The sequence below is a fragment of the Triticum urartu genome, chromosome 2 (assembly GCF_003073215.2).
Source record: "Triticum urartu cultivar G1812 chromosome 2, Tu2.1, whole genome shotgun sequence".
In the NCBI taxonomy this organism is placed as follows: Eukaryota; Viridiplantae; Streptophyta; class Magnoliopsida; order Poales; family Poaceae; genus Triticum; species Triticum urartu.
Window position 1 is genome coordinate 130,774,582 of NC_053023.1, and position 72,089 is coordinate 130,846,670.

Below are 72,089 nucleotides of genomic sequence, written 5' to 3' on the forward strand. Positions count from 1 at the left end.
GATCTGAACATATGATCTTCCACCAAATAAACCAACTAGCATCAACTACAAGGAGTAATCAACACTGCTAGCAACCCACAGGTACCAATCGCAGACTTAGAGACAAGAATTGGATACAAGAGATGAACTAGGGTTTGAGAGGAGATGGTGCTGGTGAAGATGTTGATGGAGATTGACCCCCTCCCTATGAGAGGATCGTTGGTGATGACGATGGCGATGATTTACCCCTCCCGGAGGGAAGTTTTCCCGGCAGAACAGCTCCACCGGAGCCCTAGATTGGTTCCGCCAAGGTTCCGCCTTGTGGCGGCGAAGTCTCGTCCCGAAAGCTTGCTTATGATTTTTTTCTCATCGAAAGACTCCATATAGCAGAAGATGGGCATCGGAGGGCCACCAGGGGGCCCACGAGGTAGGGGGGCGCACCCCAGGGGGGTAGGGCGCACCCCCACCCTCGTGGCCAGGGTGTGGCCCCCCTCTGGAACTTCTTGCGCTCAGTATTTTTTATATATTCTGAAAATGACTTCCATGAAGTTTCAGGACTTTTGGAGTTGTGTAGAATATGTCTCTAATATTTGCTCCTTTTCCAGCCCAGAATCCCAGCTGCCGGCATTCTCCCTCTTTATGTAAACCTTGCAAAATAAGAGAGAATAGGCATAAGTATTGTGACATAATGTGTAATAACAGCTCATAATGCAATAAATATCAATATAAAAGCATGATGCAAAATGGACGTATCAACTCCCCCAAGCTTAGACCTCGCTTGTCCTCAAGCGAAAGCCGGAATCGAAAAATATGTCTACATGTTTAGAGATAGAGGTGTCGATAAAAATAAAATACGGACATGAGGGCATCATGATCATTCTTATAACAACAACTTATATAATTCTTGTCATATGATCTCTTATGCTAGAGTAACAATTCAATCACAATTTCAAGTATGAATCATAAACTTCATTGAAAACTAACAAACTATAATCTCAGTCATTGAAGCAATTGCAATTTATCATAACATAGGAAAGAGTCAATATAAGAGCTTTTATGGTTGGATGCACAAAATCTTAATGCGAAAGAACGTCACTTTATATTGCCACTCGTGATATGGACCTTTATTATGCAGTCCGTCGCTTTTATTTCTTCTGTATCACACGATCGTATAAAGCTTATTTTCTCCCACACTAATAAGTCATACATATTTAGAGGGCAATTTTTATTGCTTGCACCGATGACAACTTACTTGAGGGATCTTACTCAATCCATAGGTAGGTATGGTGGACTCTCATGGCAAAACTAGTTTAAGGGTGTTTGGAAGCACAAGTAGTATCTCTACTTGGTGCAAATAATTTGGCTAGCATGAGGGGGAAAGGGAAGCTCAATCATGTTGGATGATCCATGACAATATAATTTATCTCAGATGTAAGAAAACATAACCCATTATGTTGTCTTCCTTGTCCAACGTCAACTCTTTAGCATGTCATATTTTAATGAGTGCTCACAATAATAAAAGATGTCCAAGATAGTGTATTTATATGTGAAGACCTCTCTTTCTTTATTACTTCCTATTAATTGCACCGATGACCAAAACTATGTTTGTCAACTCTCAACAACTTTTATTCATCATACTCTTTCTATGTGAGCTCATTACTCTCCATAAGATCCATATGATCTCTTTTATTTTGTTTTTATTCTTTCTATTTTCTTTTATTCACTCAAGATCGTGGCAAAATAATCAAGCCCTCGACTCAACACTAATCTTTATTATATATAGCTCACGGACTCGATTACATAGAAGGATCATAAAGCAAAACTCACAACTAGATCATACTAAAACTTTTATGTTACTAGATCAAGATATTACCAAAAGGATCGAACTAAGAAAAATGGTAAAGATAGAAGTGATGGTGATACGATACCGGGGCACCTCCCCCAAGCTTGGCAGTTGCCAAGCGGAGTGCCCATACCCATGTGATTATATCTCTTTTGCCGGTGAAGGAGTTGGAGTTGTTGATGATGTAGGCTTGTCGTCCCTCGCCAAGGCATAGGCTCACCATCATAGAAGGATGATCGAGTCTCCTGAATCCTAAAATCTGCAGCCAAACTCATCCTTTTGAATCTATATTCATACTCACAGTTTTGATTTTACAGGTCCTAGATCTGGGCTTGGAGGCGCTTGATTTTCTCATGAAGCTTGAAGATGGTCTCCCCAATGTCCTTGACATCCAGCTTGTGGTTGTTGGTGAACTCTGTGATCATAATGTGATTGGAGTCGAGTCCACGCTCCACCATCTCCTGACACTTCAAAACTTCTTGCTCCAATGCCTCGAGCCTTGCCTCCGTGCTTCCGGTCTTCCTTGGTCCCTCAACATCGCGGATGTGCAACAACCCCTATCGCATCTCAATGGTTTGAGGGTGTTGCAGCACCTCTGCGAGGTAGGGGTTGATGACCTTCTCGAAGAACTGGTCCTTGGGGGCACTTGAAGACGACATGACGACCTAGATCTGTAAGAAAAACAGCTCGAAACAAAGACGAGAGATATTTGCGTGATACGGGAGTCAAAACCTCCGGGAGATTATATAATGAATTTTTACCGACCAAAATACATATCGTGCAAGAAAACGGAGTCCGGAGAGCACACGAGGTGCCCACGAGGCAGGGGGCATGCCCAGGGGGGTAGGGCGCACCCTCCACCCTCGTGGAGCACTCGTGTCCTTCCCGGACTGCTTCTTATTTTTCTATTTTTCTAAATATTCCAAAACGGAGAAAATTTGCCATTAGAACTGTTTTGGAGTCGGTTTACTTACCGTACCACATACCTATTCCTTTTTGGAGTCTGAAACATTTCGGAAAGTGTCCCTTATGTATTCCTCCGGGGTTACGGTTTCAATAACATTGGTTTCAACATTTATAGGATTACCTGAGATATAATGTTTGATTCTTTGACCGTTCACCACCTTCGGATTTATGCCTTCGAAGTTGTTGATTTTTATGGCACCGGAATGATAGACCTCCTCGATAACGTAAGGACCTTCCCATTTAGAGAGGAGCTTCTGATGCCCCGAGACCAATGTGCCAGGTGTCGTCCAGTTATTCACTATTGTTGCCTTGTCATTGCTTGCGTGTCATGCATTGCATATCATGTCATCATGTGCATTTCATTTGCATACATGTTCGTCTCATGCATCCGAGCATTTTCCCCGTTGTCCGTTTTGCAATCTGGCGCTCCTATGTCACCCGGTGTCCCTTTCTACCTTTTTCGTGCGCGGGTGTTAAACATTCTCGGATTTGACCGAGACTTGCCATGCGGCCTTGGTTTACTATCGGTAGACCGCCTGTCAAGTTTTGTGCCATTTGGACTTCATTTGATACTCCAACGGTTAACCGAGGGACCGAAAAGGCCTCGTGTGTGTTGCAGCCCAACACCCTTCCAATTTGGCTCAAAGCCCAGCTAAACCCCCTCCATCATCTTGGTCGTTTGATTACGATCGCGTGACCGAAAACCGTTCTCAATTTGGATGCTCCTAGCTCCCTCTACCTATAAATATGTGGCCTCCCCCGAAATTTTCGCGGATGAAACCCTAACTTCATCTTCCCCGCGCCGCCGGACAAGTCCGCTCGGTGGCCGGACACGTCCACCGCCTCCCGTGCCCACTCGGAGGCCACCACGTGTCGCCTCGCCACCGACCTCCACGCGGCCCACCGAGGCCCGTCGCCGGCCCCAGCGGGCCCGAGCCGCTCGAGTCGCCCCACCTGCCTCTCCACGCGCCGCTTGGATCGTCCGCTGCCCGATCCGGTTCCACGTGCCGCCGCCGCTGGGAAGCCCCGCCGCCCGCTGGCTTGTCGCGCCGTGTCGCCGCCATGGAGTGTCGTCGCCGACCGCCCTTTGCGCCGCGCCTCCGCCGCCCCAAGCTGCTCTCGCCGGCGCCGCCACCCTCGGCCGCCAACCCCGCCTGACTCCGGCGCCCCGACCCGCTGCCTCGGCCTCCTCCTTCTTTGTCTCCGGCACAAACTCCAGTGAACCACGAACTCCGGCGAGACCCAGATCTAGATCTGGAAATCACCTTGGGTTGACTTTTCCCTCTGAACCCTAATCTTTTTGCATTTTTCATCACATCGTAACTCTGCACTCGTAGCTCCGATTCGTGCGTGTAGCATATCAAAATGTTCGTCTCGACGATTACATCATTTCATCTCATTGCATCATTTTCATTTGAGCTCATCTTGATGCTCGAAATGTCGTTGGAAGAGGGCTACATGGGTAATTTGTCCGATTTGTTTCAGCAAATGGCATTTTGTCATTTTTGCCATGATTAATGTGTGCATGCTATGATCTTGAGCTCTACATGTGTTTTGTTAAATGCCATGCCATCTTTACAGAGGTGCTTGCCATGTCTTTTGGTGATCTATGTGGTGACTAGCACAAGCTTGCAAAGTAGCGTAACCGGTAATGTTGATTTCAGGGACTTAGAATTTCACCAAGTCCTTGACCGGTTTTTGTTGTTATGCCATATGTTCATGTTGTTTCCTAGTGATCCGTGCCTCTTTTGAGGATGATCAGTAAGGATGTTTTGTTAATATTGTGGTGCCCTATCCATCAATGTCTTTGTTTGCATTTATGGAGCACCCTATCTTGAGTCAATCGAGCTCTACTTTTGCTATAAAGTGAATCCTGGCAGATTGTTGACATGTTTAGCGATTTTGCCGAGGATGTTGCTATTGATCCATGCATGCTATGTTGTGGTTCTTGCCATGTCTAGCTTCTATGCTATGTATTCTTAATGGGTGTATGATTAGTTTGTCATGCCATGCTCTGTAGTGAGTGCATCGAGCTCGTAAACATGCCTACCCGTTAACTGATTTGCATGCTCCAGTTTTTCACAAAGTCTGAGATCTGTTTATGTTTTTGCTATGTTCACATGCTTGCAATTGTATTTTCTGATCCCTTTTGGCTCAAGGTCACTAAGGGACTTCTGTTAAGTGCTTTGAGTAGCTTCATGCCATGCCTTGCTGTGCCATGATATGTTCCTGTAGCATGTAGTTTCATGCTCTAAAGTGTGCTTCCTGATGATAAATTCCAGACCTGTGTTAATTTCACTAAGTCTGAAACCTGTTATCATTTGCTCTTTTGTCATGCTTGTTTGAACCTGTTAATGGATGAATTAGCCGTAGCTCAGTGTTCATCTTTTGTCAAGATTCATGAGTGGATCCATGCCATGTATTTTGTTGCCATGTTTGAGTGCTGTAGCATATTTATCTTGTTGCATTTAGTTGGTCAATTGCTGATTATCGCAAACCAGTGCCATATTTGTTTTGCTTGCCATTTCCAAACCGTGCATCCGATTCCGGGGATCTTTATATTGATTTCAACCGAAATCACCTCACCTTTCCAGTGGCACTCTTGGTTTTCCAAGTTGAGGCCAGGTTCAATCATTCCTTGTCAAATCATGCATATGCATCACATACCGCATCCCGCATATCATACCATGTTCGTGTGTTGGTTGTTTACTATGTTGTGTGCTTCTTTCTGGTGTTGCTTCTTCGGGTTGGTTCCGATAATGTCGCGTTTGTGCGGATCCGTTCGTCTATGTCCGTTTGTCTTCTTCATGCACTCGTTCTTCTTCCTTGCGGGATCTCAGGCAAGATGACCATACCCTCGAAATCACTTCTATCTTTGCTTGCTAGTTGCTCGCTCTTTTGCTATGCCTATGCTGCGATACCTACCACTTGCTTATCATGCCTCCCATATTGTTATACCAAGCCTCGAACCCACCTTGTCCTAGAAAATCGTTGTTTGGCTATGTTACCGCTTTGCTCAGCCCCTCTTATAGCGTTGTTAGTTGCAGGTGAAGATTGGAGTTTGTTCCATGTTGGAACATGGATATTTTGTTGGGATATCACAATATCTATTATTTAATTAATGCATCTATATACTTGGTAAATGGTGGAAGGCTCGGCCTTTTGCCTAGTGTTTTGTTCCACTCTTGCCGCCCTAGTTTCCGTCATATCGGTGTTATGTTCCCGGATTTTGCGTTCCTTACGCGGTTGGGTTATAATGGGAACCCCTTGACAGTTCGCCTTGAATAAAACTCCTCCAGCAATGCCCAACCTTGGTCTTACCATTTGCCACTTAGCCTTTTCTTTCCCTTGGGTTCTGCAGACTCAAGGGTCATCTTTATTTTAACCCCCCGGGCCAGTGCTCCTCTGAGTGTTGGTCCAAACTAGAGCCCCTTGCAGCGCCACCTCGGGGAAACTCGAGGGCTGGTTTTAGTTGTACGGACTTCTCATCTGAGTGTGCCCTGAGAACGAGATATGTGCAGCTCCTATCGGGATTTGTCGGCACATTCGGGCGGTGTTGCTGGACTTGTTTTACCATTGTCGAGGATGTCTTGTAACCTGGATGCCGAGCCTGATCGGATTGTCTTGGGAGAAGGAATATCCTTCATTGACCGTGAGAGCTTGTGATGGGCTAAGTTGGGACACCCCTGCAGGGATTTGAACTTTCGAAAGCCGTGCCCGCGGTTATGGGAAGATGGGAATTTGTTAATGTCCGGTGGTAGAAAACCTAAAGTTGATCTTAATTAAAATACATCAACCGCGCGTGTAACCGTGATGGTCTCTTCCCGGCGAAGTCCGGGAAGTGAACACAGTGTTGGAGTTATGCTTGACGTAGGTTGTTTTAGGACCACTTCTTGATCATACTTCATTGACCGTGCTTTTGCCCTCTCTTCTCGCTCTCTTTTGCGAATATGTTAGCCACCATATATGCTAGTCGCTTGCTGCATCTCCACCATTTCGGGAGTTTATAAGTGGGAATTCAAGTAGTTCTTAGGATATTTTTCCGACAGATGTATGATATGAAATTGGGGTTCGACGTCTAGTGGTCCGCCTATTCACGGTTGGTTTTACAGTGGTCTCGTTGTGTCTTAAAGAGTCCTTGGCTATGCCGACTCAGGGACGATTCGTATGCCATGTGCACTGCCTTGTACATGATGGTGCTGTACGATCGAGCCCTTGTAGGCCCCACCACGAAAACTTCGGACGAAATCTCTACCATATGTTTGTTCCGACTTATTTTGCAAGCCAATCCTTTGTTTTGTTTTGAGTCGTGGTATTCGAGTTGCTTCAATGTCAAGTGTTTGATTCCATACCTTCCCCAAATGGTGTTCTCATACTCCGATGCGAATACTAATCCTTCTTGATAATCGAGATTGTCATGTCAAACCTTTTCAACCGGCGTGTTTTCTCTTCAAGTGGATCCAATCATTTCAACATCCGCAAGATCAATTATCAGTTCTTCTCAATGGTGTTTGTTTCATCCGTCTCCAAGTTGCCTTTGTTTTTTCCCCCCCCCCCCCCCCCTTTTTTTTTTCAAGGACTCAGATGTCTTAATGAAATATCCATTTTATTTTTGTGAAGTCTCTCCATATTTTTTCCGTCAATGTTCTTACCCGGTGATTTTCATGAAGGTCCTAAAGGAACCTCAAGTTCATCATCCTTCATTTTTTTTCTTCTCCGGTGGAGCCAATTTAAGCTTTCGGTGGTGATCATATTCTTTTCCGTATTTCAATGCTTTCTCATGCCGGTGCAAATTCTTAATCGTTCACCTCTCGCTATTAAGTGTTCCAGAGTGCTCATAATATCTAGAAGATTCGTGTTTCCACTCTGCTTTCATTCAAGCTCTTTAGAGGATGTTATCTCTTTTGAGCCATCTAATTCAACTGGTGCAATCTATCTTTTAAATCCTTCAACGATGTTTCTTTTGAGTGGGCCCTAACCCACATGTCTTTTTCCAAGATCTTACCCGACTCTTCTTATTTTCTCGGAGCTATCCTAAATTCTTTTCAAAGCTTGACGTAAGAATGATTTAACATCAGTCAAATGCCTTTCTCCAAGATCGATTAAATTCTTTCGTCGTTGGTTCAACCTTTCCATTATTCATTCCGGAGTGCCTCAACAATTCTTGGTGAGGTTTCTCGTCGTCATTCTTAGATTTTGAAGACCGAAGAAGAGTTTTTCCTCCATATCTTATCCGCTCTCTCAGAGATTCATGGTTCTAGCTTGATGTCATCCTCTCATAATTGTTTCGGTTGTGGGAATTATTTTCTTCTATCCGGAGCAATTCAAGATTCTTTTCAGTTTGTTTATCCGGAGACCATCATCTCAGAGTTATTCATTCTCAGCTTTCAGCTCTCGTTCCCCAAATCTTACCGGTGCATCATTCAAATATTCTCTAATCAGTTCATGATCTCTTTGTTCTCTTATATCTAAACTCTCTCATGTATCTTTGTTCATTTGCTAATTCTTACCGGTGATTCACCCCTACTTCGTTCATTTTCAATTCTTACGGTGGTTCGTTCAAGATTCTCTTCCATGGTTATCATACCAATTTATTCGTTGTTTCAACCCGACCGGTGATTCGTGGAAGACATTCTCAAGTTTATGGCATATCTCTCTTAATACTTTCAACGAGAATAAGTAGGGTGCCAAATCCATTGTTTGTCATCAATTTAATTGGTGAAGGATAAGCATAATGTAATTCTTATTCTTGTTTCATCTAGTAAACTTAATTCTTTATTCTGGAGGTTCATCATGTCACATTCTCGGTTCGAGAGGCTTATATTTTCTTTTCCAGGAGTTCCAAGCTCTCGCAATTATATCACCACAGAGATCCATCTAAATCATCGCAAGGCTTCACCTTGTGTTTTCAACTTCTTTTTCCTTTCGTTTGATCATCATTTTGTTACCGGAGTTCTTCATGGAGGCGCTACATGATGGTTCGTAAAGGATTTAATTCCTTCTCGAAGTGTTCATCAAGATTCTTTTCAAAAGAGCTCAAGCATTCTTCATCTTGCAATCCGGAGTGCAATTCTCTCTTCCATATCATTGGAGGTGGTATTATGTCATTTTGGATAATTTGAGTTCATGTTTCATGGTTCACAGGTTGTTAAGAATGGGGTATTGTAAATCCATCAATCTCTTCATTGGAGTTATCTTGGGTTATATTTCACCTAAAGCTTTCCCTAAGGATTTGTTGTTATTTATGGTGATTATAAATGATCCAAGTTCTTCATTTATCCTCTCGGTGAAATAAGTTTCTCGTCTCCTTATTCATATCAATCCAATTCTTTTTCCCGTGAGTGGCAGGTTGTCACCTCATGATTTGAGATGCATTCCATAAGACCATATCAAGCGTATTCTTTTCGTTGTTGGTGTTCCAACAACTCCGCTCGACCCGTCTCCTAAGGATGCCTTCTCAAGCTCTTTTGTGGCATAAGATGGCATTTTCTTCTCCATTCTCCTATTTCAATGATCTAACTTCTATTCTTTTCTTCCGGAGGCATTGTGATGTTGCTCTCTTCAACCCATCTTTTCGTTTTGTCAGGATCGTGTTCTTTTCTTGCCTATCTATTTAACCGGAGTGTTGTGCCATTTTGCTCAAGTTCTTCATTTTATCAAGCCTTGCATATCTTTTCAACCGGAGTGCTGTTTGAATTTGTTCTTCCTTGTTCCTCTTTTCTAACGGAGTGCTTTGATTTCTGTTCATCTCCGTTGTATTCTTTTCTCGAAATGGTTTAACCTTTGCAAGGTTCTTTGGTCTCACTCAATTGTCAAGAAGCAACTTAGTTTTACCTCTTCTCTTTCTCTACCATTTTCCCTCCGGTGCCATCCTAGATCTCAGGACGAGATCCTCTCGTAGTGGTGGAGTGTTGTGACGCCCTGAGACCGATGTGCCAGGTGTCGTCCAGTTATTCGCTGTTGTTTCCTTGTCATTGCTTGCGTGTCATGCATCGCATATCATGTCATCATGTTCATTTCATTTGCATACATGTTTGTCTCATGCATCCGAGCATTTTCCCCGTTGTCCGTTTTGCAATCCGGCGCTCCTATGTCACCCTGTGTCCCTTTCTACTTTTTTTCGTGTGCGGGTGTTAAACTTTCTCGGATTGGACCGAGACTTTCCATGCGGCCTTGGTTTACTATCGGTAGACCGCCTGTCAAGTTTCGTGCCATTTGGAGTTCGTTTGATACTCCAACGGTTAACTGAGGGACCGAAAAGGCCTCGTGTGTGTTGCAGCCCAACACCCTTCCAATTTGGTCCAAAGCCCAGCTAAACCCCCTCCATCATCTCGGTCGTTCGATCACGACCGCGTGGCCGAAAACCGTGCTCAATTTGGACTCTCCTAGCTCTCTCTACCTATAAATATGTGGCCTCCCCCAAAATTTTCGCGGATGAAACCCTAACTTCGTCTTCCCCGCGCCGCTGGACATGTCCGCCCTGTGGCCAGACACGTCCGCCGCCTCCCATGCCCACTCAGAGGCCGCCATGTGTCGCCTCGCCGCCGACCTCCGCGCGGCCCGCTGAGGCCCGTTGCCGGCCCCTATGGGCCCGAGCCGCCCCGCCTGCCTCTCCGCGCTCCGCCTGGATCGTCCGCCGCCGCCCGATCCGGTTCCGCGCGCCGCCGCCGCTAGGAAGCCCCACCGCCCACCGGCTCGCCGCGCTGCCGCGCCGTGTCGCCGTCGTGGAGCGTCGTCGCCGACCGCCCTTTGCGCCGCGCCTCCGCCGCCCCAAGCTGCTCTCGCCGGCGCCGCCACCCTCGGCCGCCAACCCTGCCGGACTCCGGCGCCTCGACCCGCTGCCTCGGCCTCCTCCTTCTTTGTCTCCAGCACGAACTCCAGCGAACCACGAACTCCGGCGAGACCCAGATCTGGAAATCACCTTGGGTTGACTTTTCCCTCCGAACCCTAATCTTTTTGCATTTTTCATCACATCGTAACTATGCACTCGTAGCTCCGATTCGTGCGTGTAGCATATCAAAATGTTCGTCTCGATGATTACATCATTTCATCTCATTGCATCATTTTCATTTGAGCTCATCTTGATGCTCGAAATGTCGTTGGAAGAGGGCTACGTGAGTAATTTGTCCGATCTGTTTCAGCAAATGACATTTTGTCATTTTTGCCATGATTAATGTGTGCATGCTATGATCTTGAGCTCTACCTGTGCTTTGTTAAATGCCATGTCATCTTTACAGAGGTGCTTGCCATGTATTTTTGTGATCTATGTGGTGACTAGCACAAGCTTGCAAAGTAGCGTAATCGGTAATGCTGATTTCAGGGACTTCGAATTTCACCAAGTCCTTGACTGGTTTTCGTTGTTATGCCATATGTTCATGTTGTTTCCTAGTGATCCGTGCCTCTTTTGAGGATGATCATTAAGGATGTTTTGTTAATATGGTAGTGCTCTATCCATCCATGTCTTTGTTTGCATTTATGGAGCACCCTAGCTTGAGTTAATCGAGCTCTACTTTTGCTATAAAGTGAATCCTGGCAGATTGTTGACATGTTTAGCGATTTTGCCGAGGATGTTGCTATTGATTCGTGCATGCTATGTTGTGGTTCTTGCCATGTCTAGCTTCTATGCTATGTATTCTTGATGGGTGTGTGCTTAATTTGTCATGCCATGCTCTGTAGTGAGTGCATCGAGCTCGTAAGCATGCCTACCCGTTAACTGATTTGCATGCTCCAGTTTTTCACTAAGTCTGAGATCTGTTTATGTTTTTGCTATGTTCACATGCTTGCAATTGTATTTTCTGATCCCTTTTGGCTCAAGGTCACTAAGGGACTTTTGTTAAGTGATTTGAGTAGCTTCATGCCATGCCTTGCTGTGCCATGATATGTTCCTGTAGCATGTAGTTTCATGCTCTAAAGTGTGCTTCCTGATGATAAATTCCAGACCTGTGTTAATTTCACTAAGTCTGAAACCTGTTATCATTTGCTCTTTTGTCATGCTTGTTTGAACCTGTTAATGGATGAATTAGCCGTAGCTTAGTGTTCATCTTTTGCCAAGCTTTATGAGTGGATCCATGCCATGTATTTTGTTGCCATGTTTGAGTGCTGTAGCATATTTATCTTGTTGCATTTAGTTGGTCACTTGCTGATTATCGCAAACCGGTGCCATATTTGTTTTGCTTGCCAGTTCCAAACTGTGCATCCGATTCCGGTGATCTTTATATCGATTTCAACCGAAATCACCTCACCTTTCCAGTGGCACTCTTGGTTTTCCAAGTTGAGGCCAGGTTCAATCATTCCTTGTCAAATCATGCATATGCATCACATACCGCATCCCGCATATCATACCATGTTCGTGTGTTGGTTGTTTACTATGTTGTGTGCTTCTTTCTGGTGTTGCTTCTTCGGGTTGGTTCCGATAATGTCGCGTTTGTGCGGATCCGTTCGTCTATGTCCGTTTGTCTTCTTCATGGACTCGTTCTTCTTCCTTGCGGGATCTCAGGAAAGATGACCATACCCTCGAAATCACTTCTATCTTTGCTTGCTAGTTGCTTGCTCTTTTGCTATGCCTATGCTGCGATACCTACCACTTGCTTATCATGCCTCCCATATTGTTAAACCAAGCCTCTAACCCACCTTGTCCTAGCAAAGCGTTGTTTGGCTATGTTACCGCTTTGCTCAGCCCCTCTTATAGCATTGTTAGTTGCAGGTGAAGATCGGAGTTTGTTCCATGTTGGAACATGGATATTTTGTTAGGATATCACAATATCTCTTATTTAATTAATGCATCTATATACTTGGTAAAGGGCGGAAGGCTCGGCCTTTTGCCTAGTGTTTTGTTCCACTCTTGCCGCCCTAGTTTCCGTCATATCGGTGTTATGTTCCCGGATTTTGCGTTCCTTACGCGGTTGGGTTATAATGGGAACCCCTTGACAGTTCGCCTTGAATAAAACTCCTCCAGCAATGCCCAACCTTGGTTTTACCATTTGCCACTTAGCCTTTTCTTTCCCTTGGGTTCTGCAGACTCAAGGGTCATCTTTATTTTAACCCCCCGGGCCAGTGCTCCTATGAGTGTTGGTCCAAACTAGAGCCCCTTGCAGCGCCACCTCGGGGAAACTCGAGGGCTGGTTTTAGTTGTACGGACTTCTCATCTGAGTCTGCCCTGAGAACGAGATATGTGCAGCTCCTATCGGGATCTGTCGGCACATTCGGGCGGTGTTGCTGGACTTGTTTTACCATTGTCGAGGATGTCTTGTAACCTGGATGCCGAGCCTGATCGGATTGTCTTGGTAGAAGGAATATCCTTCGTTGACCGTGAGAGCTTGTGATGGGCTAAGTTGGGACACCCCCGCAGGGATTTGAACTTTCAAAAGCCGTGCCCGCGGTTATGGGCAGATGGGAATTTGTTAATGTTCGTTGGTAGAAAACCTAAAGTTGATCTTAATTAAAATACATCAACCGCGTGTGTAACTGTGATGGTCTCTTCTCGGCGGAGTCCGGAAAGTGAACACAGGGTTGGAGTTATGCTTGACGTAGGTTGTTTTAGGATCACTTCTTGATCATAGTTCATCGACCGTGCTTTTGCCTTCTCTTCTCGCTCTCTTTTGCGAATTTGTTAGCCACCATATATGCTAGTCGCTTGCTGCAGCTCCACCTCATACCTTTTACCTTACCTATAAGCTTAAATAGTCTTGATCGCGAGGGTGTGAGATTGCTGAGTCCCCGTGACTCACAGATACTCCCAAAACCAGTTTGCAGGTGCCGATGATACCGTGCAGATGACGCAACCAAGCTCAAGGAGGAGCTCGATGAAGATCTTGTCATTTATGTCATTTCGTTCTAGTTGATCAGTAGTGGAGCCCAGTTGGGGTCGATCGGGGATCTGTGTAGCATTTGGGGTAGTCTTCTTTTATTTTGGGTTCCGTAGTTCGGACCTTGATTGTATCTGGCTGATGTAATGCTTTATTCATGTATTTGTGTGAGTGGCGATTGTAAGCCAACTATGTATCTCTTTCCCTTATGTATTACATGGGTTGTGTGAAGATTACCTCACTTGCGACATTGCTTTCGATGCGGTTATGCCTCTAAATCGTGCTTCGACACGTGGGAGATATAGCCGCATCGAGGGCATTACAGAGCTTTCCTGCAAAAAATCTTAAACGAGAGTCGTATAGCAATACATAATCACCTACATTAAACTCACGCTTTTGTATTCTTTTGTCATGCCATCTTTTAACCTTTTCTTTAAACAATTTGGCATTCTCATAGGCTTGGGTTCTCCATTCATCAAGTGAGCTAATCTGAAATAACCTTTTCTCACCAGCAAGTTTGAAATCATAATTGAGCTCTTTAATAGCCCAATAAGCCTTATGTTCTAGTTCGAGAGGTAAGTGACATGCTTTTCCATAAACCATTTTATACGGAGACATACCCGTAGGATTTTTATATGCAGTTCTATAGGCCCATAATGCATCATCAAGTTTCTTGGACCAATTCTTTCTAGATATATTAATAGTCTTTTACAAAATTAATTTGAGTTCTCTATTACTCAATTCTACTTGACCACTAGACTGTGGGTGATAAGGAGATGCAATTCTATGATTAACATCATACTTAGGAAGCATTTTACGGAAAGCACCATGAATAAAATGTGAACCACCATCAGTCATTAAATATCTAGGGACTCCAAACCTCGGAAAAATAACTTCTTTAAGCATCTTAATAGAGGTGTTATGATCAGCACTACTAGTTGGAATAGCTTCTACCCACTTAGTAACATAATCAACAGCAACTAAAATATGTGTATATCCATTAGAGGAAGGAAACGGCCCCATATAATCAAAGCCCCAAACATCAAATGGTTCAATAACAAGTGAATAATTCATAGGCATTTCTTGACGTCTACTAATATTACCAATTCTTTGACATTCATCACAAGATAATACAAACTTACGGGCATCCTTGAAGAGAGTAGGCCAATAAAAACTGGATTGCAATACCTTGTGTGCAGTTCTATCTCCAGCATGGTGTCTTTCATAAGCCTCAGAGTGACACCTGCGTAGGATCTGTTCCTGTTCATGCTCAGGTACACAACACCTAATAACACCATCTACTCCTTCTTTATAAGGATGTGGATCATCCCAGAAGTAATGTCTTAAATCATAGAATAACTTTTTCTTTTGCTGGTATGTGAAACTAGGTGGTATAAATTTAGCAACAATGTAATTAGCATAATCAGCATACCATGGAGCAGTGTGGGAAGCATTTATGACATTTAATTGTTCATCAGGAAAGCTATCATCAATAGGTAGTGGGTCATCAAGAACATTTTCTAACCTATACAAGTTGTCTGCAACGGGGTTCTCAGCTCCCTTTCTATCAATAATATGCAAATCAAATTATTGTAGCAAGAGAACCCATCTAATAAGTCTAGGTTTAGCATCTTTCTTTTCCATAAGATATTTAATAGCAGCATGATCAGTGTGAATAGTTACTTTAGAATCAACAATATAAGGTCTGAACTTATCACAAGCAAATACAACTGCTAAAAATTCTTTTTCAGTAGTGGCATAATTTCTCTGAGCATTGTCTAGAGTTTTACTCGCATATTGAATAACATTTAATGTCTTATCAACTCTTTTCCCTAGAACATCACCTACAGCATAATCACTAGCATCACACATAATTTCAAAAGGTAAATTCCAATCAGGTGGATGAACAATAGGTGCAGAGATTAATGCTTTCTTAAGTATTTCAAAGGCTTCTACACAATCATCATCAAAGACGAATGGTATATCTTTTTGTAATAAATTAGTCAGAGGCCGAGAAATTTTTGAGAAGTCCTTAATGAACCTCCTATAAAAACCGGCATGACCAAGGAAACTTCTTATACCTTTGATGTCCTTGGGACACGACATCTTTTCAATAGCATCAACTTTAGCTTTATCAACTTCAATGCCTCTTTCAGAAATTTTGTGCCCCAAGACAATACCTTCATTAACCATAAAGTGGCATTTCTCCCAATTGAAGACAAGGTTAGTTTCTTCACATCTCTGCAAAACTCGATCAAGGTTGCTTAAGCAATCATCAAAAGAGGATCCATAAACGGAGAAATCATCCATGAATACCTCACATATCTTTTCACAAAAATCAGAAAATATAGCCATCATGCATCTTTGAAAGGTACCAGGTGCATTACATAAACCAAAAGGCATACGTCTATAAGCAAAAGTACCGAAAGGGCAAATAAAAGTGGTCTTAGATTGATCATTAGCTGATACAGGTATTTGAGAGAAACCAGAATAACCATCTAGAAAGCAAAAATGTGTATGTTTGGATAATCTTTCTAGCATTTGATCAATAAAAGGTAAGGGGTAATGATCTTTTTAGTAGCCTTATTTAATTTACAGAAATCAATTACCATCCTATAACCTGTAATAATTCTTTGCGGAATCAATTCATCTTTATCATTAGGAACGATAGTAATACCTCCCTTCTTAGGAACACAATGGACAGGACTTACCCATTGACTATCAGCAACGGGATAAATTATACCTGCCTCAAGGAGCTTTAGTATTTATTTACTTACCACTTCTTTCATCTTAGGATTCAGTCATCGTTGGTGATCAATAACTGGTTTGGCATCTTTTTTCAAATTTTTTTTGTGTTGACATAGAGTGGGACTAATGCCCTTAAGATCATCAAGAGTATATCCAATAGCAGCACGGTGCTTCTTCAGAGTTTTCATTAATCTTTCTTCCTCCTTCTCTGAAAGGTTAGCACTAATAACAACAGGATATATCTTCGTTTCATCAAGATAAGCATGTTTAAGAGTATCAGGCAATGGTTTAAGCTCAAACACGGGATCACCCTTGGGTGGAGGAGGATCCCCTAAGATTTCAACAGGCAAGTTGTGTTTCAGAATAGGTTCCTGTTTAAAGAACACTTCATATATTTCCCTTCTTTCATTCATATACATATCATTTTCATGGTCTAGCAAATATTGTTCTAAAGGATCACTAGGAGGTACGACAATAGAAGCAAGACCAATAATTTCATCTTTACTAGGCAATTCTTCTTCACGGTGTTGTCTACGAAATTTAGAAAAGTTGAACTCATGAGACATATCACCTAAACCAATAGTAATAACATCCTTTTTGTAGTCTATCCTAGCATTAACAGTGTTTAAGAAGGGTCTACCAAATATAATGGGACAAAAGCTATCTTGTGGGGAACCAAGAATAAGAAAATCAGAAGGATATTTAGTTTTCCCACACAAGACTTCAACGTCTCTAACAATCCCAATTGGTGAAATAGTATCTCTATTGGCAAGTTTAATTGTGACATCAATATCTTCTAACTCAGCAGGTGCAATATCATGCATAATCTCGTTATACAAGTCAATAGGTATTGCACTAGCACTAGCACCCATATCACACAAGCATGATAACAATGATCTCCTATTTTAACAGAAATAACAGGCATGCCTACCACAGGTCTATGTTTATCTTTAGCACAAGGTTTATCAATTCTAGCAGTTTCATCACAGAAATAAATAACATGGCCATCAATATTATCAGCCAAGAGATATTTAACAATAGCAATATTAGGTTCAACTTTAACTTGCCCAGGAGGTGTATAGGTTCTAATATTGCTTTTATGAACCACAGTTGAAGCTTTAGCATGATCTTTTATCCTAACAGGAAAAGGTGGTTTCTCAACATAAGCAGTAGGAACAATAGGATCATTATAAGTGATAGTCTTTTCTTCAACTTTAATAGGTGCAGATACTTTTACTTCAATGGGGGGATGATATTTAAACCACTTCTCCTTAGGGAGATCAACATGAGTAGCAAAAGATTCACAGAAAGAAGCTACTATCTCAGAGTCAAGTCCATATTTAGTGCTAAATTTACGAAAAACATCGGTATCCATACAATATTTAACACAATCAAACTTAGGTGTCATACCTGACTCCTTACCTTCCTCGAGATTCCAATCTTCAGAGTTGCGTTTAATTCTTTCCAATATATCCCATTTGAATTCAATAGTCTTCATCATAAAAGAGCCAGCACAAGAAGTATCGAGCATGGTGCGGTTGTTATCAGAAAGCCGAGCATAAATTTTTTGAATAATCATTTATCTTGAGAGCTCATGATTGGGGCATGAATATAACATTGACTTAAGCCTCCCCCAATCTTGAGCGATGCTTTCTCCTTCGCGAGGCCAAAAATTATATATATATAATTACGATCACGATGAACAAGATGCATAGGATAAAACTTCTGATGAAATTCCAATTTCAATCGTTTGTAGTTCCATGATCCCATATCATCACATTGCCTATACCATGTCAATGCGTCTCCCTCCAAAGATAAAGGGAAGACCTTCTTCTTGATAACATCATTGGGCATACCTGCAAGCTTAAATAATCCACAAACTTCATCCACATATATTAAGTGATCATCAGGATGTAATGTTCCATCTCCTGCAAAAGGATTAGCTAGCAGTTTTTCTATCATACCCGATGGAATTTCAAAGCACACATTTTCATTTTCAGTAGGTTCAATAGGTTCAGTAGGTTGGGGAGCAACTCTTTGCTCTACTGGTCGGGGTGAAGATACCCCGAACAAGCCCCTCAGAGGATTACTTTCCATAGTAATAAGTGACAGTAAATTTCAGCACACTATATAAATTTTTCCTTACCAAATTCCACCTACCAAAGGCGCTTCACTCCCAAGCAACGGCGCCAGAAAAGAGTCTTGATGACCCACAAGTATAGGGGATCTATCGTAGTCCTTTCGATAAGTAAGAGTGTCGAACCCAACGAGGAGCAGAAGGAAATGATAAGCGGGTTTCAGCAAGGCATTCTCTGCAAGCACTGATATTATAGGTAACAGATAGTTTTGTGATAAGATAATTTGTAACGAGCAACAAGTAACAAAAGTAAATAAAGTGCAGCAAGGTGGCCCAATCCTTTTTGTAGCAAAGGACAAGCCTGGACAAATTCTTATATAGAGAAAAGCGCTCCCGAGGACAGATGGGAATTATCGTCAAGCTAGGTTTCATCATGATCATATGATTCGCGTTCGGTACTTTGATAATTTGGTATGTGGGTGGACTGGTGCTTGGGTATTGTCCTTACTTGGACAGGCATCCCACTTATGATTAACCTCTATTGCAAGCATCAGCAACTACAACAAAAGTATTAAGGTAAACCTAACCATAGCATGAAACATATGGATCCAAATCAGCCCCTTACGAAGCAACGCATAAACTAGGGTTTAAGCTTCTGTCATTCTAGCAACCCATCATCTACTTATTACTTCCCAATGCCTTCCTCTAGGCCCAAATAATGGTGAAGTGTCATGTAGTCGACGTTCACATAACACCACCAGAGGAGAGACAACATACATCTCATCAAAATATCGAACGAATACCAAATTCACATGACTACTAATAGCAAGACTTCTCCCATGTCCCCAGGAACAAACGTAACTACTCACAAAGCATATTCATGTTCATAATCAGAGGGGTATTAATATGCATATAGGATCTGAACATATGATCTTCCACCAAATAAACCAACTAGCATCAACTACAAGGAGTAATCAACACTACTAGCAACCCACAGGTACCAATCCCAGACTTAGAGACAAGAATTGGATACAAGAGATGAACTAGGGTTTGAGAGGAGATGGTGTTGGTGAAGATGTTGATGGAGATTGACCCCCTCCCGATGAGAGGATCGTTGGCGATGACGATGGCGATGATTTCCCCCTCCCGGAGGGAAATTTCCCCGGCAGAACAGCTCCGCCGGAGCCCTAGATTGGTTCCGCCAAGGTTTCACCTTGTGGCGGCGGAGTCTCGTCCCGAAAGCTTTCTTATGATTTTTTTCTCATCGAAAGACTCCATATAGCAGAAGATGGGCATCGGAGGGCCACCAGGGGGCCCGCGAGGCACGGGGCGTGCCTAGGGGGGTAGGGCGCGCCCCCACCCTCGTGGCCAGGGTGTGGCCCCCCTGTGGAACTTCTTGTGCTCAGTATTTCTTATATATTCTAAAAATGACTTCCGTGAAGTTTCAGGACTTTTGGAGCTGTGCAGAATAGGTCTCTAATATTTGCTCCTTTTCCAGCCCAGAATCCCAGCTGCTGACATTCTCCCTCTTTATGTAAACCTTGTAAAATAAGAGAGAATAGGCATAAGTATTGTGACATAATGTGTAATAACAGCCCATAATGCAATAAATATCGATATAAAAGCATGATGCAAAATGGACGTATCAGCCCTAACCTCGCGTGCGCCGACGTCGTCCTCCGCCTGAGCAACCTGGCACTCCCTCGTCTCCAGCCGTTCGAGTTCAAGGCCACACTCCACAGCTTCCAGCGCCAGCACCTCCTCGCGCTTCCGGATCTCTTCCTCCTCGGTGGGTGTCCCCCTCAACGACGCAAGGGCAGCCCTGCGTGCCTCCACCTGCTGATCCAAGACGGCATTCCAGGCTTGGAGCTCCCACGCGCATTTCTCCGCGGCTTCGCGACTGCGGTCAGCTTCCCGAGCCTCTTCCAGAGCTCAGGAGCAGGCCTCACGGGAGGCTGCAAGGGAAGCCTCAGCCTTCATGTTATCCAGCTCGCGCTGGTGGCGCCCGAGGTTGATGGCCACCTTCAGCTTGTGCCACTCCTCCGCCAACCAAAGACCCTCGGCCTCAAGGTGCTTCGACACCCATGTGTTCTTCACCGAGTCGGTTCATCGCGCCCATCGCCTCCTAGAAGAGCTCATCACGAGCAACGCTCTGCCTGTGCTCGAACTCAAGTGCATGTCCCATCTCGCCCTCCGCCACGGGGGCTGTGGGCGCCGCCCGACGCGGTGAGCCCCCCCTCAGCAGGGGGCTGGGGGCTGGCACTGCCCCAGGCGCCAGCTGGGCCTCGCGAGGGGTGTCGGTGTCAAAACTGGCGGATCTTGGGTAGGGGGTCCCAAACTATGCGTCTAGGATCGATGGCAACAAGAGACAGTGGACATAATGTTTACCCAGGTTCAGGCCCCCTGTAGGAAGTAATACCCTACGTCCTGCTTGATTGATACTAATGAATATGGGTGTTACAAGAGTTGATCTACCATGAGATCGTGATGGCTAAACCCTAAAAGCCTAGCCTATATGACTATGGTAATGAATGTGTCCTTTCCAGACTATCCCCTCTGGTTTATATAGACACTGAGGGGATCTAGGGTTTACATAGAGTCGGTTACATAAGAAGGAATCTTCATAGTCGGTCGCCAAGCTTTCCTTCCACGCCAAGGAGAGTCCAATCCGGACTCATGTATAGTCTTCAGCCTTCATGTCTTCACAGCCCATCAGTCCGGCCCATGGATAACAGGCCGGACGCCCGAGGACCCCTTAGTCCAGGACTCCCTCAGTAGCCCCTAAACCTGGCTTAAATGACGAGGAGTTCGGTGCGCAGATTGTCTTCGGCATTGCAAGGAGGGTTCCCTTTTATCCGAACTTCAAAATAGTCTTCGGATGCGATGATAGTATCTGGACCTGTCACACACACCATACAAAACCGTAGAGAGAATCTATATTTTTGCACGAGTCTAATCCGCTGACAGCTTTTATAATATGACATCATGTCTGTCCGATCATAATTTTGGACCGTTTTTCATCTGTCGCTCCACGTTTCGAGACGCGGTTGCCATTGGCACGTCTTGTCAAAGCAGAGATCGTGCCCCCTTATTACAGGATTCTCATTAATACGGGCATGGGTAACCCAACTGTGCCGTTTATACAGCCCTTGGGAATAGGAGAATCTTAAGGCGAGTGGAGGCGTTCAATATTTGTTGCCTTTATAAGGGGATAAGGATTCCCTCTTCCTCCCTCACGCCCTCTCTCTGTCCTTCCAATCTCGAGCTCCAGCGCTCAAGTTCTCATCTCTTTCCCACCCAAGCAACCATGTATGGATCCGGAGGTCAGGGCAAGTGGATGGTTTCCTCCGTCAAGGAGGAGAACATTACGGATCTTCGGGGCGGCCGGATACTTGGTGAAGGAGATCGCTCACCGCCTGCCGGCCGAGGGACAAGTCGTACTCACGCCGGAGCCCATCGAGAGGGTGGTGTTCCTTCCCCATTTCTTCCGTGGGCTAGGGTTTCCACTCCACCCTTTCGTCCGCGGGATGATGTATTATTATGGGATAGAATTCCATGATTTGTCCCCGAATTCCTTTCTCGACATCTCGGCGTTCATCGTCGTGTGTGAGGCCTTCCTCCGCATCCATCCCAACTTCGGGCTGTGGCTCAAAGTCTTCAACGTGAAGCCGAAGGTGGTGGACGGCCAGCACGCGGAGTGCGGAGGAGCCATGGTGAGCAAGCTGTCCAACGTATCCTGGACCAAAGGCACTTTTGTGGACACAGTGAAGGAGTGGCAGAAGCAGTGGTTTTACATCACAGAACCTCGCAGCAGTACCTGGGCCGCAGCTGCCGAATTCCGCTTCGGCGCCCCCACGCGACTCACCTCCTGGGTTGAGAAGAGTCCGGACTGGGTTCTAATGTCTACTACACAACATTCTTCTTGTAGACGTTGTTGGGCCTCCAAGTGCAGAGGTTTGTAGGACAGTAGCAAATTTCCCTCAAGTGGATGACCTAAGGTTTATCAATCCGTAGGAGGCGTAGGATGAAGATGGTCTCTCTCAAGCAACCCTGCAACCAAATAACAAAGAGTCTCTTGTGTCCCCAACACACCTAATACAATGGTAAATTGTATAGGTGCACTAGTTCGGCGAAGAGATGGTGATACAAGCGGTATATGGATAGTAGATAAAGGTATTTGTAATCTGAAATTATAAAAACAGCAAGGTAACTAATGATAAAAGTGAGCGTAAATGGTATTGCAATGTGTTGAAACAAGGCCTAGGGTTCATACTTTCGCTAGTGTAAGTTCCCTCAACAATACTAACATAATTGGATCACATAACTATCCCTCAACATGCAACAAAGAGTCACTCCAAAGTCACTAATAACGGAGAACGAACGAAGAGATTATGGTAGGGGTACGAAACCACCTCAAAGTTATTCTTTCCAATCAATCTGTTGGGCTATTCCTATAAGTGTCACAAACAGCCCTAGAGTTCGTACTAGAATAACACCTTAAGACACAAATCAACCAAAACCCTAATGTCACCTAGATACTCCAATGTCACCTCAAGTATCCGTGGGTATGATTATACGATATGCGTCACACAATCTCAGATCCATCTATTCAACCAACACAAAGGACCTCAAAGAGTGCCCCAAAGTTCTACCGGAGAATCGCGACGAAAACGTGTGCTAACCCCTATGCATAGGTTCATGGGCGGAACCTGCAAGTTGATCACCAAAACATACATCAAGTGAATCATGTGATATCCCATTGTCACCATAGATATCCACGACAAGACATACATCAAGTGTTCTCAAATCTTTAAAGACTCAATCCGATAAGATAACTTCAAAGGGGAAACTCAATTCATTACAAGAGAGTAGAGGGGGGAGAAAACATCATAGGATCCAAATATAATAGAAAAGCTCGCGACACATCAAGATCGTATCACCTCAAGAACACGAGAGAGAGAGAGAGAGATCAAACACATAGCTACTGGTACATACCCTCAGCCCCGAGGGGGAACTACTCCCTCCTCATCATGGAGAGCACCGGGATGATGAAGATGGCCACCGGAGAAGGATTCCCCCCCCGACAGGGTGCCGGAACGGGTCTAGATTGGTTTTCGGTGGCTACGGAGGCTTCTGGTGGCAGAACTCCCGATCTATCGTGCTCCCTGATCATTTTAGGGTATATTGAGATATATAGGCGGAAGAAGTATGTCAGGGGAGCCACGAGGGGCCCACGAGGGTGGAGGGCACGCCCTAGGGGGTGGGCGCGCCCCCTACCTTGTGGCCTCCTTGAAGGTTCCCTTACATGCACTTCAAGTCTTCTGGGCTTCTTTCCTTCCAAAAATGAGTTCCGTGAAGTTTCAGGTCAATTGGACTCCGTTTGATTTTCCTTTTCTTCGAAACCTTAAAACAAGGTAAAAACAAAAACTGGCACTGGGCTCTGGGTTAATAGGTTAGTCCCAAAAATGATATAAAAGTGTATAATAAAGCCCATAAACATCCAAAACAGTAGATAATATAGCATGGAGCAATCAAAAATTATAGATACGTTGGAGGCGTATTAGCATCCCCAAGCTTATTCCTGCTCGTCCCCGAGTAGGTAAATGATAAAACAGAATTTTTGATGCGGAGTGCTACTTGGCATAATTTCAGTGTGATTCTTCTTAATTGTGGTATGAATATTCAGATCCATAAGATTCAAGACAAAAGTTCATATTGACATAAAAATGATAATACTTCAAGCATACTAACTAAGCAATTATGTCTTCTCAAAATAACATGGGCAAAGAAAGTTCATCCCTACAAAATCATATAGTTTAGTCATGTTTCATTTTCGTCACACAAGAATGCTCTCATCATGCACAACCCCGATGACAAGCCAAGCAATTGTTTCATACTTTAGTAATCTCAAACCTATAAACTTTCACGCAATATATGAGCGCGAGCCATGGACATAGCACTATAGGTGGAATAGAATATAACGAGGGGGCTATGTGGAGAAGACAAAAAGGAGAAAGTCTCACATCAACGAGGCTAATCAATGAGCTCTGGAGATGCCCACCAATTGATGTTAATGCAAGGAGTAGGGATTGCCATGCAACGAATGCACTAGAGCTATAAATGTATGAAAGCTCAACAAAAGAAACTAGTGGGTGTGCATCCAACTTGCTTGCTCACGAAGACCTAGGGCACTTGAGGAGGCCCATTGTTGGAATATACAAGCCAAGTTCTATAATGAAAAATTCCCACTAGTATATGAAAGTGATAACATGAGAGACTCTCTACTATGAAGATCATGGTGCTACTTTGAAGCACAAGTGTGGTAAAAGGATAGTAACATTGTCCCTTCTCTCTTTTTCTCTCATTTTTTTGGGCCTTTTATTTTTTTATGGCCTTTATATTTTTTTGGGCCTTCTCTTTTTTATGGCCTTCCTTTTATTTATTCCTCACTTGGGACAATGCTCTAATAATGATGATCATCACACTTCTATTTATTTACAACTCAATGATTACAACTCGATACTAGAACAAAGATGACTCTATATGAATGCCTTCGGCAGTGTACTGGGATATGCAATGAATCAAGAGTGACATGTATGAAAGAATTATGAATGGTGGCTTTGCCACAAATACTATGTCAACTACATGATCATGCTAAGCAATATGACAATGATGAATGTGTCATGATAAACTGAATGGTGGAAAGTTGCATGGCAATATATCTCGGAATGGCTATGGAAATGCCATAATAGGTAGGTATGGTGGCTGTTTTGAGGAAGATATAAGGAGGTTTATGTGTGACAGAGGGTATCATATCACGGGGTTTGGATGCACCGGCGAAGTTTGCACCAACTCTCAATGTGAGAAAGGGCAATGCACGGTACCGAAGAGGCTAGCAAGGATGGAAGAGTGAGAGTGCGTAAAATCCATGGACTCAACATTAGTCATAAAGAACTCACATAATTATTGCAAAAATCTACAGGTCATCAAAAACCTCGGCACTACGCGCATGCTCCTTGGGGGATAGATTGGTAGGAAAAGACCATCGCTCGTCCCTGACCGCCACTCATAAGGAGGACAATCAAATAACACCTCATGTTTCAAATTTGTTACACAATGTTTACCATACGTGAATGCTACAGGACTTGCAAACTTCAGCACAAGAATTTCTCAATTTCACAACTACTCAACTAGCACGACTTTGATATTATTACCCCCATATCTCAAAACAATCATCAAGCATCAAACTTCTCTTAGTATTCAACACACCCATAAGAAAGTTTTATTATTCTTGAATACCTAGCATATTAGGATTTTAAGCAAATTACCATGCTATTAAGACTCTCAAAATAATATAAGTGAAGCATGAGAGTTCCTCTATTTCTTCAAAATAAAACTACCACCATGCTCTAAAATATATAAGTGAAGCACTAGAGCAAATGACAAACTACTCCGAAAGATATAAGTGAAGATCAATGAGTGGTTGAATAATTATGCAACTATGTGAAGACTCTCTAACATTTAAGAATTTCAGATCTTGGTATTTTATTCAAACAGAAAGCAAAGCAAAATAAAATGACATTCTAAGAATGGCAAACATCATGTGAAGAAGCAAAAACTTAGGATCAACCGAAACTAACCGATAGTTGTTGAAGAAGAAAGGTGGGATGCCAACCGGGGCATCCCCAAGCTTAGATGCTTGAGACTTCTTGAAATATTATCTTGGGGTGCCTTGATCATCCCCAAGCTTGAGCTTTTGTGTCTCCTTAATTCCTCTCATATCACGGTATCCCTAAATCTCAAAAGCTTCATCCTCACAAAACTCAACAAGGACTCGTGAGATAAGTTAGTATAAACCATTGCAAAAACCTTATCATACTCTACTGTAGAAAATCACTAAAATTATTATTAAACATTGCATACTAAAGGCCTCTGCATATTTAATAGTCCTATCCTCAAATAGAATCATTAAAGAAGCAAACATATGCAAACAATGCAAACATAACAGCAATCTGCCTAAACAGGATAGTCTGTAAAGAATGCAGCAACATCCATACTTCCCTAGCTCCAAAAATTATGAAATAAAATTCCCACTGTAGTAAATTTATCAGAGCTTAATATTCAAAAGGTTTCAACATTTTATCACATTCTGACTTTTCTAGGGAATTATTTCAACAGCGGTAAACTTTCTGTTTTCAAACAGCAACATGTATACTTGTAACATAGACATAGTAAAGGCTATCAATGCCACTTTTATTGAAATAAAAGATGCAAAACATTGTTCTAAATAACAGTAAGCAAATTCTAACAAAATAAATTGACGCTCCAAGGAAATCACATATCATGTGGTGAATAAAAATATAGCTCCAAGTAAAGTTACCGATGAACGAAGACGAAAGAGGGGATGCCTTCCGGGGCATCCCCAAGCTTAGGCTTTTGGTGTCCTTGAATATTACCTCGGGGTGCCTCGAGCATCCCCAAGCTTAAGCTCTTGCCACTCCTTATTCCGTAGTCCATCGAATCTTTACCCAAAATTTGAAAACTTCACAACACAAAACTTAACAGAAAACTCGTAAGCTCCTTTAGTATAAGAAAATAAATCACCACTTAGGTACTGTTGCGAACTCATTCTAAATTCATATTGGTGTAATATATACTTTATTCCAACTTATATATGGTTCATAAACTATTTTACTAGCCATAGATTCATCAAAATAAGTAAACAACACACAAAAAACAGAATCTGTCAAAAACAGAACAGTCTGTAGTAATCTGGATCAAACGTGTACTTCTGGAACTCATAAAATTCTAAAATAAATTGCTGGACGTGAGGAATTTATCTATTAATCATATTCAAAAATAATTAACTAAATAGCACTCTCCAATAAAAAATGGCAGCAATTCTCGTGAGTGCTAAAGTTTCTGTTTTTGACAGCATGATCAACAAGACTTTCCCCAAGTCTTCCCAAAGGTTCTACTTGGCACAAACACTAATTAAAAAGCATAAAACTACATCTAAACAGAGGCTAGATGAATTATTTATTAATAAACAGGAACAAAAATCAAGGTACTAAAACAAAATTGGGTTGCCCCCCAACAAGCGCTATCGTTTAAAGCCCCTAGCTAGGCACGATGATTTCAATGATGCTCACATAAAAGATAAGAGTTGAAACATAAACAGAGCATCATGAAGAATATGAATAGCACATTTAAGTCTAACATACTTCCTATGCATAGGGATTTTGTGAGCAAACAACTTATGGGAACAATAATCAACTAGCATAGGAAGACAAAACAAGCATAGCTTCAAAATTTTAAGCACATAGAGAGGAAACTTGATATTGCAATTCCTACAAGCATATATTCCTCCCTCATAATAATTTTCAGTAGCATCATGAATGAATTCAACAATATAACCAGCACCTAAATCATTCTTTTCATGATCTACAAGCATAGAAAATTTACTACTCTCCACACAAGCAAAATTCTTTTCGTGAATAATAATGGGAGCAAACTCAACAAAATAACTATCATGTGATTGAAAATTAAGATCAAGATGACAAGTTTCATGGTTATCATTATTCTTTAAAGCACATGTGTCATCACAATAATCATCATAGATAGGAGGCATGCTTTCATCATAATAAATTTGCTCATCAAAACTTGGGGGACAAAAAATATCATCTTCATCAAACATAGCTTCCCCAAGCTTGTGGCTTTGCATATCATTAGCATCATGGATATTCAAGGAATTTATACTAACAACATTGCAATCATGCTCATCATTCAAATATTTAGTGCCAAAATTTTTATAGATTTCTTCTTCTAGCACTTGAGCACAATTTTCCTTTCCATCATACTCACGAAAGATATTAAAAAGGTGAAGCGTATGAGATAAACTCAATTCCATTTTTTATAGTTTTCTTTTATAAACTAAACTAGTGATAAAGCAAGAAACTAAAAGACTCGATTGCAAGATCTAAAGATATACCTTCAAGCACTCACCTCTCCGGCAACGGCGCCAGAAAAGAGCTTGATGTCTACTACACAACCTTCTTCTTGTAGACGTTGTTGGGCCTCCAAGTGCAGAGGTTTGTAGGACAGTAGCAAATTTCCCTCAAGTGGATGACCTAAGGTTTATCAATCCATGGGAGGCGTAGGATGAAGATGGTCTCTCTCAAGCAACCATGCAACCAAATAACAAAGAGTCTCTTGTGTCCCCACCACACCCAATACAATGGTAAATTGTATAGGTGCACTAGTTCGGCGAAGAGATGGTGATACAAGTGGTATATGGATAGTAGATAAAGGTATTTGTAATCTGAAATTATAAAAACAGCAAGGTAACTAATGATAAAAGTGAGCGTAAACGGTATTTCAATGCGTTGAAACAAGGCCTAGGGTTCATACTTTTGCTAGTGTAAGTTCCCTCAACAATACTAACATAATTGGATCACATAACTATCCCTCAACATGCAACAAAGAGTCACTCCAAAGTCACTAATAGCGGAGAACGAACGAAGAGATTATGGTGGGGTACGAAACCACCTCAAAGTTATTCTTTCCAATCAATAGTTGGGCTATTCCTATAAGTGTCACAAACAGCCCTAGAGTTCGTACTAGAATAACACCTTAAGACACAAATCAACCAAAACCCTAATGTCACCTAGATACTCCAATGTCACCTCAAGTATCCATGGGTATGATTATACGATATGCGTCACACAATCTCAGATTCATCTATTCAACCAACACAAAGGACCTCAAAGAGTGCCCCAAAGTTCTACCGGAGAATCATGATGAAAACGTGTGCCAACCCCTATGCATAGGTTCATGGGCGGAACCCGCAAGTTGATCACCAAAACATACATCAAGTGAATCACGTGATATCCCATTGTCACCACAGATATCCACGGCAAGACATACATCAAGTGTTCTCAAATCTTTAAAGACTCAATCCGATAAGATAACTTCAAAGGGGAAACTCAATTCATTACAGGAGAGTAGAGGGGGGGGGAGAAAACATCATAGGATCCAAATATAATAGCAAAGCTCGCGATACATCAAGATCGTATCACCTCAAGAACACGAGAGAGAGAGAGATCAAACACATAGCTACTGGTACATACCCTCAGCCCCGAGGGAGAACTACTCCCTCCTCGTCATGGAGAGCACTGGGATGATGAAGATGGCCACCGGAGAAGGATTCCCCCCTCCGGCAGGGTGCCGGAACGGGTCTAGATTGGTTTTCGGTGGCTACGGAGGCTTCTGGCGGCGGAACTCCTGATCTATCGTGCTCCCTGATTGTTTTAGGGTATATGGAGATATATAGGCGGAAGAAGTATGTCAAGGGAGCCACGAGGGGCCCACGAGGGTGGAGGGCGCGCCCTAGGGGGGTGGGCGGGCCCCCTACCTCGTGACCTCCTCGAAGGTTCCCTTACGTGCACTTCAAGTCTTCTGGGCTTCTTTCCTTCCAAAAATGAGTTTTGTGAAGTTTTAGGTCAATTGGACTCCGTTTGATTTTCCTTTTTTTCGAAACCCTAAAACAAGGTAAAAACAGAAACTGGCACTGGGCTCTGGGTTAATAGGTTAGTCCCAAAAATGATATAAAAGTGTATAATAAAGCCCATAAACATCCAAAACAGTAGATAATATAGAATGGAGCAATCAAAAATTATAGATACGTTGGAGACGTATCAGGTTCCCCTGACGAGGTGATAGCGATGTAGACGCGCGTCCAGAGCATGTCCACCAAACCAAGTCAAGCTCGTTGATGTGATCCAGGTGATGCTGGTTCGCCGGATCCTTCCATGCCAGCGCCGAAGCCATCCTCTGTGTGAGTTCAACCCAAAGAAGGACCAGACTCTAGTGAGGCTCTTCAAGGTTACTCACGAAGGCGCATGGAAGTTGCTCTTTAAGGGCAATGAGAAGCCACTGGCCACGGATTCAGACCGTGGTCACGATTGTAGACACCTTGCCAGTGAGGTATGCTATTTTTCGATGCATCCCTAATTTAATCATTTCAAGGATGATGTCTGAGCTTATTATTACATTTCCAGGACTGGATGGAGAGGGCTAAGTGGATCCAGTGTTCGGCTCCGCTACCTGAAGAACCGGTCATCCCACATCTAGCGAAGATGCTGGTGTCGGCGCCTTATAAGACGCCGGAGAAGAAGGCCAAGGGGGCCAAGGGTAGCCCCCGTCGCAAGGGCACTTCGGACATGGCATCCGAAGACGACGAAGCCTATTCCTCTGTCGCTGAGGACAATGGCGAGGAAGAGGAGGAGGAGGAAAACAACCCTCCCCCTGAGGAGAGGAAGAAGAAGAGGGTGGCTTCGGTGCATCCGAAGGCGAACACACCCAAGAAGGGGAAAAGCATCCCAGCGGTCAACACCGTGTGGGACGTTGACAGCAGTCCGGAGAGACGCCCCCGCGCTAAGCCCCCGGCCGCATCGTAAGTGACACGGCTCCTCATGCGCACATCCGACCCTTTCACTTTATTATTATGACATAGTTAATTGTGCTATTGTAGTCCGACCTGCGACCTTACCCAGCAATCCTCATCTGGAGGTTCGCTGGCTCCGTCGGAGATGGCGAGCATGTCACCATCGCCTGCTCATTCTCCCGGGGCTAGGGAGGACACCGAGGTGTTATCCCGGAGGACCGCTCCGTAGCGGGGAGGAGCCCAGGACGCTGTCCGGGAGGCGCCACAGGGCAAGACCTCCACTGCCGGACACATGGGGGAAGCGATCCCCATGGAGATTGGCCTAGAGGGCCATATCCAGTTCGGCCCTCAGCCGAATACGATTCCGGAGGCCCATATGACTCCGGAGTCGGGCGAGCGGCCCCCTTTAAAGGAGGGGGATGCGCCGCTCCCATCGGTGGCCCTTGTCCGTCCAGGGGCGCCGGATAACCTGATGGAGGTGCTTCGAAGCGCCTCTGTCGTGGACGAGCACCGTGTCCTTATGGGTGCGGTGATCAAGAAGATTCAGTCTGCCAAGGGTGGACTAAACGAAGCCTGCAGTAGCCTGTTGAGAGGTTTCGAGGTAAGAAAGAGAAAAACCCACTATAGCTAGTAGCCCCTGAGACGATGTCCGGTGTTCGGCAGGAATAACTGGACAGAGGATCAATTCTTCTGTTGTAGGAGACTAACATAGTATGTATGAATGAACAGACATCGCTGTTGGCTGCGACCTCCCATGCTGCCGAACTCTCTGAGCTGAGGTAGAGGCTGGAGCAGACCAAGAACGAGCTCGGCGAGGTCAAGGTTCGGCTCCAGGAGAAGCAAGGTGAGTGACTACTTGCTGTTTGTTTAGAAAGGACAGGCGTTGTATATTAACCGCCGTGTCGTAATATGTGTAGGAGCCGCGACCAAGGTCGAGGCCTTGAAGAAGGCCATGGGCGAGGCCGAGGAGAAGGTTGTCCAGCAGCAGGCTGCTCGTAAGAAGTCCAAGGCCTGGGTCAAAGAAATCCAGGAGGAGCTCCAGGATGCGGTCAAGAAATGCGAAGCCTTGGAGCATGATGCATCCGTTCAAGGGACCGAACACGCCAAGGCTCGTCAGAGCACGGAGACTGCACGGAATGAGGCCCAGGCTGCCCTCCAGGAGATCTAGGAGGCCAAGAAGATCACGGCGGGTAAGGCATTTAAGATGCAAAGCAAGTATGCGGCGAAGCAGTACCTTTTACTAACCGAGGTTCGGAGTTCCCCATGAGCATTTGCGGATTTGCCACGCAGTGTATCAGACGCCGCAGAGTTCTACCGAGCCGAAGGAGGGGATTCTACGGAGAAGCTATTCTGGTCGCAGTATGCGGCGCCAAAGCATCCCGTGTCCTTCACCGATCAGCTGAAACAGCTGGTGGAGTTGCATAGGGTGGCCGAACTAGCCATGAAGGATTTCATAATCCGGCTATGGCCAGCCGAAGCTATGCCAAGCAGCTACTTCGGACTCGTGAGGCGAATGGTGAGCACCTGTCCTTGGCTAGACGTCGTCAAGCGCTCGACCTGCATTGAAGGTGCGCGCATGGCCTTCGCCCGTTGCAAGATGTGGTGGGCGAAGATGGATGCCGTCGAGGTGACCAGAGGGCCATCGGAGGGCAAGGAACACCACACACCTGAACGATATTTTGCGGATGCCTTAGAGGGTTCTCGTCTTGCGGTGGCACAATGTTCGCAGGATATTGTATTTGAGTAAATGTATGCGTGTTGCCTTTGCCTTGTATTACTGGAACAAAGCCTATTTTGTAATGTAATATGATTATGCTTTGAATTGTTTCCTCCTGTGCAGCCGTTTTGTATGTAATCTGAGGGTTGGCCAGTCGTCGGCTTCTGCCCTCACGTAAGTAGTACGGAGGTGTTCGGGATGGAATCTAAACAATCTTGATCCAATTGTATGGTACTTGAAGGAGTTGTTTAGCGCAACGAACCAGGCAATCAGACTGTACGGCTTAAACGCCCTCACTTAGCCATAGGAGTTTTATAATAAAGCATAGGTGCAGCCCCTGGTTTGAACCAGGGGGCTGTCAGCATCTGATCAGGAAGTGCCGATATTTCGCATAATGCAGAAAAAATCTCCAACGATTTGTGACCCTCGAACAGCTGACCGGCTCTCGCCGTATCATGACAGTCAGTTTTCGGCTTTCTCTACTGAGGTGCTCATCTGGTCAAGGCCAGGGCACAATCGCAGTAGTTCTTCCTTTACTACCCTAGCCGATTTAGCGGAACATAGGGTAGCAAGCACGGGAGCCGGGCAACCCAACTATTGACCAAAGACATGATTCGGAGCCAATGCATATAATGCTAAATTCGGGGTGCCAAACTTATCTTTAGGGATTGTTCAGGCTTTGTTGCCGTATCATGGGGCGATGGGGAGCCCCTGGCAAATATGATACGTACTAGAGTGTACGACTGTTAGGAAATAAGAAATATAAAGGAAAACAGAGGGAGAACAGAGATAGAGTTCGGAGCCCTTGAACTTGGCTCATGATGCTGGGTTTATGCGTCCAAGCGCATTGGTACAAGATAATGCAAAAAGCAACCGGCTATTTGACATGCCATACCCGAAGGCGGATTGCGCGTGGGTCCTGAAAACGGTTAGCCTCTTAGGGCTTCCCATGTACGCTATGCTCCGTGTCAATCCGGTGTGTTTGTCCTTTGCCGGGGTCGTTAATCAGGCCGTAAGGAGACCCCCATAGGAGAAAACTGAAACATGGAAAAATATATAGTAAAGTTATACGTTTGTCCGGGATCGGTCTGGACGAACCGTGGATCCGGGATAGCTTGTGCCTCTGTCGATGCCCATGGAATTTTGAGTGCGTAGTTATGGATGCGTGGTATGAATGCCACTACCTCATAGGGATTGGGACGGAGGCTGAATTGCTAATCGAGCTCTTGACGAGCCGCGCTGTCCTGTTGCAGTGTGGTCCGGACCCTCTTAATGATGTCCAGGGGCTCAGTAGCCAGATTATGCTACTGCTTGAGAAGGCCGTTTTGTACCTCTGCTGCTAGGGCGACGGTGTGCTCCTCTGTCCGGAGGGAGCGTTCTGTGTTTCCGTTGACTGTTATGATGCCGCATGGACCGGGCATCTTCAGCTTGAGATAGGCATAGTGTGGTACTGCGTTGAATCTAGCAAATGCGGTTCGTCCAAGTAATGTGTGGTAGCCACTGTGGAAGGGGACGATATCGAAGATTAACTCTTCGCTTCGGAAGTTGTCCGGGGAACTGAATACCACCTCCAGCATGATTGAGCCCGTGCAGCGGGCCTCAACGCCTGGTATGACTCCTTTAAAGGTAGTCTTTGTGGGTTTGATTCGTGAGGGATTAATGCCCATCTTCCGCACTGTATCCTGATAGAGCAGGTTGAGGCTGCTACCGCCATCCATTAGGACTAGTGTTAGGTGAAATCCGTCGATGATTGGGTCGAGGACCAGTGCGGCTGACCTGCCATGTCGGATACTAGTTGGATGATCTCGACGATCGAAGGTGATCGGGAATGACAACCACGGATTGAATTTTGGGGTGACTAGCTCTACCGCGTAGATGTCCCTAAGTGCTCGCTTACGCTCCCTTTTGGGGATGTGTGTAGCGTATATCATGTTCACCGTTTTGACTTGAGGGGGGAATTTCTTCTGCCCTCCGGTGTTCGGCTGCTGGGGCTCTTCGTCCTCGTCCTCATTTTGTGATCCCTTATCTTTGTTTTCGGCATTTAACTTGCCAGCCTGTTTGAAAACCCAACAGTCTCTGTTGGTGTGATTGGCTTGTTTGTCTAGGGTACACTACAAAAAAAAGACACATCCGTGACATTTTGGGTCGAACGAATTTTTTCTGTCATACATATGAAACTTCTATGACGATAATTGTGACAAAACCCGGTATCAGCATAGATGTGGTGGGCTCCTACTTCTATGACAAAAAATCATGACAGAAAATGGGCTTTTCGTCCTGGGCGGGCCGGAGACGCAGCTGCATGACATTCTTTGGGCCGTCCATGACGGAAAAAACCGTGGTAGAAGCGAGGGAGAGGAAAATTTCGAGGAGTTCCCGGTTACCGTGGGAGGTCGGGGGCCGAGCGATGCGCATTTCTCTCGTACACGTATGCGCGTGTGTGCGAGGCGTTGGCTCTAACTGAACCTGAGCGAGGTGTTGGTCTCTAACTGAACCCGAGTGATTGCATTGCAGGCTACGCATTACTGAACCCGAGCGATCGATCGATGGCTGTTAACTGAACCCGATCGAGCGATTCCTTCGCTACTGCTGCTAACTGAAGCCGATCGATTGGATGAACAGTGAGCGTTGCGAGGGGGGGGGTGGATGAACAGTGAGCGGTGGCGTTGCCTCTAGATGAACAGGACCCCGTGGTGTGGAGGGCTGGGTAAACAGTAGACGGTGGAGGGTTGCCTGTGGAGGGGTGGTTGAACAGGACCCCGTGGTGTGGACGGATGGATGAACAGTAGACGGTGGAGGGGTGCCCGTGGAGGGGTGGTTGAACAGTAGCCGGTGGAGTAGCGCGCGGTGGAGGCTGGATGAATAGGAGCCCGTGGAGGCTGGAGGAGGTCGACGGTGGAGATGAACAATATCCCGCAGAGTCCCGTTTTGCGGTACGCCACACCTCTCCCGATCAACAGGACCCCCGTTTCGACCATAGGAGGTCTGTTTCCACCGTTTTGCGGTACACCACACCCCTCCCGATGAACAGGACCCCAGTTTCGACCGTAGGAGGTCCGTTTCCTCCGTTTTGTGGTACGCCAGACCCCTCCTAATGAACATGATCCCGTTTCGAATGTGGCCGGTCGAACACAAGGCCGTTTCCTCCATTTTGCGGTACGCCAGGCCTCGTTTCCATCGCCTGTTCTGTCCAAGCCCTCCCGATGAACACGACCACGCATTCCGTTCCGACCCAGCCGGTTGGCTCCCACGCGTTCCGTTGCATCCCGATGAACACGACGCATTCCGTTGCCTCCCCACGAACATGATGCATTCCGTTGCCTCCCCATGAACACGACGCATTCCGTTGCCTCCCATGAACATGAGACGACATTGTTTCTCCGTTCCGACCCAGCCATGTACACGAGCCCTGGCCGTACGTATGCGCGAGTAGGCGTTCGAGACCCTGCCCGTATGTACGTACGTGGCCGTATTTTCTTTCTTGCACCCTGGCCGCTGTACGTATGTGTACATGCTACGTGCGCACCTCTACAACGACATGTACGCGCCTCTACTACGACACGTGCGCGCCTCTACATCGACCAGTATATATGTACGTACACGTTCGTGACCAGAATGACAACGCTACGTACGCTTCGACCAGGTGGGTCCCGACTGTCAGGCACTTCCTTGCCTGCGAAGATGTAGCTGGAGGGTCCCAGCGGTCAGGGGGGCGAATCGTTTTGTTTTTTTGCCCGGACGCACTTCCTTGTGTGCGAAGGTGTAGCTGCTGGGTCCCAGCAGTCAGGGGGGGTCGTTTTTTACCCGGACGCACTTCCTTGTGTGCGAAGATGTAGCTGGTGGGTCCCAGCAGTCAGGGGGGCGAATCGTTTTTTTCGGACGCACTTCCTTGGTGCGAAGATGTAGCTGGTGGGTCCCAACAGTCAGGGGGGCGAATCATTTTTTTCGGACGCACTTCCTTGCGTGTGAAGATGTAGCTGGTGGGTCCCAACAGTCAGGGGGAAATGTTTTTTTCATGAAATACGGTGGCCCGTCCGATGGGTCCCCGCTGTCAGGTGGAGGAATAATTAGTTTGTGCGTAATAAGGAGGCACTTCCTTGCTGCGGCCGTGGACCCAGCTATCAGCCTCTCCACGTGCAGTCCACGTCCGATGGAAGCCATTCCTTGACCACGTTGACAACGCCGCGCCGAGAGCACCAGGGCGGTGGACGACGGCGAGGCCTAGGAAGGGGATGACGCAGAGCCAGGGAAGACACGGTAGTGGATGCCCACGCGTAGAGGAATATGAGGGTTCACTCGTTCGGTTGCGGTGTGAGGCTGCCATCGCCGCAGAATAACAGGGGGTGTGGGTGCGTAGAGGGATGGCCTGGCCAGTGGTGGGAGTAGTAGGGGGTGGTGAGGCCTCCGCGGCATCACAGCCAGCCACGGGCGGCAGGAGCAAGCGACACGACCGGCGCTGCTTTGGGCGGCTGGAGCAAGAAGGCCAGAGGTTGAAGAAGCACTACGGCCATTGGATGGACATCGTACGGTCACTGGAGCTAGAATCGTTCATATATTGACTAAAGTTGACAAAGGCCTCCGTCCCAGTCAACTTAGTAGGCCCACAAGTCAGCCTCCCACCAAGGTGGGTCCCAGCTAGCAGGGGGTATTCATTTTTTGTGCGTAATAAGGAGGCACTTCCGGTGGGTCCGAGCTGACCGCGGGGGAAACGTTTTTTTCACGAAATACAGTGGCCCGTCCTGTGGGTCCCAGCAGTCAGGGGGAAACATTTTTTTCACGAAATACTGGTGGCCCGTCCGGTGGGTCCCTGCTGTTAGGTGGAGGAATAATTATTTTCCACGTAATAAGGAGGCACTTCCTTGCGGCTGCCGTGGACCCAGCTGTCAGCCTCTCCACGTACAGTACCCTTCCGATGGAAGTCGGCCGTTGACCACATTAACCATGCCGCGCCGAGAGCACCACGGCGGTGGACGACGGCGAGGCCTAGGAAGGGGACGACACAGAGCCGGGGAAGACGCGGCAGTGGAAGCCCGCGCAGAGAGGAGTACGAGGGTTCACCGGTTTGGCTGCGGTGTGAGGCTGCCGTCGCCGCCGAATAACAGGGGGTGTGGGTGAGTAGAGGGATGCCCTGGCTAGCGGTGGGAGTAGTAGGGGGCGCTGAGGCCTACGCGGCAGCACAACCGGCGACGGAAGGCGGGAGTAGGCGGTCCCGCCGGCGCTGCTTTGGCGGCTGGAGCAAGAAGATCAGAGATTGAAGCAACACGACGGCCGTTGGATTGACATCCAACGGTTACGTCTGCTAGAATCGTTTGTTGACGTATATAATAACTAAAAAAATCTTGCATACGCGTCAACTAAACAGGCCCACAAGTCAGACCACTCCCTCTTTTTTTAAATAATTTATATATAGCTCATGGCAACTTCTTATGCAATTTATTGCAGTCGTTTTTTTGGTTGGCCAGGGCCAATTTCGCATATTTCTGTGGGTTCCAAACTATTTTTAATACCAAAATGTCGAGCCAGATTTAAAGTACTTTGAAGATATATTTAAATTAGGTTAATGCCCAGTGAAATAGGAATCTGAAAATGTGAAAAAATTCAGAAATTATAAAGTAATTGCCAATTTGTCATCTGTTTTTATATTTACAACCCATTTCATATTACTTTCAAGATTTGCAGGCGTCTTGAAAGAGTTGCAGCCCATCAGGGCGTAGAAAAATAAGTAGGCCTGGATTGGGTATTCTTCAGAAAAAATAAACTGGGCTCATTTTCACAAAAAATAGCTGGGCTGGTCACATGGTGAACATAAAATATAAGCCTGGGCTAGACGGGCCACAACCCAGTTCAAACCCTGCTCCGTCTCAACAATACCAAACAAAAAAATACTGCTCGAGTAGCTACGTCCCAGGTGTCAGCCGATCTTGTGCTGTTCTCTTGTCTATTAACTATATACGCTCACAATGTCGTGGGTGCCAGATGTCAGGAAAACACTAGGAGGAAGCATTTTATTTTTCCATACGCTGACGTGGTGGGCCCCTAATGTCATCCTCTCCACGTACTTCTGCAGATTCCTATTGTTTGTTGACCATGTTGACAACGCGAGAGGACGGCGGCGCGGTGAGCGCACCAAAGCGTGCGGAGGACGTCGGCGTTAACGATTTAGGAGACGGTGGGGCGGCGATGTGTGTGCTGAGGCGCAGCCAGTCGTGGGAGGCGGAAGCAGGCGACCCCGCCGATGCTGGTTCGGTTTTGGTGGCTGGAGGAAGATAGGACTGAAGAAACACGCCAGACTGTAAAAGCAGCAGGAGTACTTAACAACCTTAACTGAAACCAGCAGGGGCACTTAACAACCAAAGCTGAAAGCAGTATGAGTACTTATACAGGTTCAACCGTACAAAGCATGCCTCGAACAGTGCTACTTTGTCTACAGTTAACCAAGGGTGAGGCCGCCAAGCCCCAGGACAAGGCCCAGGCGCCACCCCGCGCATCCACAACCTTCTGAAAGCGGCTTCATCTCGCAACGTGGTCAATAAACAGGATATTCGCTTTAGAGCCATGGAAAAGCATGAACATAATCTTCTGTCCTATTCTCCAAGATGGACGGGCCTTCATTATTTGAGACCACCCATGAATAAGTATCTTTTCACCTCCAAGGGGAATTGAGTAGGTCAACATAAACATCATGTTGTGACCAAGCGCAAGTCTGACCCGACCATGATTAGGCATCTGTATAGGAACAATAGAACTCGGCAGTTCCTGTTTCAAGAAGATCACAACTGTAAAACTGTGTATAAGCAATAGTTTATGAACAACATATATAACAGAAAACAGCTCGTACCATAAGTTTCTTGACATAGTTGGACCTGTTCAACGAGTGCAGCAGTGGCACACATATCCCACGTGGCCTTCCACCATTGAAACGCCCCACAAGGACCTCAAGACGATCAATAAAGTGTAGGAACTTGTGGATGTTGATCCAGTCAACTTCAGTGCCATTAGTAACAGCCGAGTTATTATAGAGTAACAAACGAGCAGACTGCTTAACTCTGAAAAAACCTACACGTGCCACCAATTATAAGAAAATATTAGTTAGAAGTAGCATCTTTGTGAGAGATTCGCTGCTACTTCTAAAGTTAAATTGTGATTAGTTAGACAGAATAGGTGGATTAAGAAGTAATCGAGGCAACAAGCAAGAACCAGATACAAAACTAACATGGATGAACAATTGGAATGACGTCGGGGTGGAAGATCACAGTGAAGATGAGACCAGGTTCTGCTATTTCCATCAACATTCGTGCGCCAACTTTCAGTCTGTAACACTTGAGAAAGTTTATCCAAGTTCGGCCATAAAAAAGCAGCAATCTTCTTGGTTCATGAACCCAACTCGGAACTTATATCCATGGCTTGTCTTCACTGTGACCATTAAACTAGTGTATTCAGTTATGGCAAGGCCGAGCATCTTGGGTACATGTGTTCTGGCAGAGCAAATAATACACTGCAGGAAAAATAATATGAGAACACAACATGTTCAAAAAAACCCCACCCTCTCAGATAGAAAAGAGGATTCTAGGAACATACTGTGCGCATTTCAAAATGATGTGTTAGGATGAGAAGGAACAAGTGTGGCCTCTTGCCGAGGGCGCAGAAACCTATAGGGTACTCGCACTTTGGGCACTGCAAATGAAACACACTAGATTCAGTAGGAAAAAAATGCATCAACGGCGGCGGCTGCCATCCTAGGATTACCTGCGACTAAGGGACTTGGATTTATCAGGGATGGATGAAGAATTCGTACCTGGTTCTCCATGAGAAAACCCTATGCAATTGCCGAGAGGGGGTTTTCTCTGAACAAGCAGACGAGGGAGAAGGGGATTCAGGCCCAGTGAAATATTGCTGCTTCGTCCATCCAGCTTACTGCTAAAGCTGGAAAGGGGGGGGGTTGTGATTTGACGGCTCATTGGGCATTACTGCGGCGCTACGACCGGGGTGTGTCTACCGTGTAGTTGTGCACTCTAATTTGTGCATATGGCATGTGGACCCCGTTGCCTGTTTCCCCACATATCAGTGAAAGGAAGTAGAAAGACAGGAGTAACTAGTTACACATAAATATATTTTTTGACAGAGAGATACTCCCTCTGTAAATAAATATACAAATCTTTTATATCACAGGCTCACCTTGCCAAGAAATATACTCCCTCTGCAATGCATAGGCATTATGGGGGTTCAGCTGAGAATATAATACGCAGATAGGCTCACGGTTCTGGACTTTGGGCCGCAGGCCGACCCTGCATGTTTGGGGCCCATGTGTTCTACCTCAACGCTTTTCATTTTGCAAGCGATCGGTACGGCGCTGGTTTTAGATGCTGTCGCAAGGTGAATACACAAAATTGAATAAAGCACGACAACTGTTGGAATGAAATCGAACGACAGTTCCTAACCAGCAATTAGAGTTGCAATTCTATCAACGATATACCATGTGATAAATAATACTGTCGTACTGCTTATACACACAGGACACTTGTTTCACCATGCCAGATTATTACATCAAAATCTCTCGGAGGATAGATTAGTTCGGCAGTTGCGTGCTGCTACTGAAGAATTTCAAAATTGATTTGGACCAGCTCTCCTTGCCGAGAAAGTTCGATTTTGACATCATCCCCTACCGCAAGATATGATTTAGATTTGAACCTTGACCATCTTTTAGCATCAATCATCATGCGACCATCCTTTGTACTTACGGTATATTGAGCAGGTTCATTCACACCAAGGCTGCGCATGGTAATAGAAACTTGGCCGCGGTCGCCCGGATTGTTGAACGACTCCCTCGTTGCTCTAGGAATTCTCTGTTTGCAAACAAGAAGACATACCCAAACAGTTAGATCAACACAGTGAATCATGTGAAACAACATGGAAAGGAAAAGAACGAAGCACTTGGGTGGCCAATGCTTACCAAGAAGGTGGACATGTCCGTTTTTGTAAGGACTTTGGTATATGAAGTGCGAACTGCAGCCCAGTCTGTTGCCGGTGCAACTACACGGGCCGGAGTAGATGCAAGTGCAAGTGTTGGTGCAGGTGCCGAAGCCGCTGCTGCTACCGGAGATGGTGCTCCTTATAGAGCTGGTGCCGCTGTCGGAGCAGGTGCCGGTGTCGATGCCCGATCCTTCGGTAGATCAGACTGATCCGCTGACGCGGTTGGTGCCCAATCCTCAGCTGGATCAGACTGAGCTGCTGCTGCTGTCAGTGCTAGAGCAACTGCCAGTGATTGATCTGTGCGAGACAGCGGCGATCGTGTCTGGTCTGCTATGATCAGCTTTCTAACTTGACTAGGATCCGTGACCGTGATCCAATTTTTTTCTTCATTTCTTTTAAATGCGAGAAGGACTAATTGTGGCGTTTTTGTTAAACCAAACTGCAGTTCATCATAGGGATTCAGCTTGTACTCAGACAACAGACTGATCCAATTTTTTCCAGTAATATAAGTGATGGACAGTGCCTTCGTTATAGACACGACATAAGAAGTGAAACCTGCAAAAATAGCCATCATAGAGCAAACCAAACGGTTTATTCTGTGATGAATGTCACATGGCAAAACCTGCATCGTAAAATTGCAGGAAAAGAAAGAAAACAGGACATTAAATCAATAAGATTTAGACAGTAAATCAATAAGATTTACTTGATGTGACACGAGTGAATCCTTACCAGGAAATCTGTATGTTGAAGTACTAAACAGAAGATTGATCATCCAACTACGCGTGGCATGCAGGGGCCCCGCCTACTCCCACAAGCAGGACAGTCCAAAGGTCGTGACAAATCGTATGGACTGAACATCCATGGGACTGGAAATCCTGGTGGGTGCGATAAACCCTGCAATGCATACAGATATTGGAGTGTAACCATAATTGATAAACCGTGCTCACAAAAAATATGATCTGGATACTTCAAAATATACAGACTGAATTGAGTGGACAGACATTAACATAGACCGTTCTCAGGACTGACCACACACCAAAAGCGGCAGTACTAATAAACAATACAGGGTTCACAAACACAAATCAAGTACTGAACAATAGTACTTACTACAGACAAGCAAACTTGCACTAACTAAACTTTGCAGGCTATTTCTTGCCACCGACCTACGGGATGAACCCCGCATAACTGACTAGGCCATGGACTTCATGTGAGATGTCTACATGCACCATCACCATCTTGTCAACCTTGGAGAACCTAACAGAGTGGACTTTCCACTCATAAACATGATGATGAAGACAGGCCGCATCAGATTTGTTGGGAAGCTTTACAAGAACCACACCCTTCGTAATCGAAGGCATGACCAGGAAATTGTTGTGGTCAAGTACAACCTCGAGAACACGCCTGGCAACAATGCTACAGGAAAACACTAGTTCAGGACACATGGCAACAAGGACAAAGCAGCTGGATAGTTCAGCAGTAGAACTCATCATCAGGTCTTCCAGTTCACACGACATGACTTTGAGAACTTCATCTCCACCGCGGACCTGGTTCTAATTCAAACAGAAACCATATTTTATTACTACCTCCGTTCAGAAATATAAGATGGTTTTCGATATTATACTCCATATATGACTACATATACGCACAGAAATGAGTGAACAAAGATACTAGAACATGTCTTCAAAGGCATGAGAGCAGAGGGATTACATGCAATATCCATAACACAAGTTACTGAGGCAAATATACCCTCTTAAAAGGTAGCATTGATGTTCATAAAGTACTCTCTCCGTCCCAAAATTATTGTCTTAGATTTTTCTAGATACGGATGTATCAAGTCACATTTTAGTATTAGATACATCCGTATCTAGACAAATCTAAGACAAGAAATTTGGGACAGAGGGAGTAGTTGAAAGTAATCTATAAGAAATCAGTGTCAACCTCTCGCATGTTTTGGTCAAAAGAGGAATTTAGAACCGTCATTTGGCACACTAAAATCACATGCAAGATCACCCAGAAAGTTGTACTACTAGTACTAGTATTGCGTGTTAGATGAAAAAACATGATCAAGATCGAGAAAAAGATCGTCCACAAGAGACATTACCTGGACTTGCTTAATGAGGGATCCCGGAGAGGGGGGCTTGGACAGGGCGATGCCTTTGAGCTTGTCTGCGGTAGTCTCGGCGGGGTGCTTGCACTTCTTCGTACCATGAGCCTCGACGGTTTTGGCCAGAGCCATAGACATCACGTCGGCAGGTGCTCCGGCGTCCATCTAATAGAGGAAGCTGAGAGAGAATAGTGAAAGGAGGAACAAGATGAGGGAGAAGCGAAGTGAGTGGGGGTTTTCTTCAAGAGAGGAAGCTGAGAGAGAAGAGTGAAATGATGGTTGCTCCGCCCGTCCAACTTACTGCTGGAAAGGAGGGGGTTTTGTGATTTGACGGCTCATTGGGCATTACTGCGGCGGTTCGATCGACGTAGTCTACCATCACTCTACTACAGATTAATTTAGTGCATGGCTGGTGGACCCAGGCACTGGCTGTCCCACACGTCAGTGAAAGTGAGTAATTTAGTGCATGGCTGGAGGAGGATCCGCACGGTAGAGCGTGTCCATTGTTTTTCTGAAGAAAAAAATGATTACAACAAGCATTTCCACTCTTACGACAGAGTGCGAAACACGGCATCCACTTGAACATACATAGTGCTCCTACTACTAGGCATGTGCAGTGGTTCATACGTCAGTACTACACAATCTTGTTGCTAGTGTAGTAAGATATAACGATAACAAATGATGTTTTGCGCATGTCAACTACTCCTATATGTAACATAGTACCGCTTTTTCGACTGTCTGGTCGAGAATGAACGGTGAGATCAATGTTAACAGAACTAGGTCCATAGTGCACGGAGAGTATGGTGCTACAGTACTCCACGAAACATGAACCATATGAAGCACGAATAGTGTTAGGCAGGGTGTATGAAGGGTGCACGGGATGGGAGCAAAAGTTCCCTTCTCGACCCACTTTTGGGTGTTTGGCAGAGTGTGTGAAGGGTGCATGAGTCCACACTAGTAGGTTGACAAAAATACACGAAGAGGAAACAACTATATTGATATGAGAATGCAACCAAACACACCCACACGCTTTGTGCTACAGTGACTGATCTGCACCGTCTGAGTTTGATCCAACGGTCATGTTGCGCCGAGACATGGACATGCCCATGCAGAGGGCGCCTAAACACCACCGAAGTCCCTCTGCTTCTCGAGGCGCACGACGTTGGTGATGCAGGGTGCAACCGCCCGCAGAGCCCTCTCCCGGTCGACGGGAGCCAGCTCGTCAAAGACGGCGTCCAATGGCATGAATGGATTCCGGTGATGGAGCCCTAAAAGGATTCACCCGGCAACGGCGATGGCAGCCCGCAACCCCTCCTTATCCAGCTCAGCCCCCACCATTGCGCGGAGACGGCTCAACTCCTCAGAGATATAGGTGAAGAAGGAGTCCAGGTCAGGAAGCCGCATCTCGTTGAAGTCGATCGGGTGGTCGAACGGGTTTAGCCCGACAGCCGGCATCGTCGCACTGGCACGACGATAGGCATCACGCAGCCGCAACATGTGCGTGGCAACTTGGTTCATCAAGTGGCTGAGGCGATCCTGGACCTCGTCACAATCGGCCCGCTCGCGCTCCAGCCGGCTCCCCTGATGGCCTATCGTATCTCCCGCTTTCTGCAGCAACGCCGCCGACGCCTCGAGCATCTTTGTGGTGGACGCCTGCCGCTTTTGAAGCTCCATGAACTCCCGCACATAACGGAGGAGCATGGCACTCCTCTCCTCCTTGAGCTCACGGAGCTCCACGTCCTTGGCCCTGAGCTCCGCATCCTTGGCATGGAGCTCCTGTGTCAGGCGCCTCACCTCAGACTCCACAATCTGCTGCGCCTCCATGGCACCAGGTAGAAGCAATGGGGAGAGGAAGCAAAGGGGGCGAAACGGCTGAAAGGCAATGAAATCTACAGGAAGGCGGAGGGAGCGGGGAATCTTTTGGTTTTCACCACGGTAAAACACCAGTCGACGACTTCTCACATCACAGAGCAGTGGGTTTTTACAGGCGGAGTCATCGTGACTAATTGCTACCGCGCTTGCTCCCGTCAATCAAAAAATTAAAAATCCTGCCGCGCCTGCTCCCGTCAATCAAAAAAATTAAAAATCCTGCCGCACCCAAACACCAGAGCAATGTCGCGGTGGATATTTAAATTTACCTGCCGGCAAGTAGATAAAAAAGGGGTGAAAAAACAAATGTGGCGGCGGCCTAGCTAATCGGTTGAACTAGCGCAACTAGCTAGCCACTGTGCTTCACTGATGTACTTGGCAGGAAAGGTGGTCTTTTGTGATTTGACGACTCATTTACTTGCTTCAGCGCTACGACCGAGGAGGACCCAGAAAACGGGCGGTAGGGCGTCCCACGTCAGGAAGAATATATGCGTGCACCACCCAGGAGGACCCTGAAACCGCGCGGTAGGGTGTGCCACATCTCGGCACGGAGGAAAAATATGCGTGTAAAAATATACTGTATCAGACGTAGTACCTATGGTTCGACCTCGGGACCCAGCCAGTCGGTCAAAAACACCCCACTAGCCACACAGCTTCATCATGCAAACGTGGCACGGAGGATAGATGTGGTTAGCTCCGTCTCGACCAGCCACAACGTCTCTTGTTCTAGGCGATTCTTCTATTTTCCAAGCCTTTTCAATTGTAATAACACCACGGCAAGCTAGCGCCGCTCTTCGTGTGTGCCCGTGCGAAGGTTAGACGATGGAGAGACTAGAGATTGAGATCACAGACCTGGGACCCACCAGTAAGTGAGACAACGGTCATGCACGTGTTGACGAGGCACTCCCTCTACTCTACTCAACGCAAGTACTGTATAAAATCAAGTTATGGGACAAAGCCAACAACCATTCATTTTTTCAGGCTATCGACTTATGCTTTGTAGTCCAGGTTGCCATTTCGAATCTCTTCTTTCAGATTTGTTAGTTTTAGGTCCAAATTTGATTAATGACAAGTGGGACCCCCGTGTGTTGTTCCGATATTTCAGTGTAGGATGGTTTTTTTGAACAAACACTTTGCGCGGTTAGACAAGTAACTGCACGAGTTACACGTATTTTGCAAGTTTACGAACAAAAATGACAGCGGCATAGAATATCACATCCACCCCACAGCTTAGATACTATGGTGATAGGAGTTTTTACACCGTTGGAAGTGAAATCCAGTGGCTTGGGAGTAGTCTGTAATTATGCGCAATTTCCAAACTCTCCAAAGGTTTTTTTGCAAATAAAACATTCAGGCCTCGTGTGTGCCGCTGCATCTTCGATCCAACGGCTCCCCGGTGCTCATATTAGGTGCTCCCCGTAGCTTAATTACCCGCTACAGTGATATGAGCATCTAGGTCGTATGATCAGTGATCAGATGGCACATGTGTAGTACTTGTACTTTCTACGCATTTCCCAAACTCTATCAGCCGTATATTGCAAAAACATTCAAACCTCCTACTGTGGGCCGTTAGATCTCAGTGAACTCGTATCACCATAGAATCTACGGTGCGGGAGCACCTCATACTCTCCCGTGCGACAAAACATAAGGTGCTATCGCAGCTTGGATGCTACGGTGATACGAGCTTGGAGGTTGTTTGATCTAAGATCCAATGGCATCTGAGCAGTCTTTGTGCTTGTAAGCAGTGGCCGAACTCTTTTGGGGCTTTTCTGCAAAAAACCATCCGAACCACCGAGGAGGTGTTGGGTCACAAATCCAATGCCTCCGAAGAGCTTGTATCACCAAAGCATCTAAGGTGTGGTAGCACATGATATTCTTACATATAGGAGAATATGATGTCCTCCTTCATCTTAGATGCTACAGTGATACGAGCTTCAAGGTCGTTGGATATGGGATCAAAGGGCATCTAAGTAGTTTTTGTACAAATTGTGTGCAATTCTCAAACTCATCAAGGTTTCCTGCAAAAATATTAAGACACATCATGTGAGCTGCTATATCTCAGATCTACAAGCTCCAAGCAACTCGTATCGGCATATAGCATCTAAGGTATCGGGGCACATGATATTCTCCCGGGGAGGAGGGGTGGGGTGCACAACCAATCGGTGGTTGGGAGGGTGGGGAAAAAAATATAATCTAAACAACCCTAAATAGAGCTCCACAATTTTATCTAAGGTTGAGGGGTTGAGCGCCGACAATCATAGCTCCGCCTAAACACAACATTTGCATGTACTGTAGTACTAGACTTAATATTCATGTTTCAGTTTCATGTTCATTTTAAATATTGAACTGAGGACCATGGATGTCTTACATTTTACTCCCTCCGTTCGTAAATATTAGTCTTTTTAGAGGCTTCAAATGGACTGGCACATACGGATGTATATAGACATATTTTAGAGTCTAGATTCACTCATTTTGCTCCGTATGTAGTCACTTGTTGAACTCTCTAAAAGACTAATATTTAGGAATATAAGGAGTATTTTGAATTCGTGTCATACATGCATGGTTTGGAAAAATAGATGCACTATACTTATTGGATTGTTGTTGTGTTCGTGCGTGCGTGTGTGTGTGTGTGTGGTCATATGCTTGATACATACAAAGTTTTCTCACCTCCATATTGTTCATCTTTTAAATTTGAATTTGCATTGGAAAACTTACTAGGGATACCATGAAATGTGAAATCCACGTTGTCGGTGTCAAAACCGACGGATCTCGGGTAGGGGATCCCGAACTATGCGTCTAAGGCGGATGGTAACAGGAGTCAGGGGACACGATGTTTTACCCAGGTTCGGGCCCTCTCGATGGAGGTAATACCCTACATCCTGCTTGATTGTTCTTGATGATATAAGTATTACAAGAGTAGATCTACCACGAGATCAGAGAGGCTAAACCCTAGTAGCTAGCCTATGGTATGATTGTATGTTGCCCTATGGACTAAAACCCTCTGGTTTATATAGACACCGGAGGGGGCTAGGGTTACACAAGGTCGGTTACAAAGGAGGAGATATACATATCCGTATTGCCTAGCTTGCCTTCCACGCCAAGTAGAGTCCCATCCGGACATGGGACGAAGTCTTCAATCTTGTATCTTCATAGTCCAATAGTCCGGCCAAAGGATATAGTCTGGCTGTCCGAAGACCCCCTAATCCAGGACTCCCTGGAGAAGGCCTGGGTGGCTGCCAAGGAAGCCCGCTCCAAAATTAGAGCGACGAAGGAGGAGATGAATCAAGCTGCGGATATCGTTTCTGGGAAGCCCTTCTTGTTGCGGACTAAGTTCGGAGATCCGAAATATGCTCCTCTGGACCGGCTATGGAGTTCTGCGGACGATTACATGGATTTGGCTGCAAGTGCTATTGATGCGGCCGAGTACTTCAAGGATCAAAAAGGTCCCGAAGTGGAGAAGCTGTTCTGGTCACAGTTTCACGCTCCAGTCCGCCCGCTGTTGCTGAATGAGCGATTGAACGATTGGGCCGAGCTCCATAGGTTGTCCGGACTTGCCATGAGGTCCGTTGTGGATCACCTATGGCCGGGAGGGCCAAGGCCGAGTAGCTATTTTAGCTTGGTGCAACAATTCCTTGAAGATGTGCCACACATCAATGCTATAAACAGATCAGCGTGCATAGAAGGTGCGCGGATGGCCCTTGCCCGTGTCAAAACATACTGGGCGGAGATGGAGGCCACCACTGTTGCGGCACAGGGTTCGGCTATAGGCCGAGTTGCTGCCGAGCACTACTTTGAAGAAGTCCTTGAAGGTGCTCGTTTGATAGAGGCTCAGTGCTCGAAGAATATTATTTTCCAGTGACATGTAGTCCCATTGTACAAACAATGTTTTTCTGAATTAATCAAGGCTGTATTTATACTTTTGCCTGAAAGTACTATGATGTCTCCTGTGCGGCCGTTTATGTATATATGTATATAACCTGAAAGTTTGCAGTCGTCGGCTTCCGCCCCCAGGCATATAATGCGGGGGTGTTCGCAAAAGATGCATATCCACACTTGATCCAACGTCTTGGTCCGTTAAGGAGGTGATATCATAGAGAATGAGGCAATCAGACTATATTGCTTTAACACTTTCACTTAGCCATAGGAGTTTGACAGTGGGGCTACTATATAGCCCCTGGTACTTCTGCACTCGTCCAAATACGGGGCGCGTACGTACATGACAGGGAAATAGCCCTTCGTTAATGTGGAGGAATCCTGAAGATTCCGAGTAGTCATTGAGTGGTTGACCAGTCTCTCACTGTATCATGACAGTCAGTTTTCGGCTTTCTCTACTGAGGTGCTCATCCGGATGAACCATGGCACAATTGAAGTAGTTCTCCTAGTGCTACCTTAGACGATATAACGGAACGTAAGGTACCAAAACGTGGGAGCCAGGCTGAGGGAGTCCTAGATTAGGGGGTCTCCGGACAGCCAGACTATATCCTTTGGCCGGACTGTTGGACTATGAAGATACGAGATTGAAGAGTTCGTCCCGTGTCCGGATGGGACTCTACTTGGCGTGGAAGGCAAGCTAGGCAATACAAATATGTATATCTCCTCCTTTGTAACCGACCTTGTGTAACCCTATCCCCCTCCGGTGTCTTTATAAACCGGAGGGTTTTAGTCCGTAGGACAACATACAATCATACCATAGGCTAGCTTCTAGGGTTTAGCCTCTCCGATCTCGTGGTAGATCAACTCTTGTAATACACATATTATGAAGTATAATCAAGCAGGACGTAGGGTTTTACCTCCATCAAGAGGGCCCAAACCTGGGTAAAACATCGTGTCCCCTGCCTCCTGTTACCATCCGCCTTAGACGCATAGTTCGGGACCCCCTACCCGAGATCCGCCGGTTTTGACACCGACATTGGTGCTTTCATTGAGAGTTCCTTTGTGTCGTCATCATTAGGCTAGATGGCTCCTTCGATCATCGATAGCGATGCAGTTCAGGGTGAGACTTTTCTCCCCGGACAGATCTTTGTGTTCGGCAGCTTCGCACTATGGGCCAACTCGCTTGGCCATCTGGAGCAGATCGAGAGTTACGCCCCTGGCCACTAGGTCAGGTTTGGAAGCTTAAACTGCACGGCCGATATCCGCGGAGACTTGATCTTGGACGAATTCGAGCCCCTGCCTAGTGTGCCACACGGTCACGATGAGCATGATTTAGCTCTGCCGTCAGACTGTGTTCAGGAGATCGCGCTGGCAACCGCTCCGACCCTCAATTTGGAGCCAGTTGCGCCATCCATGGACGGGTGGATAGACCCCGCCACAGAGGCCCCACTCTCATCGGCAATCGAGCCGAGTATCGACCTTACCCTTCACGGGAGCCGTGATGCCGAACTACCGGATTCTTCCCCGGCCACGGACTCCGAACCGCCTGCGCCCGTGCCTATCAAATCCAACTGGGCGCCGATCATGGAGTTCACCTCCGCGGATATCTTTCAGCACTCGCCCTTCGGTGACATACTGAACTCATTAAGGTCTCTCTCCCTGTCAGGAGAGTCCAGGCCGAACTATGTTCGGCAGGATTGGGATGCGGATGACGAAGAAAGTCGCTACCCACCCACCACCCACTTAGTAGCCACTATCGATGATTTGACCGACATGCTCGACTTCGACTCCGAAGACATCGACGGTATGGACGACGATGCAGGAGACAAACAGGAACCACTGCCCACAGGGCACTGGACGCCCACGTCATCATATGATGTATACATGGTGGACACACCCAAAGAAAACGACGACGAGGAACGGAAGGACGCATCGAAGGGTCGTTCCCTCGAGAAGCAGTCAAAGCGGCGGCGTAAGCGCTGCTCCAAATCCCGCCTCGACAGAAATAGCGGTCATATAGACCCAGCGATAGAGCAGGGTGAACCATCGCCCGACCAGGGCAACATGGAGAATCAAACCGAACAACCCGACCCCGTCGAAGATAACAGTCCGGACGACATCACACCGGACAGGCACTCGGAGCAACAGAATGCCCATCAAAGGCTGGTTGCCACTGCAAGGAGTCTGAAAAAGCAGAAGCAAAGGCTCGGGGCTGCACAAGACACACTCAGAATAAGATGGAGTGAAGTACTCAACACTGCTGCGAAGTACAGCAGTAATCGCCATAGCAAGAGCTACCCGAAGCGAAAGCTACTACCTGAATTCGATGAGGAGGCCTTAGATCCCCCGCAATCAAAAAACAAAATGGCCATCTAGTCGGATAGACGACCTCGTGGCCAACATAGAACGGCAAACGACGCCGCACATAAGCCGGTACACGATCCACGTGAGGACTCGCATCAAAAGTACGGCGCAATCAGATCCATCTACGGGCCACGCAAGCGCGCTCCAGCATGCAATGCAACACAACAAACATCCCAATACCTCGGTACACCAAAATACAGAGGTGCCGCACACCCCCTATGTTTCACCGATGAGGTGCTGGACCATGAATTTCTAGAGGGATTCAAACCCGTAAACATAGAAGCGTACGATGGAACGACAGACCCTGGGGTCTGGATTGAGGACTACATCCTCCATATCCATATGGCTCGAGGAGACGATCTCCACGCCATCAAGTACTTACCCCTCAAGCTCAAAGGGCCAGCTCGGCACTAGCTTAAAAGCCTCCCCAAAAACTCCATTGGAAGCTAGGAAGAGCTCGAAGACGCCTTTCGGGCAAATTTTCAAGGGACCTATGTCCGACCACAGGATGCAGACAATTTAAGTCATTAACTCAACAGCCCAGAGAGTCATCTCGAAAGCTTTGGAACAGGTTCCTCACTAAAAAGAACCAAATAGTCGACTGTCCGGACGCCGAAGCCTTAGTAGCTTTCAAGCACAGCGTTTGAGACGAATGGCTTGCCAGACACCTCGGCCAAGAAAAGCCGAGAACCATGGCAGCATTAACAAGCCTCATGACCCGCTTTTGCACGGGCGAGGAGAGCTGGTTAGCCCGATGTAGCACCAGTGACCCAAGTACATCCGAAGTCAGGGACGGAAACGGGAAGCCACGACGCAGCAAAAACAAGCACTGGAATAAAGAAGACAGCCCGAAGAGTACAGCGGTAAATGCCGGATTCGAAAGCTCTCGGCCAGGTCAGCAAAAGTCGCCCCCCAAAGGCAACAGAGACGAATTGTCCAGCCTAAACAAGATTCTGGACCAAATATGTCAGATCCATAGCACCCCCGATAAACCTGCAAATCATACCCATAGAGAATGTTGGGTCTTCAAGCAGTCCGGCAAGCTCAACACCGAACACAAGGGGCAGGATACACCAAGCGAACACGAGGACGAGCCTCGCAAGCAAAGCAATGGGGAACGGAAGAAGTTCCCACCAGAAGTCAAAACAGTAAACGTATTACACGTGACAAAGGGGAGAAACAAAGCGGCACTCCTAGAGACACACTCCCCAGGGCCTATCACCGCGGAGTCCTACCACTGGTCGTCCCAACCGGTCACCTTCGACCCTCGAGATTACTCGGCAAGTATCCGGCGTGCAGGATGGGCTGCCTTGGTATTAGACCCAATAATTGATGGATACCACTTCACACGAGTCCTGATGGACGGTGGCAGTAATTTAAACATGATATATCAAGACACAGTCCGCAAAATGGGGATAGACCCAACAAAAATTAGCCACAGCAATACTACCTTTAAAGGAGTAACACCAGGCCCAGAGGCCCATTGCACGGGCTCCATGCTACTAGAAGTTATATTCGGCTTCCCCGATAACTTCCGCAGCGAAAATTTAACCTTCCACATTGCTCCGTTCCAAAGTGGCTATCAAGCACTACTCGGACGCGAAGCTTTCGCTCGCTTTAACGCAATACCGCATTACGCTTCCCTCATGCTTAAGATGCCCGGTCCACGTGGCATCATTACAGTAAATGGAAATATTGAGAGCTCCTTGCGCGCGGAAGATCGTGCGGCTGCCTTGGCAGCCGCACACTAAACGGCCTCACCAACTAAAACATCTGACAGGTCGTTAAGACCACGAACATGGTTGGACGAGTCCGGTACTGCTATATGTAATTGATACAGGTTTGATGGCTATACCCCTATTACAATACAAGGGGCTCAACGCACACGCACAAGTGACAATTAGGCTCAACTTTACTCATATTGTTTATTTAGTATAACTTACCTTTTGCACGACAACTTTTTAATTAAGTTCCTCTCTTTTCCAGATGACCATCGTGCTACACCCGTCCAAAATACGGCAAAACAGAGACACAGGCGCAGACGTGCAGCAGGGACCTGTTCGAAGGATTCTTTTTAGATTAAGACCCTGCGTAAACCTTTTTACTGTCTCTTGTTGATACACGTCCCTCGGATTCTCAGTACAATTGAGAAGGATGCTGATGTATTGGCATGTGGCCACGTCAGAATATTGCACGTACCTGGACACCAGGGGCTTATTACAAAGGGCACTGTTTAGGCCCGGTTTACACCATAAAGACTGAATACCTTAGGGAGTGTTCGGCGTCGCGAGTTTGGCCTTATATGCATCAGCTCCGAATCATGTCTTTTGTCAAATGTTGGGTTTTACCGGCTCCTGTGTTTTGCTGCCTTACATTCCGCTCTATCGGCTAAGGCGGCACCAGGAGAACTAATGCGATTTTGCCCTGGCTCATCCGGACGAGCACCTCAGTAGAGAAAGCCGAAAACTGACTGTCATGATATAGCGCGAGACTGGTCAACCACTCGATGACCTATCGGAATCTTCGGAATTCCTCCGCCTTAACGAAGGGCCGTTTACCGGCCAGGCATGTACGCACCCCGAATTCGGATGAGTGCGGAGCCACCAGGGGCTATATAGTAGCCCCACCGTGAAACTCCTCTGGCTAAGTGAAAGTGTTAAAGCATTATAGTCCGGTCGCCTAGTTCGTTGTGCTATCACCTCCTTAATGGACCAAGACGTTGGGTCAAGTGTGAACATGCGTCTTCTGCGAACACCCCCGCATTATATGCGTGGGGGCTGAAGCCGATGACTGCAATCTTTTAGGTTGTATACAGATATACATAAACGGCCGCACATGAGGCATCATAATACTTTCGGGCAAAAGTATAAATACAGCCTTGATAAACTTAATAAAACATTGTTTTACAATGGGAATACATGTCACTCAAACATAATATTCTTCGAGCACTGGGCCTCTATCAAATGAGCGCCTTCAAGAACTTCTTCAAAATAGTGCTCGGCAGCCACTCGGCCTATGGCCGAACCCTGCGCTGCAACAGTGGTGGCATCCATCTCCGCCCAGTATGTTTTGACACGGGCAAGGGCCATCTGCGAGCATTCTATGCACGCCGACCTCTTCATCGCATTAATGCGCGACACCGCACCAAGGAACTGTTGCATCAAACTAAAATAGATGTTCGGCTTTGGCCTTTCCGGCCACAGATGATCCACAACAGACCTCATGGCGAGTCCGGACAATCTATTCAACTCGGCCACTTCGGCAAGCCGATCAGTCAATGGAAGCGGATGCTCTGGAACGTTAAATTGTGACCAGAATAGCTTGTCCACTTCACGATCTGTTTGATCTTGGAAGTATTCGGCCGCATCGACAGCACTCGCCGCCAAGTCCAGATACGCGTCCGCCGAACTCCACAGCCGGTCCAGAGGGGCATACCGAGGATCTCCAAACTTCCTCCGCAACATAAAGGGTTTCCCAGCCACGATATCCCCGGCTTGACGCAGCTCCTCCTTTTTCGCTCTCATCACAGAGTGCGTGTCTTTGGTCGCCATCGTGGCCTTTTCCAGGTCCGTCGCCTTCGCCTGGTTTTCTTCTTCAAGAAGCTGGCAACGGTCGGCAATATCTTTTAACTTTACAGCCATCTTGGCCATTTTCTCTTTGCTCTTGCAATGTGCGGCCTGTTCGGCCCTTAACTCTTCGGCCGCTTGCAAAGCAGTCGCATTGCTACTCCTTGCTTGCTCCTTGGCTCGGGCAAGCTCCGCCCGAAGGGTCTCCACGGTGGCCGCTCCATCTGCAGTCACAACATATTAAAGATACTGGCATCATGCTGCTCTTATTATGTGACGATCACCAGAAAGGCCACTCACCCTGTGCCTCGTCAAGCCGCTTGTTGACAAGCACGATGCCAATATCTGCCGCATCCAGTTGCCACTTTAGTTCGGCATACCCATCAGTCCGGCTAGCCACCGGAGTTTCCACCACCTGCACATAAAGGTAGTCTGGTTATTACCTGGGACTATGATCCTCTATTTGCCGCCGCTTTCGACGACAACCAGAGTCTCAGGGGCTACTATCTACACAGGGCACATCTACAAATGTGCGGTACTTTCAAAAATATACATCATTTCACGTACCTCAAAACCCGTCAGTAGACTCATAAAGGCTTCATGCAGCCCGCTTTTGGCTGACGAAATCCTTTCAATCACCGTACCCATCAATGTGCGGTGCTCTTTTGAGATAACCGCCTTCTCTAGCAGATCCCTCCATACATCCGACCGCGCACCAGACGGTGCCGGACTCTTTTGATTGCACTCTTCAAGAGCTGGATACCGAGGACTTGCCGGATCAGGAGAAGCCCTCCGCGACGACACCTCAGGGTCGCCCGCTTCGTAAGGCGGTGTGGCAGGGGGAGGCGTTTCGCTCTCCATCATGTCCGGAAGAAGATCCCCTGAAGACGAGCTCAGCTGAGAAGGGCTAAGATCCGAACTGCAAGATAAATACTTTGGTTATTTTCCTCAAAGGTAAGGTAAGATATCTTCACTATTAAATACCCTTTGATTACTTATAGCTTGTTAGAGGGCTGATCCCTGCGCGGACATTGTGCGGCAAGAACACCCTCCAAGGCAGGACCCTTTGGCAGAGATTTCTTCTCCCGTTTGGAAACCTTGATTTCTGGATCTTCGGAGGTAGTCCTCTTCCTTCCCCGGGGAGGGAGAATGTCAGATTCTTCCCCTCGGTTATCCTCCATCACGGAGGCGCTCATTCCCTCGGTTGGAATAGGTAGCGATGGAGGCCCGCTTTCGCCCTCTTTATTCCCCCCCTTCATCTACCTTTGAGGGCACCGGACAAGGTGCTGGCTCGAGCATCATTTCCAGCACCAGATTGTCCAAGCCTTCAGGAAGGGGGGCCGAACACCGGATCATCTTCGCCTTTGTTATCCAGTCCTGGTCAAAGAGCGATTCTTCATAATGATTTCATGATAAATAAAAGGACGGTGTGTTCGGCCATGGGATTACTTACTTGGGCAGCGGCGTGGTTGCTGCTCAGGCCCACGTCCTCGGTAGTATCCGGACACTCTATTTGGGGTCCGAAGAACAATTTGTACATCTCCTCGTGCGTCATGCCGAGGAAATTCTGAATAGTGCGCGGTCCTTCTGGGTTGAATTCCCACATGCGGAGGGGTCGATGTTTGCAAGGCTGGACTCGACGAACCAGCATGACTTGCATTACCATAACCAGACTGAAATCTCCCTCGAAGAGATCTCGGATACGGCTCTGCAGTATGGGCATGTCCTTGGCTGGACCCCAGCTCAGCCCCCTGCTGATCCATGACATCAGGTGTGGTGGAGGGCCCGAGCGAAAGGCGGGGGCAGCTACCCACTTGGCACTTCTGGGAGCTGTGATGTAGAACCACTCCCGTTGCCATGATCCGGACACCTCTGGAAAGGAACCCTTTGGCCATGGAGCGTCAACAATTTTGCTTATTAGAGCACCTCCGCACGTTGTGTACTGCCCCTCGACCATCTTCGGCTTCACATCGAAGGTCTTGAGCCACAGGACGAAGTGAGGGGTAATGCGGAGGAAGGCCTCACACACGACAATAAATGACGAGATGTGAAGAAGGGAATCCGGGGCCAGATCATGAAAATCCAGCCCGTAATAGAACATGAGACCCCTAACAAAGGGATCCAGAGAGAGGCCTAGTCCTCGGAGGAAGTGGGAGACGAACACAACGCTCTCATTGGGTTCAGGAGTAGGGACGACCTTCCCTCGGGCGGGCAGTCTATGCGAAATTTCGGCGGTCAGATATCTGGCCTCCCTCAACTTCTTGATGTCCTCCTCCATGTGGAGGAGGGCATCCACCGGCCTTGAAGGCTGGATCCGGACATGATTGAAGGTCCGAAGCACCTGACCTTGGCTTTGGGTGTTAGAACTCGAGGCGGGGGAGGGATTCGATTGAGCATGGGAGGGAAAAAAGTAATAGCCTGGTCCCTTTATAAAGATGCTGAATATCAAGCGTCCTCCTCGTGGCCGTTTGGGACTTGCCTAAAATCTAGGAGTCCTAGGCACGATTGGGTTACCCACGTCTGTATTGATGAGAATCCCGTAATAAGGGGAACACGATCTCTGCTTTGACAAGACGTGTCAAGAAACCGCCTCGCGTTATGTGCGGGGCTGGTTAAAGAAAAACGGTTCAAATAATTATCGGGCCATGGCGTGATGTCATGCTGCCAAAACGTGTCAGAAGATTAGATTTGTGGAAATATTATTCTCTCTATGGTGGTATGTGGAACTTATTTTGCATGTGTTCAAACTCTTTTGTGGTGTATTCAGAGGAGGAACCCGCCTTGCAATGCCGAAGACAACACTGCGCGCCGGACTCATCGTCATTGAAGCCAGGTTCAGGGGCTACTGAGGGAGTCCTGGATTAGGGGGTCTCCGGACAGCCGGACTATATCCTTTGGCCGGACTGTTGGACTATGAAGATACAAGATTGAAGACTTCGTCCCGTGTCCAGATGGGACTCTACTTGGCTTGGAAGGCAAGCTAGGCAATACGGATATGTATATCTCCTCCTTTGTAACCGACCTTGTGTAACCCTAGCCCCCTCCGGTGTCTTTATAAACTGGAGGGTTTTAGTCCGTAGGACAACATACAATGATACCATAGGCTAGCTTCTAGGGTTTAGCCTCTCCGATCTCGTGGTAGATCAACTCTTGTAATACCAATATTATCAAGTATAATCAAGCAGGACGTAGGGTTTTACCTCCATCAAGAGGGCCCAAACCTAGGTAAAACATCGTGTCCCCTGCCTCCTGTTACCATCCGCCTTAGACGCACAGTTCGGGACCCCCTACCCGAGATCCGCCGGTTTTGACACCGACACGGGCAAACCCAACATTTGACCAAAGACATGATTCGGAGCTGATGCATATAGGGCCAAACTCGCGACGCCGAACACTCCCTAAGGTGTTTGCTCTTTATAACATATGCCGGGCTAAACAATGCCCTTTATAAGAAACCCCATGTGTCCGGGTATGTGCAAAATCCTAGCGTGGCCACATGCCAATAACGCCGGCATCCTTCTCGGTTGTATGGAGTATCCGGAGGATGTGAGCAACAAGAGACAGTAAAAAAGGTTTACGTAGGGCCTTAATCTAAAAAGAAACCTTTGGGCGGGTCCCTGCTGCACGTCTGCGCCTGTATCTCTGTTGTGCCGTGTCTTGGACGGGTGTAGCACGATTGTAACCTACAAAAGGAAAGAATTTAGGTGAAAGTTGCCGTGCCGAAAAGAAGAATGAGTTATCAGAATTCCAGAGAAGCCTAGTTGAGCCGGGCTAGCCCTAACTACACGCGGGAAGCCCCTGGTATCGTTTTATGAGGGTTTGAAAACCAATCTCCTGCATGTATGATGGAACGCCGGACTCGTCTAACCGTGTCCGTGGTCTTGACGATCTGCCATTTTTCTGGTTGGTGAGGCCGCCTAGTGTGTGGCTGTTAGAGCCGTCGCGTCCTCTTCCGCACGTGAAGGACGGTTGGTATTTCCGCTAACTGTAATGACGCCTCGTGGACCGGGCATCTTGAGCTTGAGAAAAGCATAATGCGGTATTGCGTTAAAATGAGCGAAAGCCGCCCTTCCGAGAAGTGCTTGAAAATCACTTCGGAATGGAGCAATGTGAAAAGTTAACATTTCATTTCGGAAGTTATCGGGAGAACCGAATACCACCTCTAGTAGTAGAGAGCCCGTGCAGTGGGCCTCTTGGCCTGGTATTACTCCCTTGAAGGTAGTATTACTGTGGCTTATTTGTGTCGGGTCTATCCCCATTTTGCGGACTATGTCCTGATATATCAGATTGAGATCACTGCCGCCATCCATGAGGACCCTTGTGAAATGGTACCCGTTTATTATTGGGTCTAACACCAAGGCCATCAGTCCTTCGCGCCGAATATGTGTATCGTGATCCCTACAGTCAAAAGTGATCGGGCAGGCCAACCAGGGGTTGGACCTAGGGGTGGCGGGCTCTATGGCGCGTGTGTACCGGAGTGCATGATTGCTTCTCCTCCTTGTCACATGGATCACGTTTACTGCTTTAACCTCCGGTCGGAACTTTTTCTGTCCTTCGGTGCTTAGCTGGCGAGGTTCATCCTCGTCTTCACTTGGTGTCTCTTACCCTTTGTGTTCGGCATTTAGCTTACCCGCCTGCTTGAAGACCCAACATTCTTTGTGGGTATGATTTGCAGGTTTGTCTGGGGTGCCGTGGATCTGACAGAGTTTGTCAAGAATTTTGTTTAGGCCGGATTGTCCTTCTCTGCTGCCTTTGAAAGGATTTTTCTGCTGACCTAGTCGGGAGCCCCTGAATCCGGCGTTTACCGCTGTATTATCTGGGCTACCTTCTTTATTTCGATGCTTGTTTTTGTTGCGTCGTGATTTACCATTGCCATCCCTTACTTCGGATGTGCTTGGGTCGCTGGTGCTGCTACGGGCCAACCAGCTGTCCTCGCCCACACAAAAGCGGGTCATGAGGCTTGTTAGGGCTGCCATTGTTCTCGGTTTTTCTTGACCGAGGTGTCTGTCGAGCCATTCGTCTTGGACGCTATGTTTAAAAGCCGCTAAGGCTTCAGCGTCCGGACAATCGACTATTTGGTTCTTCTTGGTGAGGAACTTGTTCCAAAGCTTTCGGGCGGACTCTCCCGATTGTTGGATTATATGACTTAAATCGTCTGCATCCGGCGGTCAGACATAAGTCCCTTGAAAATTGGCCCGGAAAGCGTCCTCGAGCTCCTCCCAACTTCCAATTGAGTTTTCGGGGAGGCTTTTCAGCCAGTGCCTAGCTGGCCCTTTAAGCTTAAGGGGCAAGTATTTAATGGCATGGAGATCGTCTCCATGAGCCATATGAATATGGAGGATGAAGTCCTCTATCCAGACTCCAGGGTCTGTGGTTCCGTCGTATGCCTCTATGTTTACTGGTTTGAATCCTTCTGGGAATTCATGATCCAGCACCTCATCAGTGAAACATAGTGGGTGTGCGGCACCCCTGTATTGGGATGCGCCATAATGTTCGGACGGTTGTTGTATTTGGTGCTAGTTGTGTACCGTAGCGCGCTTCCTAGATCCATAGATGGATCTGGTCGCGCCAGAATTTTGATGCAAGTTCTCACGTAGAACGTGTGTTGACTTATGAATGTCTTTGTTAGCCGCTCTATCGCGTTCACAGGGCGGTGGATCCGGCTGGTTGGCCATATCACTTATCGGCTGTATGGGCTCTAAGGCCTCGTCGTCGAATTCCAGTAATAGCTTGCGATTTGGATAGCTATTTGGGTGGTAGCTTCTACCATACTTTGTTACTTTGTTCCACTTGCTGTTGAGCGTATCTTGTGCGACCTTGAGCCTTTGCTTCTATTTCTTCAGGCTCCTTGCTGTGGCAGTAAGCCTCTTGCGGAGGTTCTCTTGCTCCAAGTGTGTTTCCGGGATGATGGGTGCATCATCGTCCGGACTGTTTTCTTCCCTAGATGGGGATTGATGATGCTTATCTTTGGCGTCATCGTGTTCGGACGTCGGATCCGCACTCTGTTTGCTGTTTCCATCTTGATCGTTTTCTGCCACCGGGGTGGTGCAGTTGTCGTCTTTTTCCAGAATCGCGTGGACTATTGTTATCGCTGTTTTTACTATGGCGGGACTTAGGGCGGTGCCGCTGACGTCGACGCCTGGGTTACTTCTTGGAGGGGCCATCCTCTGTTTTCTCGTCGCCATTGGCTTCGTTGGGGGTGTCCACCATGTACACATCATGTGATGAAGTAGTAGTCCAGCGCCCTGTGGGTGGCGGTTCCGGTTCGTCTCGACTTCATCGTCCATACCATCGAAGTCCTCGGAGCCGAAGTCGAGCATGTCGGTTAAGTCGTCGACAGTGGCTACTAAGTGGGTGGTGGGTGGACGGCGAATTTCTTCGTCGTCCGCATCCCATTCTAGCCGGACATAGTTCGGCCAAGGTTCTCCTGACAGGGAGAGAGACCTTAATGAATTTAGCACATCTCCAAAAGGTGAGTGCTGAAAGATATCCGCGGAGGTGAACTCCATGACCGGCGCCCAGTCGGACTTGACGGGCGTGGATACGAGCGGCTCGGAGTCCGTGACCGAGTATGAATCCAGTGATTCGGCAACACGGCTCTCGTAAGGGGTGAAGTCAGTATCCGGCTGTATCGCCGCTAAGAGTGCGGCCTCCATGGTGGGGTCCATCCCTCCGCTCTCGGATGGCGCGACTTGCTCCAGATTGATGGACGGAGTAGCTGCGGATGCGATCTCCCAAATACTGTTTGATGGCAGAGTTACGTCATGCTCGCCAAGACTGTTCAGCGCGTCCGACATGGGCTCGAATCCGCCGAAGATCAAGTCTCCGCGGATGTCGGCCGTGTAGTTCAAGTTTCCAAATCTGACCTGATGTCCAGTGGCGTAGCTCTCAATCTGCTCCAGATTGCCAAGCGAGTTGGCCCACAGTGCAAAGTCGCCGAAGATGCAGATCTGTCCGGGGAGGAAAGCCTCACCCTGGACCGCATCGCTAGCGATGATCGGAGGAGCCATCGGGCCTTGTGGTGACAACACAGTGGAACTCTCAATGAAAGCACAAATGTCGGTGGCAAAACCGGCGGATCTCGGGTAGGGGGTCCCGAACTGTGCGTCTAAGGCGGATGGTAATAGGAGGCAGGGGACACGATGTTTTACCCAGGTTCGGGCCCTCTCGATGGAGGTAATAGCCTACGTCCTGCTTGATTGTTCTTGATGATATGAGTATTACAAGAGTAGATCTACCACGAGATCAGAGTGGCTAAACCCTAGAAGCTAGCCTATGGTATGATGGTATGTTGTCCTACGGACTAAAACCCTCTGATTTATATAGACACCGGAGGGGGCTAGGGTTACACAAGGTCGGTTACAAAGGAGGAGATATACATATCCGTATTGCCTAGCTTGCCTTCCACGCCAAGTAGAGTCCCATCCGGACACGGGACAAAGTTTTCGATCTTGTATCTTCATAGTCCAACTGTAGCGACCAGACCTCAAACAGTCTGATCTCTGTGCTCCGGTGTCATCCCTGGATCACTAATGCTGACACCACACAGTACTCGGAGGATTTATAACAGAGTTGCAATCACACACTTATTACATCGGGTGTCTCAAAAGAGAACTTATTATGGTAAATATGGCTTAAGGCCATCTAATAACGATAACAGCGGAAGGCTTGGAAGATAAGTGAGTCCATCAACTCCAACGGCATCACTAAGTATAGAACCACGACCTAAAAATTCCTTAATCGTCGTCTGAAAAGTTTGCAACATTAACGTTGCAGCCCGAAACGGGCCAGCACATGGAATATGCTGGCAAGGTAACAAATAGAGAGTAATGGAATGAAACAACTATACTATATGCATATTTGGCTGGTGGAAAGCTCTATGGTTACAGTTTTGCATAAAGCCAATTTTTCCCTACTACAAAGGAATAAATTTATTTAACTATCATGGTAGTTGTTAAACATTGAGAATGGTTGACAGCATTCTCAATCCCAATTAAGCATCATCATTAAACAAAACCCAACAAAATTAATTTAGAGTAACATGTTGAGATTCATATGATAATCAAGGTACTAGATACTCAAGATGTCCATAACCGGGGACACGGCTAATCATGATTAGTTTATTACACTCTGCAGAGGTTTGCGCACTTTTCCCCACAAGACTCGATGGCCTCTGTTTGGTTTCTCGCACTTCATGGTGTTTGAGAAGACGGATGACCGAGACACAGTCTTTCAGAAGCGCTAGCACCTTACGATGGATAGACCGTTCCACCTACTTTCCCCTACATCTTCTAGTCTACCCTGTAAGAGTTCGCACAACTTATTCAACTATGCCAGAGCCCATAATGGCTTGTGGCTGCACACGGAAGTTTCTAGTATGAATAATCCCATGATCCCTTTGAGCCTGGGTGGCGGTCCAAAAGAAACAGGCAATCCTGGAATACCCAGGTACCTCAATCCACCTAGATGTGTGTTTAAGTTGCCACCTTAGATAAACCATTAATAAACAAACTCACATCTGTCATGAATATCACTCACCCAATCCACGTCTACTAGCATAGCATAGCATAATGGCAAACGTAGAAGTAACTCCCAAAGGTTTGATACTAAAACAAGTAATAGGTACTACCTCAACTACTTCCCATCCACAATTTAATTAGATCCTAATCATGCAATGTGTGAGGATTGATTTAATGCAATAAAACTGGGTAGTAGAAAAGGTATGATCAAAGTGTTACTTGCCTTGCTGATGATCCGCGAAACCTAGAGATTCGAAGTAACAAGCGGCACGCTCCGGGTATTCTATCGCAGACAAACAAACAAGCATAGAATAAGTACTCATCTAATGCATGGGTAAAACTCAAATAAGAGATCTAACCATAAGGTTCAACTTTAGAACTCCGGTTGGCAAAAAGAATCAAATCGAACAAAGCAACGAAAATCAAACGGCGAAAGAAAACAACTTCGTTCTACTAATCTGGATCTAAGTCAAATTTTACAATAGCAAAAACTTGTTTAAGTTGGTTAAACGGATAGAGGGTTTCGAGACGAAACTCCAGGCGCTTGAATCGCCTGATTCCGATAAACGAGCGAAAAGTTATACTAAAACGAAAATCGGATCAGGAATCACGATCAGAAAAATCGCGGATGTAATCCGAGAAAAAGAAAAATGACGAACGTTCGCTAGAACGAACGAACGGACGAACGCTCGCTATTTAAATAAATCAGAAAAACCGATCTATTAAAAAAACCGAAACTAAAAAAAACCGACGGAAAAACCGAACGGTTTAAAAAAAATAAAAAAACGACGTTGCGGATTTCGAGGCGAGGCGAACCTCGGGCGGTGGGTCGGCGGCGGCGGCGTCCGGCTCCGGCAACAGCGCGACGCGGCGTGCGGCGGCGGCGGCGGGTCGGGCGGGGCTGGGGCTGGGGCTAGGGTTTGGCTCAGCTGGGCCTACCCCCGGCTTATAAAGCCTAGCGGACCCGGAATCCCGAAATAAATTTTCCCGGGCTTCTAAAATCAAGCCGCACAAGGTGAACATTTATTTGGGGCCTAAATGCAATTTTGAAAAACACACATTTTTTCCTAAATTCAAATAAAATAACGAAAAACTCCAAAATAAAATCTTATTTGATTTTTTATTAAATCCTCAATATTTCTTTATTTTGGGAAAGTCATTTTATTCCCTCTCTCATATTTTTGTAATAGAAATAATTGATGATAAAATAATTTAAATCAAATGATCCTATTCTCAAAATTTGAGAAAACTCAAATATGAAAATAAAGAATTTCCCAACTCTCTCCGTGGGTCCTTGAGTTGCGTAGAAATATCTAGGATCAACTAAAATGCAAAATGAAATATGATATGCATAGATGATCTAATGTATAACATTCCAAATTGAAAATTTGGGATGTTACAAACCTACCCCCCTTAAGGTGAATCTCGCCCTCGAGATTCGGTTGGCTAGAAAATAGGTGAGGGTGGTCATTGAGCAAATCTTCCTCTCGTTCCCAGGTGGCTTCGTCCTCCGTGTGGTTGCTCCACTGAACTTTGCAAAACTTGATAACCTTATTGCGAGTGACTCGGCTGGCAAACTCGAGAATCTTAATTGGTTTCTCCTCATGGGTCAAATCATTATCCAACTGAATTGCTTCCAATGGCACTGTGTCTCTCAAGGGTATGTCAGCCATCTCCGCCTGACACTTCTTCAACTGAGAAACGTGGAACACATCATGAACTCCTGACAATCCTTCGGGCAATTCCAACTTGTAGGCCACTTCTCCCATATGCTCCAAAACTCGATATGGTCCTACAAATCATGGTGCTAACTTTCCTTTAACTCCAAAACGCTTTGTTCCCCGAAGTGGAGACACTCGAAGATAAGCTCCATCTCTGACTTCATAAACTGTCTCCTTGCGTTTAGAATTTGCATAACTCTTCTGCCTGGACTGGGCTATCTTGAGCCTATCGCGAATCAATTTCACCTTCTGTTCAGACTCCTTAATCAAGTCAGGTCCAAAAAACTAGCGATCTCCAACTTCATCCCATGACAACGGTGTCCTGCACCTCCTTCCGTACAAGGCTTCGAAAGGGGCCATCTTTAAACTGGTTTGGTAACTGTTGTTGTAAGAGAATTCTGCATATGGCAAATTATCGTCCCAACTAGATCCGTAATCTAGCGCACAAGCTCTCAGCATATCCTCCAAAATCTGATTGACTCTCTCGGTCTGTCCATCTGTCTGTGATTGAAAAGCTGTACTGAATTCTAGCCTAGTACCCAAAGTTTCATGCAACTGCTTCCAAAACTTTGAGGTAAACTGGGTTCCTCTATCTGATACGATACTCCTTGGAACTCGATGCAAACATACGATCCTTGTCATGTATATCTTTGCCAACTTAGCACTGGTGTAAGTGGTCTTTACCGGGATGAAATGAGCTACCTTCGTCAATCGATCGACTACAACCCAAATTGAGTCATAGCCTGAGCGAGTCCTGGGTAATCCTGTGATAAAATCCATGCCTAACTTATCCCACTTCCATTTAGGTGTCGGCAATGGTTGTAGCAATCCTGCTGGCTTCTGATGCTCTGCCTTTACTCTCTGACATACATCACAAACTGCTACATACTCCGCAATATCCTTCTTCATTCCGGTCCACCAGAAAATATCTTTCAAATCCAAATACATCTTGGTATTTCCTGGATGAATCAAATATGGTGAATCGTGTGCCTCTTGCAGTATCAACTTCCTGATCTCTGGGTCATTGGGCACGTAAACACGGTCTTCAAACCATAGGGTGTCGTGCTCATCCTCACGAAATCCCTTAGCCTTTCCTTTGCTCAGTTTCTCCTTAATAGAGGCAATCTCCTTGTCAGTCTTCTGAGCTTCTCTGATTCTATCCATCAAAGTTGACTGAATCTCCAATGCTGCTACATAGCCTCTCGGAACTATTTCCAAACATAGTTCACGAAGATTTTCGGCTAACTCCCTTGGTATTTCTCCCGTCATTAATGTATTGACATGGCTATTACGTCTTAATGCGTCAGCTACTACATTAGCCTTTCCGGAATGGTAATGCAATCTCATATCATAATCCTTGATGAGCTCCAACCATCTCCTTTGTCTGAGGTTTAACTCCTTCTGTGTGAAAATGTATTTCAAACTCTTATGATCCGTGTACACCTCACAATGGTTTCCAATGAGGAAATGTCTCCATGTTTTCAATGCATGCACTACAGCCGCTAACTCCAAATCATGCGTAGCATAATTCAACTCATGAGGCTTCAGTTGTCTTGAGGCATATGAAACAACTCTCCCTTCCTACATAAGCACTGCTCCAAGTCCTCGACGTGAAGCGTCGCAATACACCTCATAGTCCTTGGTCTGATCTGGAAAAATCAACACTGGTGAAGTAACCAAGCGTTTCTTCAACTCCTGGAAACTAGCCTCACATTCCTCAGTCCATTTGAACTTGGTATCCTTCTTTAATAACTCCGTCATAGGCTTCGCAATCTTTGAGAAATTCTCAATGAATCTCCGGTAGTATCCTGCGAGTCCAAGAAAACTCCGGATCTCTCCAACAGTGGTTGGTGCTTCCCACTTGGTCACGGTATCAACTTTTGTGGGATCAACTGATATTCCTTCTCCGGATATAACGTGTCCGAGAAATCCTACTTCCTTCAGCCAAAACTCACATTTGCTGAACTTGGCATACAACTGATGTTCTCTGAGCTTTTCAAGTACCAATGGCAAATGTTCCTTATGCTCTTCTTCATTCTTCGAGTAAACCAGGATATCATCAATGAACACCACGACGAACTTATCCAAGAACTCCATAAACACTTTGTTCATCATGTTCATAAAATAGGCAGGTGCATTAGTCAGACCAAATGACATAACGGTATACTCGTACAGCCCATACCTGGTGGTAAAAGCTGTCTTAGGAATATCCTGTTCTCGAATCTTCAACTGGTGGTATCCTGATCGCAGATCGATCTTGGAAAATACCTTAGCTCCTTGCAATCGATCAAATAGATCATTAATCATTGGTAGTGGGTACTTGTTCTTGATTGTTACTTCATTCAATCCTTGATAATCAACAACCATCCTTAACGATCCATCCTTCTTCTCTACTAGAAGTACTGGCGATCCCCAAGGTGAAGAACTTGGGCGAATATATCCTTTATCCAATAACTCCTTAATTTGCTTCTTAATTTCCACCAAATCCTTTGCTGGCATCCTATATGGTCTCTTCGATATTGGCCCGGTGCCTGGCAATAGTTCAATCAAAAACTCAATATCTCTATCCGGTGGCATGCCTGGCAACTCTTCTGGAAATATTTCAGGGAAATCCCTTACCACTGGTACTTCCTCCTGCACTACTCCTGTTAAACAATTTAATAGAGTCCTCTTGGGCACATGCCGGGATACATACTTGATCCTTCTCCCTTCTGGGGTGGTAAGCAAAATTGTCTTACTGGCGCAATCGATGTTTCCTCTGTACATCGACAGCCAATCCATACCCAGAATTACATCCAATCCTTGTGATTCCAAAATGATCAAATCTGAGGGAAACACATGCCTACCTATACTCAATGGCACTTGAAAATATCCTTGACTGGCCATATACTCCGCTCCTGGTGAGCTTACTAGCATAGGTGTTCTAAGAACCTTAGTGGGCAGGTTATACTTATCCACAAATCCCCTTGATATGTATGAATGCGATGCACCAGTATCAAAAGAACAAGTGCAGTAAATGACTTAACCAAAAACTTACCGATTACGGCATCCGGCTGCTCTTCAACCTCCTCCACGTTAACGTGGTTCACCTGTCCCCTATTGAAAGGATTCGGCTTCTTCCCAGAACTTCCATTGCCATTTTGGCCTTCAGGACATTCATTGGCATAATGTCCGGTCTTCTGACACTTAAAGCAAGTGACTTGGCTCAGGTCCTTCTTGGCTGGGGTTGATGGGTTGGTGCGATTCTGGCCGTTGCTTCCTCCATTGCCATTACCATTCTTGGTGCCATTGTGATTGTGCGAGCTACCTCCTCCATGGGTATGCTGAAAATGTCCTCCCGATCTAGGGGTAAAATGTGGCTTCTGCTGAGCTCCTGAATTGTACTTCCCTTGTCCATACTTTCTCTTGTGGTTCTCAATTTGCTGCTGCTTGCCTTCAATCATAAGAGCACGGTCTACCAACTCCTGGTAGTTGTTTGAAGGTTGCTACCATCAACTGCATGCTCAAATCATCATTCAGTCCTTCCAGAAACTTCTCCTGCTTAGCTGCATCCGTAGCAACGTCATCTGGGGCATAACGTGCTAACTTACTAAAGTCCTCCACATACTGGCCAACTGTCCGTCCTCCCTGGCGCAAGTTGCGAAACTCACACTTCTTCATGGCCATAGCTCCTGGTGAAACATGGGCAGTACGAAAGGCCTGCTGAAACTGGTCCCATGTGACAGTGTCGACAGGGAAAGTGGCTGTGAAATTCTCCCACCATGATGCTGCGGGTCCTTCAAGCTGTTGTGCGGCAAACTTCACCTTCTCCGCATCTGTACATCTTGCTGTGGTCAACTCTCTAGCTGTCTTGCGGAGCCAATCATCTGCTACTATCGGCTCGGTGCTACTGGAAAACACCGGCGGATTCAGCCTAAGAAATCAGGCTAAGTGATCAACAGGTGGTGGTGGTGGGTTGTTGTTGTTGTTCCCCTGGTTCTGATTCTGGACTAGCAACTTCATCAATGTGTTCTGCTGCTGGATCAACTGGGTGAGCTCTGGTGGAAAGGTAAATCTGGGGTCACGTCTCGGAGGCATCTGAGGGTTTAGAAAAGATGAAATGTAAGAATATAGGGGGTCTAAAGAGAAAACACTACCCATATGCACATGAGGCAAAAGCAAACAATTCACTTCATTCAATCAAACAAGGGCAATACAATCGATCTAACTATCACAAAAGTGCTCGGACTACTATATTTACATGGTGGACTACTACTACTAATGAGGTGGTCTACTAGAAATATTCTTCGGTTGTAGACTCCATGATATCTGCTCCAGCTTCATCAACATAGTCATCATCGCTTTCGTCTGGGTCCAAGTCTGTGTCGTCGATGATGATGTAGTCCTCCGGGCTAATCTCCTTGGGTTCTTCGTCTTCATCTACTGGTGTAGGGTCTCCCATAAATATCGCTAGCTTCATAGTTAGGTCGGCATTCTTATCCACCAATACTTCAATTTCCTCTTCATAATCTTCACGTGTAGCCTTGAGTTCTTCCTCCAGTTCCTTGATTCTTGTCCTTGCCTTCTTCAGATCTATCATGTCGGCGCACATCTGATTCTCCTGTCGTCGAATGTGCTGGTATAATTCCTGGATAAAAGCTGCAATGGATCTATCGCTTCTGGTGCTAATCATCTCCCAGTGCTCATCTCGGCGCCCACAAATCTGGTAGATAGTATCCTTGAGATCATTGCGGTAGACTTCTCCAATGCGTCCCATGGCGATGTGAGCTGCCATGCTCTTTCCTAGACTCCAACTTGGTGCATCGAAAGAAAACTCTATGGGCTCAGTGACTGGCATGAACGTCCTTCCTCGAACTTGAACTTGAATCATCCAGCGCTCTTCTTCAGGTAAAGTGGCGTTGTAGGTTCCGGTGAAGCTTGGTACTCCTATGTTCAGGTATCTAGTGACTTCCTTCAAGTGACGTCCAGAGGGTGTATCTTCATCCGGTTGCGTGAACTTGTTCCTTGCATGCGCCATCCTAAAAGAGTAGAAAAGATGAGAGGTCAGATGAGAAGAGAGTGGATAGTTATCTAGGTCTTTTAGCTTAGTGGTCGTGTCCTACAGTCAGCGTGTGCTCTGATACCATCTCTGTAGCAACCAGACCTCAAACAGTCTGATCTCTGTGCTCCGGTGTCATCCCTGGATCAGTAATGCTGACACCACACAGTACTCGGAGGATTTATAACAGAGTTGCAATCACACACTTATTACATCGGGTGTCTCAAAAGAGAACTTATTACGGTAAATATGGCTTAAGGCCATCTAATAACGATAACAGCGGAAGGCTTGGAAGATAAGTGAGTCCATCAACTCCAACGGCATCACTGAGTATAGAACCACGACCTAAAAATTCCTTAATCGTCGTCTGAAAAGTCTGCAACATTAACGTTGTAGCCCGAAACGGGTCAGCACATGGAATATGCTGGCAAGGTAACACATAGAGAGTAATGGAATGAAACAACTATACTATATGCATATTTGGCTGGTGGAAAGCTCTATGGTTACAGTTTTGCATAAAGCCAATTTTTCCCTACTACAAAGGAATAAATTTATTTAACTATCATGGTAGTTGTTAAACATTGAGAATGGTTGACAGCATTTCTCAATCCCAATTAAGCATCATCATTAAACAAAACCCAACAAAATTAATTTAGAGTAACATGTTGAGATTCATATGATAATCAAGGTACTAGATACTCAAGATGTCCATAACCGGGGACACGGCTAATCATGATTAGTTTATTACACTCTGCAGAGGTTTGCGCACTTTTCCCCACAAGACTCGATGGCCTCTGTTTGGTTTCTCGCACTTCATGGTGTTTGAGAAGACGGATGACCGAGACACAGTCTTTCAGAAGCGCTAGCACCTTACGATGGATAGACCGTTCCACCTACTTTCCCCTACATCTTCTAGTCTACCCTGTAAGAGTTCGCACAACTTATTCAACTATGCCAGAGCCCATAATGGCTTGTGGCTGCACACGGAAGTTTCTAGTATGAATAATCCCATGATCCCTTTGAGCCTGGGTGGCGGTCCAAAAGAAACAGGCAATCCTGGAATACCCATGTACCTCAATCCACCTAGATGTGTGTTTAAGTTGCCACCTTAGATAAACCATTAATAAACAAACTCACATCTGTCATGAATATCACTCACCCAATCCACGTCTACTAGCATAGCATAGCATAATGGCAAACGTAGAAGTAACTCCCAAAGGTTTTATAATAAAACAGGCAATAGGTACTACCTCAACTACTTCCCATCCCACAATTTAATTATATCCTAATCATGCAATGTGTGAGGATTGATCTAATGCAATAAAACTGGGTAGTAGAAAAGGTATGATCAAAGTGGTACTTGCCTTGCTGATGATCCGCGAAACCTAGAGATTCGAAGTAACAAGCGGCGCGCTCCAGGTATTCTATCGCAGACAAACAAACAAGCATAGAATAAGTACTCATCTAATGCACGGGTAAAACTCA